Source organism: Bidens hawaiensis, unplaced genomic scaffold (assembly GCF_021521415.1).
Source record: "Bidens hawaiensis isolate Kalapana, Puna unplaced genomic scaffold, B.hawaiensis_p1.1 tig00032454_1, whole genome shotgun sequence".
Lineage (NCBI taxonomy): Eukaryota > Viridiplantae > Streptophyta > Magnoliopsida > Asterales > Asteraceae > Bidens > Bidens hawaiensis.
The window spans coordinates 142,147-213,271 of NW_027495533.1; the positions used below are offsets into that span (position 1 = coordinate 142,147).

At 35.9% G+C, this 71,125-nt stretch overlaps 6 protein-coding genes and 2 pseudogenes across 9 annotated transcripts in view; 2 read left to right on the forward strand and 6 right to left on the reverse strand.

Moving 5' to 3' along the window:
* Positions 1 to 2,481: 2,481 nt before the first annotated feature.
* On the forward strand, positions 2,482 to 4,021 carry LOC143583548 (UMP-CMP kinase-like; annotated as a pseudogene). The gene is made up of 5 exons (XR_013144190.1): positions 2,482 to 2,615; positions 2,690 to 2,846; positions 3,377 to 3,457; positions 3,541 to 3,648; positions 3,741 to 4,021. The product of XR_013144190.1 is annotated as a UMP-CMP kinase-like (transcript).
* A 522-nt stretch (positions 4,022 to 4,543) lies between these two features.
* On the reverse strand, positions 4,544 to 7,451 carry LOC143583549 (cysteine-rich receptor-like protein kinase 43; annotated as a pseudogene). Its single transcript, XR_013144191.1, has 5 exons — positions 7,267 to 7,451; positions 7,050 to 7,180; positions 5,725 to 5,931; positions 5,407 to 5,640; positions 4,544 to 4,808 (listed from the first exon to the last, which is right to left on the reverse strand). The product of XR_013144191.1 is annotated as a cysteine-rich receptor-like protein kinase 43 (transcript).
* Positions 7,452 to 19,355: 11,904 nt separating this feature from the next.
* Positions 19,356 to 23,708, reverse strand: LOC143583542 (myosin-binding protein 2-like). Of its 2 annotated transcripts, none has more exons than XM_077065822.1 (6): positions 22,919 to 23,708; positions 21,957 to 22,146; positions 21,831 to 21,896; positions 21,585 to 21,749; positions 20,327 to 21,513; positions 19,356 to 19,719 (listed from the first exon to the last, which is right to left on the reverse strand). In XM_077065822.1, exons 1-5 carry the CDS (start codon positions 23,648 to 23,650, stop codon positions 20,348 to 20,350), a joined length of 2,319 nt encoding a protein of 772 aa, XP_076921937.1. In that variant the 5' UTR covers positions 23,651 to 23,708; the 3' UTR covers positions 19,356 to 19,719; positions 20,327 to 20,347. The 2 variants fall into 2 exon arrangements, with proteins under 2 accessions (XP_076921937.1, XP_076921938.1); XM_077065823.1 differs by having other exon boundaries at positions 19,357 to 19,719; positions 20,327 to 21,492.
* Positions 23,709 to 29,116: 5,408 nt separating this feature from the next.
* On the reverse strand, positions 29,117 to 39,299 carry LOC143583543 (putative clathrin assembly protein At2g01600). The gene is made up of 14 exons (XM_077065825.1): positions 39,088 to 39,299; positions 38,899 to 38,968; positions 38,721 to 38,818; positions 37,950 to 38,088; positions 37,743 to 37,873; positions 31,813 to 31,905; positions 31,609 to 31,725; positions 31,446 to 31,511; positions 31,288 to 31,368; positions 31,115 to 31,195; positions 30,842 to 31,036; positions 30,681 to 30,759; positions 30,487 to 30,605; positions 29,117 to 29,833 (listed from the first exon to the last, which is right to left on the reverse strand). Exons 1-14 carry the CDS (start codon positions 39,175 to 39,177, stop codon positions 29,492 to 29,494), a joined length of 1,701 nt encoding a protein of 566 aa, XP_076921940.1. The 5' UTR covers positions 39,178 to 39,299; the 3' UTR covers positions 29,117 to 29,491.
* Positions 39,300 to 41,108: 1,809 nt separating this feature from the next.
* On the reverse strand, positions 41,109 to 43,531 carry LOC143583556 (putative NAD(P)H dehydrogenase subunit CRR3, chloroplastic). The gene is made up of 3 exons (XM_077065836.1): positions 43,244 to 43,531; positions 41,980 to 42,119; positions 41,109 to 41,314 (listed from the first exon to the last, which is right to left on the reverse strand). The coding sequence occupies exons 1-3, from the start codon at positions 43,474 to 43,476 to the stop codon at positions 41,190 to 41,192; spliced, it is 498 nt and encodes a 165-aa protein (XP_076921951.1). The 5' UTR covers positions 43,477 to 43,531; the 3' UTR covers positions 41,109 to 41,189.
* Positions 43,532 to 54,163: 10,632 nt separating this feature from the next.
* Positions 54,164 to 62,496, reverse strand: LOC143583550 (uncharacterized). The gene is made up of 9 exons (XM_077065831.1): positions 62,251 to 62,496; positions 60,883 to 61,227; positions 60,592 to 60,807; positions 57,623 to 58,281; positions 56,606 to 56,702; positions 56,474 to 56,527; positions 56,327 to 56,403; positions 55,963 to 56,171; positions 54,164 to 54,887 (listed from the first exon to the last, which is right to left on the reverse strand). Exons 1-9 carry the CDS (start codon positions 62,494 to 62,496, stop codon positions 54,238 to 54,240), a joined length of 2,553 nt encoding a protein of 850 aa, XP_076921946.1. The 3' UTR covers positions 54,164 to 54,237.
* A 928-nt stretch (positions 62,497 to 63,424) lies between these two features.
* Positions 63,425 to 65,092, forward strand: LOC143583545 (NAD(P)H-quinone oxidoreductase subunit L, chloroplastic-like). Its single transcript, XM_077065827.1, has 4 exons — positions 63,425 to 63,725; positions 63,803 to 63,916; positions 64,022 to 64,116; positions 64,689 to 65,092. Exons 1-4 carry the CDS (start codon positions 63,501 to 63,503, stop codon positions 64,837 to 64,839), a joined length of 585 nt encoding a protein of 194 aa, XP_076921942.1. The 5' UTR covers positions 63,425 to 63,500; the 3' UTR covers positions 64,840 to 65,092.
* Positions 65,010 to 71,125, reverse strand: part of LOC143583544 (uncharacterized) — a 6,594-nt gene continuing 478 nt past the window's right edge. Inside the window, exons 2-10 of the mRNA XM_077065826.1 lie at positions 69,391 to 69,528; positions 68,647 to 68,835; positions 68,423 to 68,560; positions 67,867 to 67,988; positions 67,645 to 67,777; positions 66,526 to 66,655; positions 66,377 to 66,456; positions 66,166 to 66,300; positions 65,010 to 65,450 (exon numbers count right to left, since the gene is read on the reverse strand). Of these exons, the coding sequence (XP_076921941.1) occupies positions 65,211 to 65,450; positions 66,166 to 66,300; positions 66,377 to 66,456; positions 66,526 to 66,655; positions 67,645 to 67,777; positions 67,867 to 67,988; positions 68,423 to 68,560; positions 68,647 to 68,835; positions 69,391 to 69,528 (1,305 nt within the window). The 3' untranslated portion in view covers positions 65,010 to 65,210. The remainder of the gene's footprint in view (positions 65,451 to 66,165; positions 66,301 to 66,376; positions 66,457 to 66,525; positions 66,656 to 67,644; positions 67,778 to 67,866; positions 67,989 to 68,422; positions 68,561 to 68,646; positions 68,836 to 69,390; positions 69,529 to 71,125) is intronic.

The following is a 71,125-nucleotide window of genomic DNA, read 5'->3' on the forward strand; positions in this document are numbered from 1 at the left end:
AAAAGCCTGTAACACCGTTAGACGGAGGGACGTAAACTAATCCCACGTGCTCATTTTTTTATAGTAGAGTCGCAAGTTAATATTGCATGTAAACCATATAGACGCAAACTGTAATTTACTCTAAAATATATGTCAATATCTAAATTAAATATTTAAATTAGAGTCCTTACAAAAATTTATCAAAATTAAAGTTGATGCTAGTGGGCTACATTAATAAAAGCGCAAATTGAAAGTTGTTTCTTTTCTTTTTCTTTTTTCCTTTTTTTTTGTCTTAAAACTTGGGCTTATCAGAAATGGGCTAAACAAATGTTTTATTATGGAGTATAGACAATCAATTTTTTTAAATTATTATATTTTCTTTAAACAACCTCATTTCTAGTTATTCTTAATACCCGAGTGAGTCTTGTAAGACTATATCAACCGCTTATATTGATTTAATGGCCCAAACCCATCATTGTTGTAAAATCCTTGGATTGTGTTTAAAAACTAAGATCATAATGATTTTATACATCAAGTCATCAACCATCATCCCATGCCAACCAGTACTAGTTTACAATAAGACCAATTGCCTAAAACTAATATAGTAATAAATAAATCTAAAAAAAGGCTGATTAGTTGGAGGCACGTTTAATTGACATTATGGTCCAATGATATAGCGACAATGGTTAGGATCCTTGAGGTTGAAGGGTCGAAACCTGACTTACAGCGGTTTTCTACCGTGGTGGGTTTTCTCCTTGATGGTGTTCTTGAGTGAGTCAGGTCTTTAGCATCAAAATCAGTATAAACGGTTGACATCTCGTCTAAAATTTTTTTACTTAGGTATTGAGGGTAGTGTTTCACAATCTAATTAACCGTTTTTTAAATACTGGCTATGGTCAACGCGGTCTAAAAACCAGTTAGGCCAATAACCATGTGGGGACGAACCGGTTTTAAGTCTAGAAACCCCTACGTGGTGTAACCGAAAAAAACGGTTAAAATAATAACTAAAACCTAAAAAACCCTGTTTCGGAACTCCATAGTAGAAACCGGTTTGTAACCTACGGGTTAAATCGGGTTTAACAAGTTAGTTTATTGATGTGTTGCAAAAAGCGCCAAAAAAGTTGAAGCACGTTTATGGTTTCAAACTAGAGGACAGTTGCACATGGCGGGGAAGGTGTTCGACGAAATGTCTATAAGAAATTGAATCCGATCACGTTAACTTAAAATATAAAATAATATCATTTGCTTCCATATATATGCACATTTTACTAAGGTAGTCAGTAGCTGAGATCGAGAGATGTCGAGGCGTGTTCGATCACTGTCGAAGCTTATTTACGCGGCTAAACCGTGTCTGTTTAATCAGGTACACAGATCTGTTGGTTTGATTAACTGTAACCGATGACGCTGGTTACTAGCACGGAGTGCTGAGTTAAGCCAGGGCCGTCCCGGAGAATCGTTACAAAAAAATCTGGGCTAGTAAAAAGTAAATGGGCCTTTTTTATTGGGTTTAAAACAAATTAAATTTGTAGATGAGCTTACTGGGTGATGACTTGGGTTGTCGTAAACTTTTTTTTTTTTTTTTTTTTATAAAAATGAACTTAAATAAATTGGTTAATTGTGAAGTTTAAACATAAAGACATTTTTTTGAAAAAAATTCCGGGTCTACCGGGATGATCTGTCGGCACTGAGTTAAGCACACATTGTGTCCCGACCTCGGTACGCGTAACTGGCATCGGAATGTGCAAAACTGCGCATTTAAACAAGCGTAATCCATGCCACGTGCGTAACCAGTACTGAAAACCCGAAGCAAAGATGAAATGTACATTTATTTCAAAAAAAAAAAACATTTTTAAAACAACTCACTTTGAGCCGAGTCTGCTCGACCCGACCTGTTTGGCAGTCCTAAATTTTTTTATGTATTTTAAGCGAAGAAATTGAAATAGTTTATGCTGTCTGGGAGTTTATTTTGTATGCTTTAGTTAGGTTAGAAATTAACTATGATCTCCTGATTCATTTTATAACATTGTTGTTATTTATTTTGTATGCGTTTTAACTTTTAAGCGAAGAAATTGAAATAGTTTATGCTTGGCCTCTTGAATCTGATTCAATATTCTTTTTCATAACACCATATCTTGGATTTTATATCCTTGATATAGGATGAATATGTAAAATGTGGGAAGAAATAACTTTGCTGCTTGAATTTACAAAGCCGTTCCACTTGTAAAACATTGACTAATTTTTCCATACATGATCGACATTCTAGCTGTTTTTCGCGAAGGTGGATTATTTATATACCGTCATTTATTTCTTTGGATGCAGGCAGACGCTGGAATCGTGTCACAAACGAGGTCCCCAACCATTAATTTTGTATTAGGTAAAGTTTATATGCATATGTCTTTATTGCATTCTTGTTATGATCTTTAAGTAAAAATTTGTCATAAAGTATGATTCTTTCATCTTTAGCCATTCATTATGATAATTAATTTTTATACTTACTCTTGATATGTGATACCATTAGGCGGCCCGAGAGTTGGAAAAGGTACACAATGTACACGTATTGCTGAGACGTACGGATTCACACACCTAAGCGTTGGAGATTTGCTCAGAAACGAAATATCTTCCAAAAGTAAATATGGGTAAGGATCCGCAACTTCATTTTATTATTTGTCACGTTCGTTTTTAGCTACGCCTGATATTTTTATGCTTTCAGTGACATGATATTAGAGACGATCACAAAAGGAAAAATCGTGTCTTCAGAAGTGACGGTCAAATTGCTCAAAAGCACTATTGAGTCCGGTCAAGCTGATAGATTTTTGATTGATGGTTTTCCAAGAAGCGAGGAGAACCGTGTGGCTTATGAACAACTAGTGAGTACCAAATACTTTGTTCTTGATATAATTTCTGGAGTAAACTGCACTTTTCGTCTCTGTGGTTTGTCCAAATCTGCGGTTTTAGTCCAATAGTTTCAAATTTGTGATTTTCGTCCCCGTGGTATCATTTCACTTGCAATTGAACCCGAATTCATTAACCCTGTTAAGTCTGTTCGTTAAACTCATCAGCGTGACCCTCATGTGAGGGGCATTTTTGTCCTTTTTTCTCCTTAAATAAATCCCAATCCTAATTTGCAAGCCCCTCACGTGAGGGGCTGGAATGTACTTGGGAAAAAAAAGGACAAAACTGCCCCTCACGTGAAGGACATGATGATGGGTTTAACGACCAGAGTGAACGGGTTTTATGAATTCGGGTTCAATTGCAAATGAAATGAAACCACAGGGACGAAAATCGCAAATTTAAAATTATTGGACTAAAACCACATATCTGCGCAAACCACAGTTAACTCTAATTTCTGTAATAATGTTTCAAACACTATTATCTCAAAGTTTATATTTATATATAGATCGGAATAGAACCGGAAGTTGTACTTTTCTTCGATTGGAGTGAAGAAGAGATGATGAAATGAGTACTGCATCGTAATCAGGTGTGTTCTGCACCTTAAATGTTCTTTTTATTATTTCATATAATTCATCCTTTTAACGTGCTATTTTTTTTTAACTTTGATAGGGGCGGGTTGATGATAACATTGACACCACGAAGGAGCACCTTCGAGTGTTTGAAGCTTATAGTCTACCTGTTATTACATACTACTCTCAGAAAGGGAAGCTTCACAAGGTTTTTACTTACTAATGATCAACATTTTTTTTATTATTAAAAATGCATTTCAACATATTTCAATACATTAGTAATGATGCCAAATTTTGCAGATCAATGCCACAGGAACAGAAGATGAGATCTTCGAACGGCTGCAGCCTATTTTTGCCGTATAGTTTGGATTTGTTTGCAACGTTTTCGATTTAAATTTGAATTTGAATCGATCTATATATATATGAAACTCAAAACTTGTATATCATCTTTCTTTCTCCTATAATTTACACTTTTGTACAATAAGAAAAAAAAAACAAAATGCAGCATTCTCCTAATCTATAACATCACTCTTACTATTTACCCTTCAATGGGCCGTTTGCCATGAGGATCGGCTCTTGAACTCGCATAACTTGAACCTTGATGATTATGATGAGCTTTTGAAGTTGAACCCGCAAAAGCCCACGTGCTACCGGTCCTTGTGACCATGGTTGACCTAGAAGAACTAGAGTTTGACACGCTCAAACCACCTAAGGATGAAGATGAACCCGAGGGTCTACTTGGTCTTCTACTTTTTACACCTTGGTACCCCGGCTTGGTTGGTTGGTCTAGTGCACCTCCCTTGGATAACATCACCGTCACCTGGCGCATGGTGGCACGTAGCTTCGGGTCCGACTGGGTGCATAGTAATCCGATTTGTGTACAAGTCGCCACCTGGTTAGGGTCGGCTGATGTGGCTAGTGCGGGGTCCATGATTTCTGCGGTTTTTCCCTTTTCATATAGCTATATGCCTGCAAAAATTCGAGAGTTTAGTGTGGTTGACTTTATAAGTCAAACACACTTCGCTTTGACTTATGGTTTGACACTATTAATAGAACATGCTAACAAATATGTTACGACAAGAATAGGTTTTTAGTAGCTAATGTTAACAGACTAGTTTGGAAATAAGTTTTATGAAAGTAAACATGTATGGGTGTGTTTTATATGTATTACATTTGACTTCAGAAGTCAAGGTATGCATGAACAGACCGATACTTACCCAATCGAGTAGATTTTGACAGTCGGGATCCTGGTTAAATTTAGAGTTCTTTTGACCGCTAATGAGCTCTAGAACCACTACACCATAACTATATACGTCTGCCTTCACTGATAAATTACCATGCATTGCATACTCCGGTGCCATATATCCACTGTTTCATTAAAAAAATAAACAAATAAATAAAGGCATCCCTCTAAATTTTTAAATGATATTTAACATAAGTTCCATAAACGACAGAAAGAAGTGGTGCAGTTGTAAGCGTCTAACGGTAGAGGTCTCAAGTTCGAATCCAGATTCCACTAGTTTTAAGTTTAACCCCCATGAAAGCTACTTGCACACCGCTTATTACATATGCAGTGGCGAAGCTTAGACAAGCGCGGGGGGGGGGGGGGGGGGGGGGACTCAAAATGTATTAACAAAAATTATAAACGAGGGGGGCGGCTCAAATTTTCAGCCGAAAACAGGTAAATTTTTACTACGCGTAAAATTTTCAGGTGAAAAACGGATACATTTACACAACTATGAAAAAAATAGAGAGTTTGGCCTCAAATTCGGCGAAAACGAGTAAATTTACACTACGTATAAAATTTTTGGGCCGACAAAATGGAGACATTTACACTACTGCGCAAAAAAAGGGGGGTCGGGGCTACCCTAGGTACTAATGAAACTTCGCCATTGTACATATGTATTTAAATTTATAAGGTTATCAAATTCAAAAAAATAAAAGTTGAATTTTGATAAAAACATACTTGGTTCCGGCTACACGAGTGTTGACATGAGTTTTATCTTCAGGGTAAAGCCTAGCCATGCCAAAATCCGCAATCTTGGGCCTCCATTTTTTATCTAACAAGATATTGCTAGCCTTTATATCTCATGAATGATACGCTCAAGCGAGTCTTCATGAAGATAAAGTAAGCCTTGTGCTACACCATTAATTATGGCATATCTTCGTTTCCAGTCGAGTACATCCCGCTTTGCAGATTCTACACGATAAAATAAAAAAAAATAATCAAATATCCATCAAAATAACGTTTCAAAAATCCTGAATCCGTCACTGCCTAACATACTGAATAGAAGCTTATCGAGGCTCTCGTTAACGACATATTCATACACCAAAAGCTTCTCAGGAAACGCGCAATATCCCAACAAACTCACAACATTTCGATGTTGTATACAAGCCAATAATTTGGCCTCGTTTGTAAACTCTCTTTCCCCTGTTTTGATTTCTCCGAAAGCTTTTTCACCGCAATCTCCCTGCCATCTTGCAACTTCCCCTGTTCATCCAAACACCCAAACAATAATCAAAAATCATATTATGGTGTGCATGAAACCGAAAAAAACCGAATCGAAACAAAACCATGGTTTGGTTTTATGTTTTTGTAAAAACCAAACTTTCGGTTCGGTTTTGCACGTAATAAAACGGAAAAAAAAATGAACCCAAATTATAGATTTTCGTTTTTTATATTGAATTTTAAGTAATTTATAAAGATTAAATAAAAACTCAAACCTAAATATATCGTAAATGTACAATAATCAATTATCTATATCTAATATATATAAATGACAAGCTTGGTGCCGCTAACGTGCCATTGGGCCACTTGGCGGCACCTTACTTCTTCATAGCATTCAGTTTTTTTCATTATGGTAACGTAACGAATATAACTGAAGCTGACCGAATGACAATTTTGTTTGTTTTAATTCCGATATTATAACAAACGTGACGGAAACCGGCCGAATTCGCATAAAATCAACGTCTAAATGCTCGGGGACCAACAGCGCTCGGGTTTACCAACGCCCGATGTTTACCGACCGACACCACCCCATTGGCCCACTCAATTTTATGTTTTCCCCTTTTTTAGCTCTAGTACCGTAACAAACGTAGCCAACCAAATTCGTGTCCAATTACCGCCTCAATGCCCAGGATCGACAACGCTTGGGTTTTACCACCGCCCGGGTTTACTGAGCAAACAAGCGTCGTTTTAAATAACATAATATATTTTTATATGTTAATTTGACGAATATATTTTTCTTTAAAGCTATGGTTTTACCAATGTTGTCTATACCGTAACAAACGTAAACGATGCTAACTGAATTTGCGTCAACTCACCAATTGCCCCGGCCAAATTTTCAACTTTGAGGTTTTACCAATTACCCAGGCTAAATTCCAACTTTTTTTCGAACCACGAATTTTAAGCATAAATAGCAAAACCGGAAAGACAAAAACCAAACGGTTTTCAAAAACTCAGAAACCGAGATTTCGGTCTTTTGATTCGGTTATAACCCAAAACCAACCCAAACCAAACCAAACCGTGCACACCCCTAATAATAATCATCAAGATCTAAAATTGAGTCAATAAAACACACAATTCACTATTTTGAACAAAGATCAAACCTTAAAAACAGGGCCAAAACCACCTTGACCAAGCTTATGTTCAAAATTATTTGTAGCAGAAACTAATGATTGAATAGTAAAAATCTTCTGTTCTTGAGGCACAGTCACCTTATCCACATCCTCTGCTTCACCTTCACATCAATTAACTCAAATTAATATTAAAAGAAAATCCAGAATTTAATAAAATCTTGAAATGGGTATTCAAGATTTTAATTACCTGAACAGGGTTTAAAGAGTTCACAAAACAATTTCTTGAAATTAACCATTTTGTGGAAAAAACCATGAATTTGAAGATTGATCAGTAATGTGAAAATAATAAGAATAAGTATAATAATATTTTGTATTGATGTTATAGACGTGTTGTTTTGTTTCTTGCCCACTAATGGGGTAGTAGCTCATAGTTGACTTTCTAAAAATGCCAGCATTGTAGAAGACTCATCAATGTAACAGATTTGACGAGTTAAATACTTTAATATTAATTATTATTATTATTATTATTATTATTATTATTATTAGCATGATGATGCTAGCTTTGAGCTTCTTTTTTGGCATTTTGTGTACGCGGGAATATTCATATTTTATTTATTTTCTATAACAGTGATAGCTTACGGTATCATTGGGCGGCCGTACCGATGTGGGTTTGAAACTCTAGAGAGTTTTTCCTGAAAAGCATAACATCTGGTTCTCGGGTGCTCTCTGCATCCTCGGCAACTTTCTCCCCTAATACCATTTGACAACAGTTGCGCTATCACAAGGGTGTAGACAAGATAAAACCTTCATTTTGGGTCTGATTTGAACTGGCGTCCTCCCGAATGAAGCCTAGTTTTTATTTTTATTGCCATAACCAACTGGGTTAGTATAGAAGGTTGGATAGTTTAAAATTATGTTTAATAAGTTTTTTCTTTTTATTTAGTTGTTTGTTTATGTTTATAAACTCGTTAAATTCATTATTATCGCTGGTTATTATTCGGTTTTAACATAGTTAAACCGAGCTTTTAGTGAATTGGAATCATTTAAAATTCCACCGAAGTACGTATTTGGTTGTCACTTCGGTCTTAAATCGAAACCAATGGGGTGTTCGATTTATAATTTTAACTCAAATTTTTTCTTAGTTATATATAATATATTCCAAACTAAACGTTTTTTAATAAATAAAGAAAAACCTCCGTCGATTTCTCGCTCTCACTGTGACGGCTATGAAAAAAATTACTCGTAAAGGGTCATGTGTAAAACCTGTGAACTAACAGAACTTATACCTTAAGCTTAATTTAGCGAACGATGAATAGTAATGAATTGTAAGTGAATGTAAGTGAAAACGGTTATCACAATGAATAGTTATATTTTTATTTTTACTTGAAACACAAATTTAACTTTTCAAACATAAATGTACTTTAAATTTTGTGTTTAATTATAAAATGGATATGGTCAGATAGAGCTATAGAAGTGTAGAACCCACTCACAATGTCTTAATGATGTATTAAAATGCTATCCGTGGACTTTACTTATAAGTTAGTCATAATCATAAATCTCCGTCTTCTAATCTAATGGTTTGAGAGTGTTGATCAAGACTTGAGATTTTAAAGTCTTAAATATGAAATATTACTCAAGGGGGTTTTCTAAAACGGTAGATTTCCTTTTTAACGGTGTTATTGAGTGAGGTTCACCCGGAAATATAAAGTGGTTTCAAATACTGTTATTAAAAAAAAAAAAAAGAACTCCACTTGATATGCACTAAGGCTGAGGGGTGTGGAGCGCGAGAAAGGGCGCGTGAGCCCATCCGCTCGCGCCCCGGGGCGCGAGCACCACACCACCGAGGCGCGAGAGGGGCGCGAGCGCGGAAATCCAGGCAGGCGCAAGAGGGCTAGCGGCTGGGATAACGCGTGAAGTGGCCTGGGAATGCGTAAATAGAGCCGTTGGGCTCTTTGTTTATTAAAAAAAAAAAAATTTTTTCTCTATAAAACCAATATCACATACCACCCAAAACCAATATCACATACCAATATCACATACCACACCCAAAACCCAAAATCACCCCATCTTCCAAACCTTTTTTTAAAAACATGGCTGGAAATTGGTACCCAAACCTAGATTCAGATTACAGTTACGACGATTTATGGTCGGCACCGGACCAACCGATGTTTTAATTTTTTTTTTAGATATTAATGTGTTTTTTTAATTAATGTGTGTTTTTTTAAATAATTTATGAGTTTTTTTAATAATACGTTTTTTTAATACATTTATAAAAAAATAAAAAAAAAACCGCTCGCGCCCCCTCTCGCGCCCCTCCACACCAGGGCCCGGGGCGCGAGCACCACAACCAACACCCATCTTATCAAGTTTCTCTCTCTGCCACACGTCACAATATTATTGGCTGGAGCCCCCACTCGCGCCCCCTCTCGCGCCCCCCACACCCCTCAGCCTAAACACTTTTAACTTGAGGTCTAAAACGAATTTTAACTACAAGACTTTTTTAACATGTGAAAGCGACAACAATCTAGAGTTATCCACCAATTCGTTGTGGTTCTCACTTTTCTTTTCTTTTTTTTTAATTAAATAATATGTTAGAGCAACTTTTTGAGATCTAAATCTATGTATTGCATAGTAAATGGGTTGTTTTCTTATTGGGTTATAAGTCAATGACGGATTTAGGATTTTCATTGGTGGGACAAAAAATAGATGAGACCATAACAAGTCACGTTATAATGTGTCAAGTTAAAACAAGTCAAATAAAAAATAAATATGTATTCATGCAAAAGAATAAAAAGGAAAAGATGTACGTACGCAAAAGCTATTCTAGAGTGCTCCTACTGTATTTCATTTTTCAAATTTATAGATGTGATTTGAAATAGTGAAATCATATAAAGACCGAAAACAACAGTAGATAACCTTCATGTTCATGTTGGACGGTGTGGCGCTGATCATGTGCCGTTTGTTTAACGATAATACTACCATCAAACACGATGAACTGTTAGTTCAACTTTGAGAGCGTTGTTCCGACCATCTTCTCTGATCTTCTTCTCCACACTACAGTTACAATTATTGTCAAATAAATCACAAGCCAATAAGAAAGAACAGAAGTAACTATTTTTTATTACTTTCTAAAATCTTTAATTATTTAAAAAACATTACTTATGGAGATTACTTCTTTTTTTTATGTATAAATATATCATGTGTATATTGAGTAAATTCATATTATCTTAACCTTTTTATTCACCTATATCTATGTAGACACTGGCCGGATTGGATAGTAGGACAGGGGGGTCGACGTCCCTTGATTGATCACTCCACTAAGCCTGATTTTTTAATATATAATTTTATGAAGAAAATAAATGTATTTTTAATGTTTAAATTTAATTCCTTAACTCTTTTAATCCTATTTTTATAAACAATTTTGTTTGTACAACTCAAATTATAACCAAATAATCTCATTTGAAAATTTAATTGTTTAAACCCAACAAAAAAACTTTTTTACTTAAGACCCATTTTTTTCCGTCTTCGGCCTAAAAATTTTTAACAATTCTCAAAGACGGAAGTCCTTGATTATCTCACGAGTCCCTGATGGTCCAGTTCAATGAAAACAAAAGTCCACTAGTCGCTGCTAGCCCCGTTCAGTGAAAAAAGAAGCGGCATTTTACAAACGAACAAATAGAAACCACAACGATTGAAACAAGACTGGAATGAGGGACTCACCTCCTTAATCATCCTACGAGTCCGTGATAGCCTTGTTCGATGAAAACAAAAACCCACCAGTCATTTCTATCTCTAGTGAAAACAAAAACCCACCAGTCATTTCTATCCCCATTCAATGAAAACAAAAGCGACATTGTTTTAATGAACAAATGTAAACCACAACGAGCAAAAACAAATACGTTGAATGAGGGACTCCCCTTCTTGACCATCCAATGACTCCCTGATAGCCCGTTTAGTTAAAACAAAAGTTCACCAGTCGCTGCTAGCCCCTTCACTGAAAAAAGAAGCTATATTTTTCAAACGAAGAAATGGATGCCCAACCGAACAAATGGAAACCATGGTAGTAAAAGAAGACTAGATTGTGGGGCTCACCGCCTCACCTTCTTGATTATCTCACGAGTCCCCGTTGATGGTCTCGCTCAGTTAAAACAAAAGTCCACCAATGGTTGCTAGCCCCGTTTAGTGAAAAACATGAGCGACACTTTTCAAACGAACAAATGGAAACCACAACGATTGAAATAAGACTGGAATGAGGACTCACCTCCTTAATCATCCTACGAATCCGTGATAATGTACGATGAAAACAAATAAAACAATTTTTAGTATATCCCTGTTTTATAGATTTTCATATCAAATATTTGATGAGATTAATTTTTAATCTCATGAGATGTTATGACCTATTTAAGAGCTATCTGGGTTTGATGAGACTCATACCCATGAATTCGGATCAAATTGTAACATCCTATTTTATAGTTAAAAGTAAAATATTTGAAATTAATATTTCAAATATTATGAGACGAGTAACTATTGAAGTGTCCCGTTGAGATGGAAATGTTAAACGACCATCAGGGTGTTACCGAATATCGAATATCATTTAAAAATATAAAATACATTCTTTATGGTAAAATATATTATTATTATCATAAAGAAAGTTTTGGACGTAAAAGTGTACGTCTGATTGAGTAATGTAATAATAATAATAATAATAATAATAATAATAATAATAATAATAATATGTGATGGATAATAGGAAGGATGAGCTGGTAACCCTTAAGGGGCAAGTAAACGTACTGATAAGGTTGAGAATAGAGAAAATAATAAGATAATAAATCTCCACCTGGAAGATCTCTTAAGCATATGTACTATATATACATGTCTCCTAAGACTAAAAAGCAAAAAAATATAGAGAGAAGCTCGAGAGCTATACGAGTCAATATTGTAGTGTGTTTTATAATAATTTGACTATAATAATTAGCGGATTGCCATCTAAACTCGAGTTAGTAACACCAAGAGGTAAGTACACGGACCATAATCATGGTATTTTACAAGCATTTTATATATGTGTATTTTGTATGTATGTATATGATTTTTTGAGAAATGATTGTGGGTCCAAGTATGTGAATTAATGTGTGGCTTAAAAAGAGGCTATGGTTTTAAAATAAATATGATGATATGTCTCTAATAAAAATATGGGTTACAAGTCCCAAGAGTTTCGGTAGTTGAAACTCCAAAATTTTAATACTATACATAAAAGATTTCGGGAGTCGAAATCTTAAGGGGTTCGGGTGTTGAACCTCAAATATAAAAGGGGGAATTAATAACCCTCATGGATTAAAAATGAGCTCATAAGGAATTCGGGTGTTGAATTCCCAAGGAATAATAAGGAGTAAAATTAAGGATTTCGGGTGTTGAAATCCCAAGGAATTCGGGTGTTGAATTCCCAAAGAATAACGTGGAGTAAAAATAAGGATTTCGGGTGTTGAAATCCCAAGAAATTTTGGTGTTAAATTTCAAATGAAAATAAAACATATTTTTATAAAATGGTGTACTTACTTAGCGAAAGCTAATAAAAATATGTTTTAAAATGTTTTCAGAAAAAGCACCCATAGATGATTAAAGCTTCATGGACGGGACTGGACTGACAAGAGAACCATACCCTCGTGTTTAATAGTTTGTGTAATATATATTTTTATAAAATAAAACGTCATGAGTGACAGGTTTTGATGTAAACTGGGACCTACTCTGATATATATATTTTGTGAAAATATTATTTATAAAAAAAATTAAAAAAATTAGGGTGTTTCACAAATGCATAAGAAATTTTAATTTACAAATAAAGCAATTGAACTGGTAGCCTGAGAGAATGTTTTCATTTATATATATTTAAAATTTTACTTGTTTACTTAAAACAAAAGTTAACTTTTAAAAAAGAAATGTACTTTGTTTTTGGAGGTTTAATTATAAAATGGATATAGCGTGAGGTGTAGAACCCACTCACGTTATCTTTTCTTTGGGCGTCGTCCATAGAGATGGACTTTTATTTTTCTCTCATGTCACAGTACTTCTTAGACTTATAAATGTATCAATAAATTAATGGGTCGTGGTCAATGTTATACATGGACTTTACTTATAACTAATAATTATTTAGTAGGCCGAGGTCTAAACGAATTTTACCTACAAAACTTTTGTAACATGTAAAAGCACCAACAATTTTGACCAATTAGAGCATTCTTAATCCGTTCTTTAAAATAATGTAAGAAATATTTATAAATTATATGATATGGTTATAAGTGATTTTGAATAAAAGAGAAAGAAAATGCTATATGTGAAAGTTAAATTTGAGGATTCAAGGTATATACCATATAATTTTTTTAATATTTTTTGAAAGTGGTTGTGAGTAAAAGAAAGAGAATGTAATGATTAAGGTATATAAAAGTATTATTTAATTAAATATGAGTGAAAAACTGTAATGATTTTTAGTGTAATTATATGATATATATAGATAAACGGTAGAAAATGGGTTGTGAATGCTCTTCGTTGTGGTTCTCTATCTCTCTTTATTTATTTATTTTTTTAAAATTAAGAGAGTTATAACTAAACCTATATATTGTCTAGCAAATGAGTTATTTTCTTTTTGGTTTATGCCAGTGACAAGTTAGGATTTTTTTTTATTAGTGGAGCAAATAATTGATAAGAACATAACAAGGCACATTACAATGAGTCATGTCAAAACGGGTAAACGGGTCAAGTAAAAGTAAACATGCATTCGTGCAAGAGTAATAAGGAAAATATGTAAGCACCAATACATTTAGTAGGATATATAACACCAATAGTTTACTAAAACATATACGCAAAAGCTTATTTGGAGAGTTCTGAATGTGTTTTACTTTTGAAATTTATAGATATGATTAGAAATATCTAAATCATAAAAGGATTGAAAACAAATGTAGATAACCTTCGTGTCGGACGGTGTGGCGTTGATCAGGTAGAGTTCGTTTGGCCACAGTCCTACCAATGAATACGATGAACTGTTGTTGCAACTTTGAGAGCTTTGTTTCGACCATCTTTCAGATCATATTTCTCGTGTCTTTTTATCCAAACTACAGTTTCAATTATTCTCAAATAAATCACAAACCATGAAGAAAGAAAACAACATGATCTGATATGTTTCTTTGAATATTTGGAAGGCTTAGGAGGTGATTTTAGGTGTAATAAGTCAGATGAGTAAATAACTAATATTTTTTTAAACTCATTTTCTAACATTTTTAATTTTTTTTTTAAAAAATACTACTAATAGAAGTTGACTTTTTTATGAATATATTATATGTATATCAAGTAATTTATCTTCTCTTAACCTTTTTATTTTCACTAAGAACATTTGTCTATCTACATTCTCAAAAGAAAAAAAAAAGTGGTAACCACATATTGTGGTGATCCATTAAATTGGTTGTGATAATATTAATCAAGATAGATAGCAATGACAATTCAAGATAGATAGCATTGAAATATTAATAAATTTGAACGTTTCTCACAAGGAATATTCTACAAAGAAAACTGAATGTTTCTCTTTGCTAATCTATGATTTATCTTGTGGAAATTGATTAATTAAAGAGTTAAAAGATCACATGAAAGTGACTTATTACTTTATTAGAAGTTTATTGTATTGGTTTGCAAAGTTAGCTCATGGCTGTTAACCGAGGATTAATAAGTTAGAAAACATTAAAGTTAAATCTATCTATAAAATATAGATGCAAACATTTTTGGCATGCTTTTCAAACTACATATGTGTTGTCAATTTCCCAAATTAAGTATTGCATGAATATATGTTATTTTACATTAAAATATTTCAAAAACATGTTAGGAAGAGTTATCCTTATATAAGATTCTTTTTAACCATTCATGGTTTGTACAACCAAAATAATTTTTTTTTAATAACGTTTAGAAGTAACCTTAAACATTAAGTAAATCTTTTTAAGACGGGATGCCCTAAGACGGGATGTCTGTAACACCTAAGGTTACTCACCTTGGATGTTAACGAAAGAATGGGGTTTGGTTTTGCAATTTTAAAAGTATAAGGTTAGTTATGAAAGTATGAAAGTACTAAATGTCATTTGATGAAAAATTAAATATGAAATCATATACGGAGTAGTTATTAGTGTAGCCACCACACCATCTTCATTTCATTCTTTCACCTCCAACATTAGATGAGAGATGAACACACAACTCTAATCTATTCCACAATTTCGATTGAATTATATATATATATATATATATATATATATTATGATCTCTTATAACATCTAATCCAATATCAGTTGAGGAGGAGAACTTAACCTTATTTATATTGAGGTGGATACATTCCCTACTATAACGTCTTTTAGGCGCTTAATGGTAATGGATGAAAGGAGAATTCAACAGTTAAACGTGCTCTGAATGGAGTGGTATCAGGATAGGTGGCTTCCTAGGAAGTCTTCATCCAGGCAACCAAAAACAAATAATTCGTAGGGCGATGATGATATGTCTCGGCTAAAACAAACAACATTATGGTACGGTGGTGGTTGAGCCGGTACATGATAATACAAATGAGGTGCAATAGATGTTTTCACACACACATGTAACAAATAATAATTGACTAATACGGGAAATCTACATCAGCTACGATATGTATGATGTATGACTATATATTGTGTTTGTTTATTTTCATTCTTATCAACTTTATTCAACGTTTCTAATTTTTTTTTCTTCTTTTAATTATATCAATATCATCTTTCGTGCGTGCATGAATATATTTTTCCCGCTTCTGTTTTCTTAGTTGAGTTCTAACGATGGTTCGATTATTTCATTAGTTCATTACACATATCAAGTGTAAATTTTATTACTTTATAGTTTCTTATTTTATATATAAAGGTATTTCCATAAATCAATTTCAACGTGATGCTTTAGTAATAATATGGTTTTAGACTTTAGTTTTTTAGATGTGGCCTTTTTTGTAATAAGAAGAAGAAATAGTCTGTTTTAAAACAAAATGTATATGAAATATTGAAATTTTTAATGAGGTTTAAAAAATAGGTTGACTCTTTGGAAATATTCTTATTTACTTATTAATTACTTGTTTGAAAATGAATTTTATACTTTTTTTTGTTGTGACTAAATATAACAAATATTATTATTATATACTGTCTTTATCAGTCATTTTAGATATGCTGTATTATTTTCTTTATTACATATTCCATTTTATTTCAGTATATCCTTCTTGAATTTCAACTAAAATATTTTATTTGAAGGATGTAAAACTCTTCAAATATTTAATAATACCCGGAATCAAGATTAGAAACACTCAATAGCCTAAAACAAAATTAGTCCTCAAACCTAGAAAAAAGAAACTAGAAAGAAAAGAGCAAATTATCAAAATAGCCCATTTAATGAGAGAGAAAATGCAAAATAGCACGTGAGATTTCAAATTCCCAAAATAGCCCTTCAAATCTCACGTACACGTGAGTTTGCGAGATTCCCGTGACTTTTCGTGGTCCAATCAGATTCTGCCAAGTGTTTTCCACTCCCACCTACCCTGATATTTTTCATCCCAAATCTGTCGGAAACGTAACTTTTGACACCAAATATAATCTGAAAAAAACCAACTGCAACGTGATATTTCAAGCTGTCTTTATCGGCAACGTGAGTTTTCAAATAAGATTGATTTTGAATTATTTTGAAATTCAACCCCTTAGATGAATTTCATATAAATTTTGTTTTTTTGAAAAAAGCAATCATCTTCATCATCTTCTTCATCTTCGTCATCTTCATCATATTCTTCTTCATATTCATCTTCATCACATTCATTTAGCCCTGCTTGCGGTGCGCACATATGATGTATATATGTGTGAACCCTCGGGTGGGCAAAAGTGAAATTGCACTAATTTTGACGTTATTTTACTAATCTCGTGAAAATAACGTTAAAAGTGACGGACGGTTAATCAGGCATCATGTAGTGGCATTGATAGCTGAAAGATAAGGGTACATGCACCGATCAGCCGGTGTCCCGATGATTGAGTGCTATGTGCCTTATGTCCAAGGCTTGATGCAAAACTACTATCGAGCCGGGGGTCTCACCGGAAGCAGCCTCTCTATCCCTATGGGGTAGAGGTAAGGCTGCCTACATCTTACCCTCCTCAGACCCTACCATAGCTTTGCTATTGGTGGGATATACTGAGTACGATGATGATGATGATGATCACATTCATTAATAATAATCCCACCACCCCCTCCATCCATATAACACCACCTTCTACACCCTCCACCCACCAACTTCCTTATTATCATCATCGTCATCTGGTGAGATCCAAACAAACTAACGATATCGAAAATTTTCTCTTACTAGTATTATTATTAACAATATTATCAAATTATCAAAAACCCACTTCCAGATCTGTTAAATAATAATGGGTAATAGCAAATGGAGGAAGGTGAAGATGGTTTTAGCTTCTAATTTGTGTGTTTGCGTTCCTACCGCGGATTCCGACGATTCTCCGCCGCATTCCGACGGCTTTTCCGATGCCGTTTTGTTGTCTCCGGCGCCGGTGGGTGGAGGGTGTAGAAGGTGGTGTTATATGGTTGGAGGAGAAGGTGGGATTATTATTAATGAATGTGATGAAAATGAATATGAAGAAGAATATGATGAAGATGAATATGAAGAAGATGAAGAAGATGATTATGAAGAAGATGAAGAAGATGATGAAGATTGCCTTTTTCAAAAAAACGAAATTCATAAGGAGATGAATTTCAAAATAACTCAAAATCAATCTTATTTGAAAACTCACGTTGCCGATAAAAACAGCTTGAAACATCACGTTACAGTTGGTTTTTTTCAGGTTATATTTGGTGTTAAAAGTTACGTTTCCGACAGACTTGGGATGAAAAATATCGAGGTAGGTGGGAGTGGAAAACACTTGGCAGAATCTGATTGGACCACGAAAAGTCACGGGGAATCTCGCAAACTCACGTGTACGTGAGATTTGAAGGGCTATTTTGGTAATTTGAAATCTCACGTGCTATTTTGCATTTTCTCTCTCATTAAATGGGCTATTTTGGTAATTTGCTCGAAAGAAAACCACCTAAAAACTCTAGATTTGCTAAAAATCCATTAGTAAACACAAACAAGTTTGGGCTTGTAGGAAACGAATAGCGATGATTGATTTGGTGGGCCAAAATTATTTGAGGTTCTTTTTTCACATCGAGCCATCAAGGCATTCACATTAACACTCTATTCTTGAGTTTATTTAAAGATGAAAAATAATTGAAATAAAAGGAAAGGAAAAAATTATTGTATTCAGTATTCCAGAGTATATTCGTAAGTAAAGAAAACAAAGGAAATGATAGAAAGTTGTGTTCATGAGTTTCACTAAATTGAGAAAAAGAAAACAAATGGAAGGAAAACAATGAGAAACAAAGAGCAAGTTGAAAGAAAATGTTATCTTTTTAATTTGTAAAGAAATAGAATGAAAAGAAATGAAAGATAAATTAGAAAACAAATAAAAACAAAATTTTTTATTTCTTTTCTTTTTTCCGAACTCGGGAAAGAGTGTAAAGCCTCAGTTCAAACTCAATAATTTAACTGAAAAGAATAATTTTCTTATAAATTTTGTTTGGTTTTCAAAAACCACTTTACATTGATACAAGTGATTCAACTCTTCATCTTTATTTCTATCTTACTCTAAAAAAATTATTTTATTTCATTTTTCTTTCATAAACACAAACAACAAAATATAAAGTTTACTTTTAATATCTCAATGTAGTGATGTTTTAGATGTTTTCTCTATTTTTTTATACTATATCATATAGAACGTATGGATATAGAGGCTACAATGTGAACGCTCTTGTAACTAATATTAAAAGTTTATTCATATACTCGGGTGAATAGTAAAAACAAATATTAACAAATGAACCAATGTCACAAAGATTTTTTTTTGCGGCGAGTTTATTATACAACGTTTAATCACAACGAGACAAAAACGAACAAACGTAAATCATTTAAATTTTTCATCATCAATATGTCATATTTTTTAAATATTCTAACATAGATAATATATTCATAAAATTTGTGTTGGACAGAGATAAGCCAAATGGCTTAGGGCCCAAGCTTTATCGTTTGGGATGTAACCTAACAAACCAACTTGACTCGATATTTAATTCACATAAAACAACTTACACACTCTTTATTAAATTAACTATTTATTTAATTGAATTGGAATTTTACATTATAAGCATATGGCCATAAGGGTGAATGAACAATAAATACATAAATACAATAAATGATTATCTCACAAAATACTTAAAACTCTAAACAAAATACCATTTTACATACTTACAAATTACACTTGAAGTGATAGGAATAGGGTACCTTCCCTTTCTTACCACTCCAAAACAAATTTAAAAAATTAAAAAAAAAATAATAAAATAAAATCCTACACTTAACTCCCTAAAAGAAACAAACACATGAATTCATCATCAACCTTTTCCCCTTAAAAGTTAGAGATGAACTTGCACAGTTGCACCAACCCACAAGAAAAAAATGGGGTTTTTTAAATAAAATAATAATATTTTCCCAAAACAACATGATTTAACTCATAAAAGAAGAAAAGTTTGGTAGCTTAGCCTCCACAAATATGAGCAACTTCATAAGCCAAGTCACACCAATATTCACCTATAAAATGAACAAAATAAAAACATGAAATTACAAAAGTGGACCTAAGAGATTACAATATTACTTGGGAATTGAGAATATTCATCTAAAAGTTGTGGAGTTTATGCGAGCCGAGCTGTTTGCGAGTTATTTAAAATCAGTTTGTTAAAGCTCGAATCAAATGAGCTTAGCCCATTTCGTCTAGCGAGCTTGAACAAGCTTCACTCCATGAGCCTATATTTAAAAAAAAAAGAATATTCCGTACTTGAAATATAAAACATATAACTGCATAATAAATACTATCATATAAATAATTGTGAAATAATTTTAAAATGTATATTATGTTATATATAAAAAAATTCAAAAATATAAATGTTTATATATGTATGCATATAGCATATAGAAACAATTAAATAATTAACATATACAAAATAAGACCGAACCTGATCTCGAGCTTGAAAAACTACACATAGGTCGAGCTCAAGCTTTTTATAAAAATCTTGAAGCGAATCAAGTTTTGGCTTGAGCTCGAGCTAAGAAAAACTCAGGCTTGACTCATTTACGCCCTAAATAGTTGTAATACACGCGTAACACAATACGACGAAAGAAAAAAAGTTTATAACTTTACCGTAGGGAGTCTCGAAGACGATCATACTAGAGTCCCATCAGCGAAACTTTTCTCTCGAAGATCGACATGTTTAAGATCGCGCAAATGTTGCAAGATTTCTTGAAGAAGTTCCATTCCTTTATCGCCTTTCTTTAACGATCCAATGCAGTGTTTTAAAAACTCCCGATCGGCTTCGAGGGTTTGCAACCGTACATAAAGTTGATCTACTTCCTCTTCGATGTCGATCCGCTTCTTTTGCAGCTCAAATCTCGTGACCGCAACGTTTTCCACCTCGGGATGGAATCCGTTTCCGTTCCCGTTTGCCACGACCGCACCCTCATCGCTTTCGGTCTCGGTTTCTATCGCATCGAAAAGTGGAAGAAGTCGTTTTCCAGTCGAACCAATAACTCTCCGGTCTTGATAACGAGTATCGACACCGTTGACTTCTTGACCATCGTACCCGTGGTTCCCGTTTAAGTGTTTCCCGTTCTCGTTGAAGTAATCGAAGTGTCGATCTTCTTCGTCACTTAAAGTGAAAAGCTTTTCCTCTAAAACTTTAAGTTGTTCAAGAATCGACAAGCGCTCGTCTTCGAAGTCAACAAACGACGAGTCAAGATTCGTGATTTCTTGATTCCCATTCCGGATTCCCTCTTCTTTTAACTCGTGATTCACATCGACCCACATTCCATCCCCGTCTTCTGAATGACTACACGAGGCCGAACACGTGTTACTCTTCACACTACTCGTTAAAAACCGATCCTTTTCCTTTGTTTCATAATCCAAAACCTTCTTTCTATACACTTCCAATTCCTTCTCTTTTTTCACCATAAGTTCATTTAATAACTGCAAAGCTTCTTGATCGTATTCCGACTGTTCTTCCATCATTCGTTGATAATGCAACGCTTCCATCTGCATTGCAGCCTTCTCTTCGTGCAGTCGGTTTATCATCGCCATTGTCTCGCTAGCTGCAACTGCAGACGCGCTTCGTTCTTCTTCTAACTCGGTGTATAACGCTTGTAACGCCTTCCTCTCGGCTCTCAAAGCCGACTTAAGCTTTTCGGTTGTGTTAATCGGATCACCACCGTCCATTTCACTTCCATCACAAGATTCATCCACCATTGAATCCTTTCTTTCAATAATTAATACTGTATCCTCGATTTTTTCGTCTTCTCGAGTTTCTTGAAATCCTGTTAATTGGATCACATTTTCTTGAAATTTGACATTTTTAGATACAAAATAAATAAAAAAAATAAAAATTGGTTTAAGTTGAAATAATTACCATATTCAAGATTAAAATCCAAATCATGAGAATTTGATGAAGCTGCTTCTTCTGCTTCTTCATGTGATAAATTATACAAATTGAAATTATCTTGAGCTTTAATCTCATCACATGTATCCAAAACCGGAATCTCGGTTCCAATTGAAACCTCTGCTTCTTCATTTTCTGCATAATTAATCACAAACTTAAGATCAAACTTATAAAAAACTAAACTTGATGATTTAGACTTAGGTTTTTTTTTAAAACCTGAATTGCACTCCTCTGTTTCTTGTATATCTTTGGTATCAATTGGAACCTCTGCTTCTACCTTATCTGCATAACAAAATACATTTTTGTTAACAAAATACATTATTAAAGTTAATAACTTTATACCTGAATCAATATCCTCTGTTTCTTGAACTGGTTTAGAAATTGCAGGATTCTCATTAGAATAATCACACGAACTCGCATGAAAAACGAGTGAGTTTTCAGTTTCTTCAAATTCCATTGAATCCAGCTCTATAAATTTGGATGATTCATCTGTTTTTACATCATGAAGAACACAGTGTGTTTCTTGATCCTCCTGCAATTAGGAGTGTACATAAACCATTTATAAATTGATTCTAATCCGAAAACCAAGCTGAAACAAAAACCAACGGTTTGGTTTATGTTTTTGTAAAAACCGAACTTGGTTTTGCATGAAATAGAAACCGAAAATACCAAACCGAACTGAACCGAATTCATAGATTTTCAATTATAACTAATTTATAAGAATTTAATAAATATGTACATCAAATATATTAATTAACTCAATTCTATAATTATCAATAGTTATTAATTAACAAATTGATTTAGGCTCAAATCCATCATTTTAGCAAAAAAAAAATTATAAAAATTTTCAAGCTCAAATGGCAAAACCGAACCGGATACGAAAACATAAATTTAGAATCTTGGTTTGCTTTTAGCACAAAACCGACCCAACCGAACTAAAACAAAAAACAACTGTTTGGTTTTATATTTTTTGTCAAAACCGAACTTACTGATTTTGGTTTTGCATGAAATAAAAACAGAAAAAACCAAACCGAACTGAACCGAATTCATAGATATTCAATTATTAATAATTTATAAGAATTTAATAAATATGTACATCAAATATATTAACTCAATTCTATAATTATCAATAGTTATTTAATAACAAATTGACTTAGGCCCAGATACATCATTTTAGCAAAAAAAAAAAAAATCTAAAAATTTCCAAGCTCAAATGGCATAACCGAACCGAATACCGAATACAAAAAACAAAATTTAGAATTTTGGTTTGCTTTTATCACAAAACCGACCCGTACACACCCTACCTGCAATAATTCCAATTCATCTGTCACTGTTTCAATTTTTGATCCTGACACATCCTTAGCTTTCTGAAACTCCCCAAATTCTTGATCTTCATCAACCACCAAATCATCTTCCAAATTATGAAGAACTGGTTCAATTAATTCAACAGGCACCAACTGATTCCCACTGTAATCCAACAAAAACTCAAGATCTTGCGTTAAAGTTTCCAACTTTACCCCTTCATCCTTTTCAATTTTAATCAAATCCTCTGTTTCCTCTGTTTCTTGATTTCCCCGAAAACCGACACTTTTCGGAAACCCGAGAACCTCCCAAGAAGGATTAATCACAAAAGAATCCAAATCATGAAACCCTTTTCGTTTAAACTCAACCCCACAACAAGAACACTTCAAATTCAAACTTTTATCATCAAACCCTAATTTTGAATCTTTATTACAATCAGAACACAAATCATTAAAATTAGCTAGCTTTGAGTGTTGTGAGCAAAAACCCAGATCAGAAACCTGTTTGGAATGACGTTGGCATAGATCTTGATGTGGGTTTGTGGTGAGATGAATGCACCAAGAACAGGGGGGTTTTAGGTTGAAGAATTGGGCGAATTTGATGGTGAAATGGGTGAAGATTGAGTTGAGGAGAAGGAGGATGATGAGGGTCCATTCGAGGAGAGTGTACATGAAGATGAGAGTGAATCTGTTGGTGTTTTTGTGAACAATTGATGCGAATTTGTTTGCAGCCATGGTGGTAATAGTGATTGTTGGTATTGGTGCTATGTTTTGGTGAGAGAGAAAGAGAAAGAGAAAGAGAAAGTTTGACTGAGGTTTAAGCAAGCTTTATGAATGGAAAATGGTATGGATTATTGTTTAATGTTTTTCTTTTGATTTATGATAATAATAACATGATTTAACTTTTTTTCTTATTTTGATATGCTAATAATCTACACCTATTAGGGGGTTATTGGGATTGCTTATTTTCACCACCTTATAACTTATAAACTTTTTAAAAAGTAATAAGGTGTTTAGGTTGCTTATACTGTGAGAGGAAAAATTAACTTATAAACTTATTAAAAATTTATAAGGAGGTAAAATAAGGAATCCCAAACACCCCCCCCCCCCCCCAAATCAGCTATATCGACTTCTCGAGTGAGCTGGTGATGGGGTGGTAAGTTAGAAACTTGTTTCATGTTACCAATGTTTAATTTCTGCTCTCATCATTCACTTTCAGCGGCACCAGGTGATGATGAGAGAATAGATGATTATGTGACATTTACTAGTTGGATCCTTAAACTGAATAGGTTTATCTCACTGTTTTGTCGTGCATTCGGGCGAGGATTCACGGGCGTTGGCCTTAGGTAAGGGTTTTCTCCGGATCGAAAGACGAATTTATCCCGATGTGATGAATTTAGCTAGTAACTCATTTGAAGGATTCATTAGCCGTTCAATATATATATATATATATATATATATATATATATATAGACACACACACGTCCTACATGATTCTAACCCTTGACTTCTAAAAGAGAAACACCTTAGAACGAAGATGTTTATTACAGAGTGTATAACCTTTGACATTTTAGATAGAAAGAAGACGTCTTACAACTAAGATGTATTTTCAAAACATATAATTAACTAAGGCATGGGTTATTCCCACATCACATAGTTTATTTAAACAATAGGTTCTTCTGTACGAGTCGTATATAGGCTATACGAGCCACATATGCTAGAATGATGTAATAATGCGTCTTGGTCTATACGGATCCTATAGGCACTATACGGCTCGTTTAGACTGAAAAATTGTCATAAAATACATTTGTTAATCATGTCAACGTATAGCCCCTATACAAGCCTTATACACTGGTTAACACTGGTGTTAGTATATATGAATATAACATCCCTTAACTAATTAGGTTAACAAAGCAATGGGAAATGCTGGATTATTCTCAATTTATTCAAGTGTTTATTTATTTTACTATTATTTAATTAAAAGGACTGAAAAGGAAATATGTGTTGATTTTTGGTTACTTTTATGACTTTTTTTATCGACTTCTCGAGGAATGTTTTCTATGCAATTTACAAAGCTATAAAATTGTAATTTTTTTTATAAATAAGTGTATATATTTATATCAATGATGACATCCCCTAAAAAAACAAAACTAAATTTCTTCACATATTCTTGTTTCCAATGGACCCTGATTTGCATTATTTAGTAAAGACAAACAGTTCGTTATAAACAACAATAATTATTTTGCAATTTGATAATGAATTATGTTTAGTTAATTTAATAAACAGAAAAAAAATGTATTATTATTTTCTTTATCATCAAAGGGTATCAATGACCAAATTTCCTTTCTTGACGCTCATATGGTTGAACGGCGTACCACAAACAGGAGTTTCTTAATGATGAAGCACGGCATAAACATCATCAGATGACCGAAGCTTAAACCGTTCTTGTGGGGATAGTCTTTGAAGTTATTCCATTAGTCTAAGGGTATGCGTATAATTTGTGGAAATGCAATACCTAGAGAAGTGAATTACGGGACCATGAACTCATGAAGTAATTTGAACAATACTTCCGTTAAAACGGATTTTTAATGAACAATAATAGGGTTGCTATACGGATATGTTAGTTTAGTCGAATAATTATATCACGTGATTATTAATAACCTAAAATTTACCAAACTTCACACTATGGTGAATCATTGCTAAATAATTATTGAAATTTTAAAACTTTATGAAAGTATAATAAAGCAACTATATGTAAGTGCAAATTGTAGTGTTAATTTCAAGATTATGTAAACATAATCTTTTCCTTTTCTATAATAATCTAGAAAAAATAAATTGTCACAACTTTCCATAAAACAAATAAAAAGAAAGGGGGTTTATGATTTCTGCTAAACAGATTCTTGTTTGATCTTGGGTTGTTAAAGTAGGGATGTGTTAAACCCCAACTAAGGGTTATGATTTGAAATCCTATAGTTGATGGGCATCAATTGGAGGGACCAAGAAAGAACATAACATAAGGAGGTGGACCACATATAAAGTAAGGTTAGGGTACCACCATAGATGGCGTATGTTGGACCTAATCATACATCCCCATGTTTTCCTATTCTTATGTTTTGTCAATAATCAAACATGGTGTCTGAAATGAATACCTTTTCTTCATTTGTATTCTAAAGTTACATTCTTAACCTTTTTTTTGTATTTAAAGAAAATACTAGTTGTTATTCTCTTCTCAAGAATAATCTTTTTAATAAGTGATAAATCTAGTATCATGATTCCAACCTAATTACATTAGCCCAATACCTAAGTTGTTTACTATCTAAATTTACAAAAACAATAAACAATTTCAATTTTGAAAAAAAAAGTGTCTTTTAAGTTACTCATGAGCTTAGGCTTAGGTTTTTAACTTTTAATAGTAAATAAAATGTGGATTTTTAATATATGATGATATCTATCATAATATATATTAAACTTGTACTTGCTTGATTTTAAATTTTTTAAATGTTTGGAAAGTATACTTGAATTTATAGATAATTCAAATTGATTATGAGATGAGTTTGAGATAGATTCGAGATGACATGAATCTTAAGTCTCAACGAGTAAATTTTGGCTGCTAGGATCGTAATTAGAGATTACTCTTCCTTAGTCCCCACAAAGAAACTCACGAAACTGATGGTTAATGATTAATCGGGTATTAAGATACCCAATGGTTATAAGACTAAGTCTCAGATACGATTTTATAATCAGACATGAAGTAACTAAAACTACCATAACTAATGACTTTCATCCCTATTCTTAAGATTAAGAGATTTTACTTTTGCACCATCTTTTTTCTACAATATACTATAAAAAGTTTATTCTTATATCAATTTTGTTTCTTTTTTTCACCAAATTTTTTGTATGAAAAAAAAATGAATAAAACTTTAGTTGTATATAAATTATATCTAAACATGAGTTTTATATGAGTGATGCATACACATAAAATCGATATACCATTGACTTGTATCATTTTATACCATTGACTTATGTGTGTGCAACTGTGCATAACATTCTATCGTGCATAGATCACCCCATATCACAATTAGGGTTAAAAAAACAAACTTGATGCAAGCTAATCAAAGTAAGTTTTTATATATAGTATCCATGAAGTTCCCTCATTCAAAACCTTTCATTTTTGAGTTTTTTCCAACAAAATTTTTAATTTCAAGTGAAAGCATTAGCGGATTATTTATTATGATTATTTCGCACATGAACGAAAATATGAAAACACATTTAAAAAATCTGAATGTAGAAATAATTTCACTTTACAATAACAAGTTTAGAACATGATGGATGGATTTCAAGCTAGACAACAATTTGGAGTCACATGTAACCGTTCGTTCATGAACTATTAGAGATGTATGTTGTATACCCATGACCAATTGGTCTAGTCTAGTGGTATGTTGTATTATTTAACGATATATTCTTTCAATGTATGTTAAATTAAGAGTCATATATATATATTTTAACCAACTCTATTAATTTAATTAGTAAAATATGAATAGCCAAAAGGGCTTTAAGTTATATTTATTTTTGGCAGAAAATTCTTAGATATTTTTATTTAAGTTAAAAGGCATGAAGGAAAAAAGATTGTGAGATCCAAGAGCCTCCAAGCTACTCAAAAAGTACTACAACAGCTTATGAGACCCCTTTAATTTTCCTTTTTCTTCATTTTTTACATATCATTCAGCTTTGCTTTTGTTTAATTTATTCCCACAAAAAATATGCAATATACATTGGTAAAGTTGATCCTACCTATAGAAATTTATATACATTAATGCATGTATATACATTGGTAAAGTTAATGCCATTTTCTTTAAAATAAAATAAAAAATATATAAATATATATATAATCATAACGAGTTGTGCTTAGCTCGGGATGTGGCTCGTGACTAAGAATAAGATAAAAAATTCATAATTTTAAAAGAGATACTGGAAATAATTATGAAATAATATATTTATTAAGATAACATTATGTGAAAATACTAACTTTATTATGTATGTGTTAAAGTATTTATGACTCTTAATATAACATACATTGTATATGTTTGTATTTTTCAAGAAAGGCTAAAATTAAATGGTACGATTTTTTGTTTATGTATGGCAGGCCAGCTCCACATATTGGTGCTTTTGAATAGACAGCTTCAACAATGACACCTTACCACCCACTAAAGTTCAAAATAATAATCTAAATTGGATAAATCATCATTGAACGATCTTATTGGCATTACTTTAAGATTATAATAACTTTGATTTTTCAAACTTATTCATTGATCATAACAATATTATATTTTAAAACAAATTTGGGAATGAAAACACTAATCATAAAAATTAATACAAGAAAAATGGCCTTAATAAATCCACTAGTTGAATTAAATGAGTGTATCATTGGACCTCATTTGTATTTGTGTGGGTTCAACCATTCAAAGATACCATCTATTTTTTTCGAAATATAAACTTTTATAAACAAACACCGCCAACCAAACACCAAGAACACCAACAAAGATACCATTCACTTTAGGGCTATTAATATATACAGTATACACCATAAATAAACCCAAAAAAAGGTTATTATTTTCTGGTCAATGGATGAGAATTTATAAAAAACTTATGTGATAGCTGAGCGTGTTTGTGGGTTCTTTTAGTCCTTGACGCTATGGATGGTTTAACACTTCAAGTGAAAAATCAGTCCTAAAGTTCGCTTAAGAGTATATGTAGTCGTTAGACGCAGTAAAGGTTCCTAACAGACCTCTCTTGTCCTGTTATAGTTTCTCCCATTGGTCCGTGTAAACACACTTTCTCCATTAAAAACCGAGTCGTTTGCTTTGTCCATCTCACTTAGATGTTGTCACCTCAACCAACGTCGAGAGCCACCCTTGCGAATACAATAAGTTTTCATTTCATGCAGCCAAACAACTCAACTAGATTTACATTTCATGCAATTAAAGATGTTCATGATTTGGTTTAAAACCTTAAACCTAAAATCCCGTTATCTACTTCACTTAGACACTTAGACAAACGTTCGTTTCTGAACCTTTGGTTTCACAAACAGTTTAGACATAAGCGCAATACTCGATCGAAACTGCCGACAAAAGGAGCCCATGCATCATTGTATTTTGCAGATTCCACAACCAAAAGCTGGGCCACAATATCAGCATCCCAAGATTCAGTCTAGAAAACTGGTCTAATAAAAAGCTGAAATATGCTCTCTTCAACTATCACTTTCTATCATACTTTCCAACTACTAAAACAACAAAAAACAATAATAAGCTCCCATAAATGACACAATTAAGGCACAACCATAAAAATGTTTACAAGCCAAATCACTTGACCAATATTTTCAACCACGAGTCATCGATTACAACTACAAACGACTTGCGAAAACAATATCACATCGTATCTTGATCGAATGCGAAACCCAACAAATGTATCAACTCTCATCCACCTTCAAATATATACCAACGAACTCGGTTCTTTTTTCAGCCCGTTTGACCACTGACCACTTGACCATAAGAGGGTTCGTGTATGTTCACAATTGTATCATAATAAAGTTGTTCCAAAAGGGTTTGTAGTTGGATGAGGATTGTTATTGTTGACTGGAAACGGGCCAAAGCCGGAATCCATAAATGGGTTTGGCGGGGTCATCATCAGATTTGGTTGTGGCTGTGGATGTCCATAGGGGTTGGGAGGTTGGTATGGGCCAAATGGGTTAGCTTGATATGGTGATGGCATTTGACTTTGAACGGGTGGGCCTGACATAGCAAATGGGTCAGATACTTCAAACGGGTTAGGTGCTGGTGATCCATACACGGGCTGCTGGGCTGCCCTATATGCTCCTTCATCATACAAACTATTGAGTGTTAACGAGTTCAATCCGCCAGCCTGTTAACACAAAGTAATTAAAAGATTAAGAAATTCATGATACGTAGGATTCTGTTCAAAACAACAAACCAAACATTCAGTTAACTGTTAGTTTATTAAATACACGTCTTTCATAAGCAAAACTATGTGTTCGTTAGTTAAACGAAAACATGAACACATATCTTGTTCGCTCATTCACGCACATTCATTTACATTCAACTATGTTCATTGGTTAACATTTGTTTAAATTCGTTGGTTTATATATGCTTTTAAACTTTTTAGGCCCCATACAGGTTATAAAATTAAAATATCACCTGATACAATTTAGTTTAGTTTTAGTAAGTTTATGGGCCCAACAGATTGATGTTCACGTTTACTTTCAACTTGCGTTCGCTCAGTTATGGTTCATCTATATTGTCTTACGTACGCTTGTTTGTGCTCATTTATGCTCGTGAACTACTCGTTTATACTGTTAATACATGATCATAAATGAACATGTTAATTTCTTAACGAACGAACATGAACAAGAAATCTTGTTGGTTTGACTGTTTGGGTTTGATTTGATTTTTTGTCGTGTTTTTAAAAAGAAATGCTCTCTTTTAAACGAACCCACTTTGGCCCGTTACCCAACACACCCAAATCAAGATCCATTAGCTGACGGTTATGACAGTTACCAGTTGCCTCTCTTGAACAGATGAAATATTGGTGCTAGGAGTCTCAACCAAAGCAAGTTCCCAGCCAGTTGGATCAAAACCTTTTGCTTGGAAACTCGATCCAGAAGACGTAGTAGTATCTTTAACATCAAGAAAATAAACTGTTTTAGATTCATCAAACGTCTAAAATACCCTCAACAACTTGAAAAAATTACCAGATGGAACAATGGCAAGAGCCAGAGCATTGCTTTCCTCAATAGCAGATCCATTATTAGGTGCATCAAAATTCAACCCCTAAACATATTAAGTGTTAATGAAAAAGAGTGTTTTTATATAATAATAATAATAATTAATAAAAAAACATTGAATAGTTTACCAATAAATCATCAGGGTCCCTGCTGTTGAAAGTTAGTGGTGGTGGCGATTGTGTGGGTTCAGGAACGTCGTTAGAGTCAACAAAGTCAACTGTAGGCAGCGGTTTAGGTTCATTAACGGGTGATTCGGTCTCTTCTTCTTGAGGTGTATTATCTTCCTCCGGTTTATAAGTCAACATAAGTCTTTCTGGAAATTCCTGAACATAAATCATCAAATGTATATTAATTTTGGTCCCTTTTGAGTTTTAATTACGAGTCAAAAAGTCAACACTCACTAATGGTTGTGCGGGCCCAGCAACCAACCGTGGGGCTTCTCTTATGTACTCTTCCATTGTTGCAAGAAAAGATTGCGGAGGCTGGACAAAAATTTTGAAAATACTGTTAAAGAAGACTTATAGATACGAACACCAACTTGTGGAAATTACTATTTTGTCCTTTTGAGCCATACCTCTCTCAAAACAGGAAACTGGAAGTTTCTAGCAAGTTCCAATCTTTTGCACACATCATAGAAGTCAGAAAGGCTGCTAGCCTGCATAAAAACAATATTTATGTAAATCGACCTGTTCGTATATAAAAATTATAATCTGCATTGACCAATTCAATTACCTGCCGACCGGCTCTTTTATATATATCCAAAGCTTTAATAGCTTCATGTCTTGGCATCTCAAAGAACTGGATACAGTCATAGAGACAAAAGTTAAGAACAAAATAATGCAACATAAAATAAATAAAACTAGTTTAATGTTTTGAAGAAATAGTGATATATTACCCTATCAATAAGATTGATAATTCCATCATTAACAGCACAGTAGATTTTAAAACTCTCTTTAAGAACCAAAGCCAGTGCATATTGTATCAAATAATTTCCAACTGCAGCACCTTCAGGCTACAGGAGACATAAAAAAGACAACTTTAATTAATTAATAGAAAAATAAAACACATATACCACCAAAAAAAAATTAAAGTATCTTACCCTGCATCCCATAAGACGATAAAGTAGCTGCTGCAAAGAAGGCAGTTGCTCCAATAACTCTTCGCTTTCTAAACTTCTTGTTCTACTATAGCCCTGTAATTACAAATAATATAGACCTCTAATTTACCTGATATATTATGAATGACATATTTGCCCCTTATTAAAAAGTAAGAACATTAATGTAGAAAGTAGAATCTTTATTGTAATTGGAGCAAATGTAACAATAGGTAATCTCATCATCTGACATATTTTTGTAACAAATAGGTATCCTTATGTAAAGAAATGGTTTGTAGGAAAGTAATGTTTATTACTTGAAGGTGTATCTAATACATAAGCCACTACACCTATATATACACAACTAAACCCTAGCTAACAGCCCATAAAAGGCCCATGGGCTCTATCTAACCAAATGGGCTAAAACCCTAACTAAATACAATTAACACTCCTCCTCAAGTTGGAGCATAGATGTTAATCATGCCCAACTTGTTACAAATAAAATCTATCTGAGCTTTCCGGAGCGGTTTAGTTAGAATGTCTGCTAGCTGAAAATTTGTCTTCACATGAACTGGTTGAATGGAAGGAGGATCAATTTGTGTGCCTACTACCCGATCTCTGATAAGGTGGCAGTCGACCTCAATATGTTTTGTCCTCTCATGAAATACTTGATTCTTGGCTATGTGAATAGCTGACTGATTATCACAGTATAGCCTCATCAAGTCATTAGAAACAACCCCGAGCTCTCTGAGAAGACGACGAACCCATGTCATCTCTGATGTTACATCTGCCATGGCTCTATATTCTGATTCGGCACTCGACCGGGAGACCGTGTGTTGCTTCTTACTCTTCCATGATACAAGGTTTCCCCCAACAAACACACAATATCCGGTGGTAGATCGTCGAGAAATTGGACAACCTACCCAATCTGCATCTGAGAACCCTGATATTCGACCATCTCCTTCTTCCGTGAAGGCACCTACACGACAATGACCCTGATCAGAGTATAATATGCCCAAGCCAGGTGAGGTCTTAAGATATCTTAAGACACGAAGGGCAGCATCCCAGTGACCGGTGTATGGTGTAGCCATAAATTGGCTCAGAACACTGACAGTAAAGGAGATATCCGGTCGTGTGACGGTTAAATAATTAAGTTTACCAACCAGCCGTCTGTATCGCTCAGGATCTTTCATCGGATCTCCTTCCTTTGGGAGGAGTTTCTTTGTAGGAAGCATTGGTGTATCAACAGGTTTACAACCCAGTAAGCCACATTCAGTTAACATATCAAGAACATACTTTCGTTGGGAGAGAAGTATTCCTTGTGGAGAGCGGGATACTTCTATGCCAAGGAAATACCTCAGTCGACCTAAGTCGCTTACCTGAAACTGAGACTGAAGAAACTGCTTGAGTTCGGAAATCCCGACCTCGTCATCACCTGTGATTATAATGTCATCCACATAAACAACTACGATAATCCTCTTCCCTTTCTTGTGTCTAAAGAAGACAGAGTGATCGTAGGCACTCCGCGTCATCCCAAACTGTCCCATAACACTAGAGAATCGACCAAACCATGCTCTGGGAGACTGTTTAAGACCATATAGAGAACGACGTAGTCTACAAACTTTCGAGGCCTCTTCCTCAACGACGAACCCTGGGGGCTGCTCCATATATACCTCCTCCTCAAGAACACCATTAAGAAAGGCGTTCTTGACATCAAGCTGATGGAGCGGCCAATGATTAATGGCAGCAAGAGCGATGCAAATACGAACAGATGGCATTTTAGCAACCGGAGAGAAAGTTTCATCGTAATCAACGCCATATGCCTGAGAATACCCTTTTGCAACCAACCGAGCCTTTAAGCGGTGTAGGGAGCCATCCGGGTGTAGTTTAACCGTAAACACCCAACGACAACCAACAATACGCTTCCCTTCAGGAAGTGTTTCAAGATCCCAAGTATGATTGGACCGTAGAGCTCCAATTTCATCTTCCATAGCCTGTCTCCATCCTGGGTGAGCGAGAGCGCTCGTCACATTTTTGGGAATCGGGTAGGAATCAAGGGTAGTAGTGTACGCATGAGATTCAGGAGATAGATGAGTGTAGGCAACGTAGTCCTGAATCGGGTAACGAGTATATGTCCGGGGCTCCTTGCGAAAGGAAATAGGTATATCGGGAAGAGGGGCACCAGGAGGATCATAAATGGGTGTATCAGAGGTTGGTGGATCGGGTAAGGATGTAGTAGTGAGAGGTGTGGATTGCTCAGATGTGGGTGGAGTATCGGAGGGTAGTTCGGGGTTGTGGCCAGGGTGTGGTGATTCTTCATTTACTGATGTTTGACCCCTACCTCGCCTAGCATATGTGAAAAGCAGTGGCGGAGATTCTATCGGTGGGTCAGAATCAGTAGAGAGTGGATCGGTAGAAGGAACTGACACAGGAATGGTGGGGATGAAGGGAGATGTGGGTATATCGAGGTCAGGAAATGGATCAGAAACAGGATTGGAACATTCAGGAAAGTAAGGACAGGGCTCATTAAAAGTGACATCGGCACTAGTAAAGTATCGGTGAAGAGATGGGCTATAGCATCGATACCCTTTTTGAACCCGTGAGTAACCAACAAAGATACAACGAAGTGCTCGGGGATCAAGTTTGATTGTTTTCGGACGATGGTCATGAACATAGGCAACGCAACCAAAGACTTTAGGTGCGAGAGGAAAAGGAGTACCGGTTGGACATAGTACAGAAAACGGTGTTTTACCATGAAGAACGGGTGTGGGCATACGGTTAATTAGATATGCAGCTGTGAGAACGGCATCTCCCCAAAAACGATGAGGGACACGTGATTGGGTCATGAGTGTGCGAGCAACATCCAATAGGTGACGATTTTTGCGTTCAGACACACCATTTTGTTGAGATGTGTATGCACATGAAGATTCATGAATAATGCCGTTATTTTTTAAGTACGAAGAAAAGTCGGTGGAAAAATATTCCTTAGCATTATCGGATCGGAAGGTTTTAATGGTGGTGTTAAATTGGTTTTGAACATAAGCATTAAATTCTTTAAATATGGAAAAAATTTCACTACGAGATTTCATCAAATAAATCCTAGTAGTGTGAGAATAGTCATCAATAAAGCTAACAAAATATTCAAAACCCAAAGTAGATTTGGTAGGGCAAGGCCCCCATACATCAGAATGCAAAAGTTCAAAACAAAAACTGACTCGATTAGACACTCTAGGGGGATAGGGACGCCTGGTATGTTTACCAAGTTGACACGACTCACAATGAAAATTAAAAGACGAAAGTGGTAAATCTGGACGCATTTGCCTCATAACCGCTGTAGAGGGATGACCTAACCGACAGTGATCCTCCTTGACTGAAGTAGTTGCTATAGAGCATGTAGGATCTGACGGGAAGATTAAGCGGTAGAGGCCTCCAGATTCAAAACCTGTGCCAATCAGATGGTTCGTCCCTAGTTCCTGAAAGATACAGTGAGTAGGATAAAATTTAGCAGAGCAATTGTGTTGTTTAGTAAGTTGGCTTACCGAACAAAGGTTATCGGGAAATTTAGGAACATATAGAATAGACGAGAGGTTTAAGTTGGATGAGGTGTTAATGGATCCAACACCTAGTACAGGACAGGAAGACCCATTGGACAGAATACCCGAATTCCCAGTCATGTGATGAGTGGCACCCGAATCAATAATCCAAGATGAAGAAGGACTAGGAAGCATACCTGAATCGGCCGTATTGGCACATGGAGCAGGAACAGGAGCAGGAGTCTGAGATGCTAGAAGTTGCTGGAGACGACAATAGTCTTCTTCGCTAACTGTGTAAGTGGGAGTGGTGGTTGGACCTGAAGTCTCACCAGCAGCAGCCAAACGAGCTTTGGGACGAGAAGGTGGCTGACTTCCAGGAGGGCGGTTCGGGCAGTCCCATTTCGTATGACCAGGTTCCTTGCAATAGTGACAAACAAGACCACCGCCCCGTCTAATACCCTTTTTGTGGGCCATATGAGAACCACGACCAGTACCCCGACCAGTAGATGTATACATAGCCGATGTATCAGTAGAAGGTAGAGTTGCACCAGGACCATACATTTCCCGTAACAGATGAAAAGTTGATGCAACTGAAGATGTGGCAGCGGAGTTGCTCAACAGTAGGGGTCGGGCACTTGAATACTTAGGCGAGATCCCGGCAATGAAGGTCATGACATCCATCTTGGCGTTTCGCTCCTCCTGAATCTTCAAATCGGTAGTAGGTGGAAACATAGTGCGAAGCTCATCTCGGAGTTTGCAGAATCGTGTGAAATAGTCGGTAAATGTAGAATCACCTTGCTCGGCCCGACCATAGGCTTGAACCACCGAATAAGCATGAGAGATAGACTCCTTAGCCGAAAAGGATGAAGAGAGGTGATCCCACATTTCCTTTACGGTGGAAAAGTTTTGAGCAATAGTGAGGATTTGTGTATCCATAGCATTCCATAGAGCCATTAAGATTCCGCTATCATCAATTTTCCATTCTTTGGTAATTGGGTCCGGGGGTGGTTTAGTGAGATGATCGTCTTTGTCCATACTTTCAAGACCATTTTGGACAAAGAGACTCCACGAACCCCAATTTTTTGAGTCAAGTTTGATCGGAATGCGAAGAACAGCTGAGTAATTAATAATACCTGGAGCAATCTGATTTTCTGAAGCCTTTTTATCAGCCATTGGTTCTGAAAGTTTCTGATCCGAACGAATACAATACACGAACTGAGACAGAAAAATAAAAGTCCTCGAATTGAAAAACTAACAACACAGGGTGGTGCGGAAGTAAAAGATAAGTGACCTGGAAAAAATCCGGTGGCCGGAAATGGTGTCACGCGCTGTCACGCGGCGGCGCGTGAGTGGCAGCGGCGGTGTGTAGGCGGCGCGTGGGGGCGCGTGCGGTGGTGGATCGACGGCGGCTTTTCAGGGTTTGTTATTCGGAGGGTGGAGGTGACAGTGGGAGCGGCGGTGACAGCTAAAAGTCTCTCGAAAAAGAATTACGAGAACTGGACAGAAGGTACAGGTTCGGTTTCAGATCTAGGGCCGGCTGGTTCGGTTCAGGTTAAGTGGCGGCTAGGGTTTGGATCGAGAGCCGTAGCTCTGATACCATGTAAAGAAATGGTTTGTAGGAAAGTAATGTTTATTACTTGAAGGTGTATCTAATACATAAGCCACTACACCTATATATACACAACTAAACCCTAGCTAACAGCCCATAAAAGGCCCATGGGCTCTATCTAACCAAATGGGCTAAAACCCTAACTAAATACAATTAACACCTTACAAAGCCCTTGACTACCAAAGTGTTTATATTAATTGGCATATAATCAACTATAATCAAACTTACATGTTGTAAAAAACAGTTCATGCTATTTATACAAATGATCACTCACAATATAGATCAATATTATTATTGCCAAATCACTTTGTTTAGTAATATGCTTAGTATTTTCCTAATGAATAAAAGATCGATATTTTTTCTGCTAAACTACTTTGTTACACTAATCATTAACAAAAACTGTATTACTTATTTTGAAGTTTCATTTGCCCAATGACCAGAACTAGACCAAGATATCCACTCAAAGATGCAAGAAATTTTCCAATAACTATATTTACTTCTTGGAACATTCAAACATTTGTCTCGAATTCAAAATGCAAAGTAAGGCGTTTACACTTTAGGCTTTAGCGATTAGTATCTAAGTCCATTTTGTCTTTATTGTGTTATTTTTGTCTTAATATATGAATTTATTGACGATAACATTAAGGTATGAAGTATGAACTATATGTACTATCGATGCACTACTTGAAGCTTCTATTTAATTACGTGGTTTAACTTTGAGTAAATCCAATACTTTCAGATTTTTTGGGTTATATTCATCTAAATATATGTATTCATCAAAGTGCACCGCATACCTTGTTTTCTTCACCTTGAGCCGGTCTTGGGATACGCTCAGCTTCAATGTCATACTTCAAAACTCTAAAACACTCGAGTCGTTCTTCCAAAAACAGTCCATACGTACGCACCCAAGCCGAACAATCCCAAGCTGTCACAAGATACTATAAACGTAAGTACTCAGAAACATTATAATAAGTTCAAAACAGATTATAAAAGATAACAACCAACTGGGCTTGAATCATCCTTGAAATTAGCTAACTGCAGAACACGCCCTCTTTGTTGGAAATTTAGAAGTTCTTCCCTGAAAGTAGGATCACCCTCCCTTAGCGTCCTATGAATCACTATCAGTGTCTTCAATGCCACCTGAATTCAAACCAAAACATTATAACATTTGATCAATGATCAAACCCATAGTTGTAAATATCACGCCTAGAAGCCGATTAATCTACGATCAATGCCAAATCGGTGCTTGGCCGATGGGAGTTCCAAACCGCTCCAAATATTCAGTAATCTCAAAATCGATCAACATATGTCAAAAATCAATCATAAATGGTCAAACTTCAGTGAAAATGGTCAAAGTTAGGTCAAAATCGGTCAAATTAAAAAAAATCTATATATATCTATATATTAATTATTTTTGTGTGTGTATAACTTTCAAATGAAACTAAGAAAAAGATGAGAGCTGCAAGAACCACATAATACACTTGTACTTGGTGCTTTGATTCTCATACATAAAACAGTTACGCAACCGCCACACATTGCAACTCCCACTACCTTTAATTATTTCTAGCGCACCATGTACAAATGCATTATGCATTTCTCACAGTTCACAACATTTGCCATTTCAAAAATAAATGCATTTCTATAATACATAATTTGAAAAATCACATGTAAAATCCCAATCCCGATTAATCCCTAGTCAGTACCCCACCGCCGACTATCCGAACTACAACACCGTCAATAATCAAAACCTAACTCAAAACAATAAACCGTACCGTCCAATTACAAGTCTTAGCCAATCGTCTCGCCAAAGCATGTAAGCAATACTGCACATCCGCTCTCGACCGAATCGCAGACGTATACGCCAAAATCTCTACAAAACAATCCAACATTCATCATTTCCCCCAAATCACCAAACCAATTCCAACAACAATAAACAAAACAACAACTTACTTCTAATATGCCTCTCTTTCGGCGGACACTCAACATGATTAGTCGCCTTAACAATCGCCACATCCACATCCTATATATATTATATATACACACACACAACAAAACCAAAACCCTAATTATTATAATTATCTTATTTCAATGAAATAAAACCCTAACTATGATGATGATAATAATAATAATAATGGAGACCTTGAAATCGCTATTGACGTGTGCTAATCCGACGGTGGTTTGATCTTTGAGGGCGCCATAGGCTTTGCGCCAGGTTTGCATCGTGGCCATTGGAATGATCGGACGGTGGAGATGATAGATCGGCGTGGATTTAGAGATGATGATGAGTGTTGGATCTGTGATGAAGGGATCTGAAGAAAAGAAGACAACTGCTGTAATGTACACCGAACAGAACAAAGTTAAAAATGGAAATGAAGGAACGGGGTTTTTATTATTATTATTAGACTATTTTATTTATTTATTTGAAACGGACTCATAATTCTTTAAGTACGCTACTGGCTAAATTCATTACGTCAGAATAAAGTAGTCTTTTGATTTGAGAAAACCCCTCGCCAAAGACCAACGTGTGTGAACACTCGTCCGAAGGCACGACAGTATTGTGAGGTAAAACTCGTTTAGTCCAACAATCCAACTAGTGAACGTCTATTAAGGCTTATCCTGGTGAATTTTATGGACACACTGGACCAGAAGTTTCTCAAGCTCAAGCATTTACTTTTCTAGTTATAGACCAACGTCATGGAGCTAACGTGAGATCCGCTTACCGGTTTAGGTAAATATTTAATGCGTTCTCCGACCAGAGAAGTCATTTTTGAAGGAGAAACTATACGTTTTTGAGGTTTGTATGCTCCTTGGTTAGAACCTCTAAGGGGTTCAAACGGGTCAGACTTGAGTCGGCTGAAAAAAGACATATAATATTGGCAAGAACATTGTTCCGTATAATATATGACTCATACTCCTTTAGTTTCTTTAATTCCATGGGTAAAGTAACTACCAAGATTAACACAGTTAATTATGTGTCTCCTAAAAATTAATTACCAACTCATCTAGTCTCTTCTCATCACTCGGTATCTAACAACTGCATGTTAGGACTTAGGAATAGAAATCTAACCCTGGTCTCTCTTATTATTATTATTATTATTATTATTATTGTTATTATAATTATTATTTTATAGTTTCTGTTTATGGAGAATATGGTCAACGTGGTTGGCTATGGCGGCCACCGGCATTGCCAAATGGTCCATTCTTTTTCTAATATACTATGTTATTACTTACTTTAGGTTATTCATTACTTATAAAGCTTTTGTTTGTTCATCCACAAATAAGATTTATCTCACCGGCCAAGGTTTTAGTTTAAATTTTATTCTTTAGTTATGCATTTATATTTATAAATGACAATACAAATTCAAGATTGTTAGATTGTAACTAGATTTTAGTCTATGTGCTTATTCTTAAGTTTTGTGCTAATGTTTATTCAAAGACACTTATTAGCATATGTGTGTTTTAAAATATTATTAAATATTCGTTAATTCTGGATTTCTGTTTGCCATCTATAATTAGAGGTGGGTGTCACACTGTCACTTTGAAACCGGACTAGACCTGAAGCTTCTGAAAAATAAAAAGCACAGATAAAACACATATGACACATGTCGTGTTAGTATTCACGGATTGGATCGGACAAGTTGGCGAACCAGTATCGAATTGGGTCAAAAAATTTAGATGATTTTACGGGGGAAAAACAATTCTAGCATTTAAATAAAGATAATCGACAATAAAATTTTAAGGTAAGTTGTGGATAAATATATGAAATGTGTAAAACAAATCACGCATCATCACACTACTAGTTGATTTGTCTAATCTGATTGTCTTTTTTACCCATTATTTTTACTTGTTTATTTTTTTCTTATTAGAAAACTCGCCATGACATACACATGTGTGTATAAATATACACATTATATAATACTGACATTGCCAGTGTATTAAATTATTACACTCTCAAATAGATGGTGATTGAGATTCCTTGAAACCATTAATATAACACATACAATAAAAATTGTTAAATCAAGATTTACATTAATTCCTTTCACATGTTCACATATTCTTAGCTTATATAGTTTATTGACCCCAGGTTTTCCTTCTTTATACAAACAAGTTGGTTTGCTGCATCACATAATGAAATGAACCAAGATACCATTTTGTGTATGGTATGACATTATACAGAATCAACGTACTTATACTAATGCGGTATGTACAACCAACCACTTCGTGTAAGCGGTTGCCATGGTTCACATGATCAAATCATCAAGAATTTGGGATACAAATGGTAGTTTTATGACCCCAGAAGCCACAAGAAATGATATGATCCACATAGGAAGAATCCATATAAAAACCGCCTTTAGAATATTCTTCCCTGATAATCAACAAAATAATGAGTGTGAATTCAAGGTTTTGAAGATTAATATAGCTGTAAACGAACCGACCAAACCTAACTGTACAAGGTCTTGTTCATGTTTGTCCACTAAGCTTTTATTGGACAGTTGAATGGTTCACAAACACCTAACTGAACGAAATTTCTTGTTTGTGTTCGTTCATTAAGAACATGAAGTTGTTCGCGAACGGTTCACGTTCAACAAACGAACACATACAACATTTTATTTTATTTGGCTAACCAAGAATGGGTAGTGTCAACAGTTCGGTCTAGCTACCAAGTTTCTGTTGCTGTTTTTTATAATTCATATTAACATGTCAATTTACGTATAAATTAAATACATAATACTCATATATATTCTTGTTTTAAATTAATAATTTTGCTTATATGATAAGTAAGAAAAGTTATTAAAAATATACAAAACCTTTAATAAACAAATATTAACAGGCATAAAAGAACACCTTATCGAACGTTCACGAACAAAACTGAACGAACATAGCCTATGTTCGTGTTCGTTCATATAGTTAATCTAACGAAATTCCTTGGTTATGTCCGTTCATCTACTAAACGAACAAGCAAACTTCAAACCGAACAGAGCGGTTGTTTACAGCCCTACTAATTACAGAAAACATGAATGATTGGTTTACCAGTTGACCGACGAGGACCTTCAGTCCGATCAATAATCCATTCACCGGTCTCTCGAAGCTTCTTCTCCACATCTCCTTCCGTCTTTCCAATCGAATTCGACAAAATATAATCAAACAGAGTCTTATCCTCCTCAGATTCCCTGTACCAAATCAAAAGCCCTAATATCATAAAATTATTCAAATTGCAATCAAATAAACAATTTACTACAACTTCGAATCGTGAACAAAGTAAAATCATCATATTACAGACATAGTACCGTATATTCAAATTCAAACCCCTAAAATCATAATTCATAATTAGGGGAGTAAACGAGCCAACACTCTCGTGAGCTACTCAAGATCAGCTCGTTAAAAACTCGAATCAAGCCAAGCTTAAACGAGCTCGAGCCCAACCTCGAGCTTTTACTGAGTGTCTGAGTCTCATTAATAAGCGAGCTCGAACTCGAGCCTGTGCTTCACATTTCTAGCTTGAACCGGTGTGCGAGCCTAAACGAGCTTTTTTATTTATATAACTTTTACGTAGAGGTGCATAAACCAATTTCAAACCCTATTGAAACAAGTTCGGTTTGGTCAACAAAAGTCAAAACCAGTTTATGATCGATTACGGTTCGGGTTGGGTTTCTTGACTGGTTTACAATCGTTACCAGTTTCGGTTCGGTTAACCGGTTTGAACTGATTTTCTTAGAGAGAATTATAAACCGGTTCCGAACCTACGGTTTCAATCAGTTCCAAACCGGTTTCTACATAATCAGTTTCGAACCTGTTCGGTTTTGGTTCGATTTTGGGGCCGATAAGTACAAAACTGTGATAAAATAATTAACTAAATTACAAATATAACAATGTATGATTGTATTTATAATTATAATTATATATGTAAATAATTGTAACAATATATAAATAAAAGAGTTTGGATCCAATACAAATGACTTTTATTGTGGGAAACGTACAAAACAAATAACTAGAGTAACTATATTAACACTGGTGTAATTATTATTACACTATAATTTTTGAACTAAAGTAATTATTTATAACATAATTACATTAATTTAAAACTGTAATTATTCTAGTTATTTGTACCGGTCTCACCCTAAATAAAATAATTAATAAATAATTAACAGTCGAGCACAAAGCTTGAAAAACTAAGCTAAGTTCGAGCTTTAGAAATATTGCTAAGCTTGAGCTCGAGCTCGAGCCGTCTTATGTCAAAACAAGTCAAGCTCGAGCCACTATTGATTAATAATTCATAAACCACAAATTAACCTACCTGTTAATATCGCGGTCTTTGTATATACCAGTTCCAATAACCCGTTCTATTTCAGCAACTGAGGGTTTCTTCACATTTACTTTTTTTCCGGCGGGAACTGACGGCGGTTGCGGCGGCGGAGTGGCGTTGGTCCGGCAAGCTTCCGGTTTAGTATCCGGCTTACGCCGGTCTGAAAGAGATGATAGAATTGGAGTTCTGGTAATGGAGATTGAAGTAAACCCTAACCCTAACATATTTGTGTTCAGTTTTGGTATGTGTAACTGAAATATAACGGTAATTGAAGTGAAGAAGAAGAAGATATTATTATTATTATTAAGTTATCTTGAGGAAAGTATATATATGTCCAATTGTTTAATGTAATGACCAATTAGTCCTTGTGAGTGTTAGTATCCACTAAAGCTAAATCGTGAAATCATATTCCAAACTTTCTTAAAAAACTCACTTTCATTTACAACACCAAACCACCACAAAATCTTAAGAAAAATTAAATTATGGATATAATGTGTACGTATATATGTGATGTGAGAGAACGAGCCAACCTTCCCTGTTTGCTCGCATTCGTCAGCAGCAGCAAGCTTTCCCAGTCAGACCTGCCTTCACAACGCCCCCGATCTGTTACTTGGCCAGCTTCTTTAAACCTCGGGGGGGGGGGGGGGGGGGGATAGCATGTTGTGATTGCTCTTATTTTTGTTGACCTTGTTGGTCTCGTAAATCGAAGCATGTTGATTAGTTTGAAAGTAATGTGGTTTAGTTACAGTCAAGTTTTGGTGGTTTTAGAGTTTTATGTTCTGGCTTGTTGGTTGAAACCTGAAACTGTCGTGTAAATCTAGCATGTCACATTTATTGTTTCTTTGTTTTCTAATTTAGAAATATGGAATCATGTATGTGTGTTATATACGTGAACATTTTGGTGGTTTGATGGTTTTAAGAGCATCCATAATGCTAACAGGTAACACCCACAAACGTGCCACATTGAAGAGCCTCGTGGATGTTTGAAGAACATGATTTCTCAAGAAAACATTATTAATTTTTTTATTGGTTGGAGGAACGACTTCATATTCAAAACTTATCACCCACACTTAGCTTTTATGACACAAAAAGCTTTTTATAAATCCATTTTTGTCGCTTCTTACATTCATATGGATAACCAAACGACTTCACAATAGTTGCCCAAGTGAGGTACGTATAACCCGATAACAAGATTAAACAATCAGTTTTTGTTACTTTTCCAAATTTTTGTTATAAGTAACTAATAGCCTAATATCACCCAAAAAAAAAATTATATTCACAAACATAGTGCTAACATCGGTAACAAAAAATTACCACAAATTTGAGCTTAGTTTTAAAGTTGACATTAAAATAGAATAAAATAAACTAAAAATTAAGCTAATCATATATGCCCATCACCAGTTTCTTCTAATCTTCCTCATGACTTTCACCTTGTCATGCTGAAAAAAAATTAATTAATTAATTAAAAATCCATAAAATATTTTGATAATTTTAAAGATTGAGACATGTTACCTAGTTGGTTCAAATATCCTGTGACTACAAGTAACCTTAAACGCTTCCTCAACAACATCCATGTCAACCTTGTTATCACATATCTTCATAAAAGTTGGCATGTGCTTCATGCCATATCCAGATTGAATCGGACCACAATGTTTGTCAAATAATTCAAGCTTTGTTGACACAAAAACAAAATCATTAATTAGTTAAAAAAAAACATAAATAAAACTATATTAACATCCATAAGATCAAAGACATACCAAAGAAAGAAAACATTGTGAGTGATCATCTGCTAAAGGTAGCTCAGGATCTCTATCTGGACTTTTGACTCTCTCATCTGGTGGTCCGAAAAGAAACAACTCGATCATGTTAACACGAGTATCCAAAGTTTCCATATAAGCCACCAACTCTCTAATCCCCTCCACAGCTTTGGATATTTTCAATCTTGATGATGTTACTGATTCTGCGTACTATACGTATACACGTATTATATGTTAGGTTACTCAGGTATCAAGTGACAAAGCGGAAAACCAACACACAAACACGAACGAATCTCACGCTAGAAAATTAAGGATATAAAAGCAATAACGTGACAATATAAAGTATTTTTGAATATTTGAACTTTCTTTCTATGAACTTTCTTTCTAATTACCCTATACCCAGGAGAAGTCGTCAAGATAGGGTACATATCCCTATACTGACGACTTTTTCCAGATATTGCGTCCGATACGTCGTGACGACAGGTATCTCGACAAATTGGGGCTATAGCAACGATAGAAGTCGAGATATCTCAAGTTTGTGGTAGTGTGGATTAAGCTAACATGCAACTATATATGATTTCTTCTTTATCATCTCTAGGGGTGTAGCCAAGCCTGAGCTTGACTAGGCTTTAGGTAAGCTCGTTTTCACTTACGAGAGCTCAACTATTTATTATATGTTAATTAATTTATTTATATACGTTTTTAATTTTTATATATGTTTAATAGAGACCTAGAACGAGCCTCAGGTCCGCTAAGGTTCAATAACTAAACGAGCTTTATTTGAGGCTATCTCGAGTAGCTCGACTCGTTTGCACCCCCAAAGTTAGCTAAGACACAATATATAGAAAGTAACTAGGAATAATAACTTAATAAACAAGAAAACAAAATATATCTTTAGGAAAGTAACTAGGTACTTAACAGCTGCTTAGACACGAAATTCGCGTCAACCTGTTTAGTACACGAAACATGTTACCTGTTAAAGTCGTATAGGTACGTGTTATGTATTCATGTCTCGTGTATAAACTGTCAGCCCTAGTGAAAACTGAAAACAACATGCCATCCTTAAAAGCACCAAAACCACAATAAGATTAATTACCTACTTTCAGCCATCGGTAATAAAGAGGAAGATCTTTTTGACAAATACTTAAACTACCATCAGCAGCTTTCAACTTATGATAACGCTCAACGACTTGGTCAACACGTACTTCTAATGGTTCCCATCTTACTCCAACATGTTCATCCACAGCTGGTTCATGTTCATGTTCCATCAACAAAGGTTTGGGTTTTTCGATGGTTCTTAAACGTAGAACCGTAACCGCCGACAACATGACCAGTGCAGCAAGCAAACATATAGTACGATCACTCGACTTTGAAGCCATAGTAACAAAAAAAAAAAAAAATACCAACGAATCAACAAGCAGCATGGGTTGGAGAAAAACCCTAATGCCTATTTATAGTTTTATTATGAGTTAAATACGGTTTTAGTCCTTTTGGTTTGCGAGAAATATCGCCTACACGGCCCACTAATAGTAGGTGTCAAAACATGAAATGAATCTAACCTGATCCATGACGATGTTTCCACGGATTTCGAGATGAACGAACCACGTCTTGATCTTCTTCTCCGGTTGCTTGAGATCTGCGATGGCCTTTCGGGGGTGTGGAGGTGACTGTTAAGAAATCTTGAGGATCTCTTGTTTACAGACACAAAAATGGTTATGGTGGTGGCTCTTATTGAGCATGACCCCTTAATAAGGAGGTGGAGACCTCCTTATATAGAGAGCCTCATGGCCACCATCATGGTACCCTAATGGGCCTGGCCCAGTTAGGGTTACCTCCACAAAACCCCCTCAGCCCAATAACATTGTATTAGTCCATATAATAAAATAAGCCAAACATAATAAATTTAGGGTCGTAAAACCGGGTTTAGTACCATACCCCTACAAGCCCCCCAAGTCCAGTGTTGCTCCTAGGCGTGCAAGCGTTTAGGTGGAGCGCTGGACTTTATAAGGTGTGTTAGGACATGAGGCGGTTTTTTCCCTTTTCTTTGGCCTTGTCTTTATTGTCTTTGAGTTTTGGGAGGTTCTCCATGATGGTGACATGTTGTGATCCTTATGATAATGATGGTGCACTGGCATGAATAAGATATAGCACGCATCATAACAATAGTGGCGCGGGGCCTGATAAAAGATAGAGTGTGCGTCTCGATAATAATGTAATGTAACTTGCGCGCGAGGCAGCTTACGAGCTATAAAAATAATAAAGCTTGCGCGCGAGGCGACTTACGAGCTATAAAAATAATGAAGCATGCGCGAGTTGCGGCTTACGAGCTATAAAAATAATGAAGCATGCGCGAGTTGCGGCTTACGAGCTATAAAAATAATTAAGCTTGCGCGCGAGGCGACTTACGAGCTATAATATGATGATAATGACTGGCCCACAAGGGCCTCTTCTGCGCAGGATGACTATCCCGGCTTGTCTTCAAAATCATAATGGAGGCACAAACGGCCAGATAATAATAATAATGTCATAGGTGCTTGTGCGACTCGTAGCCGAACCTGCAAAAACATATCAACTAAAAGTGGATGTATTGCATGGTTCCCATCCTCAGGCAAATTATGAGGTGTGCCCAACCTACGTTGGCGCGTGGCCGTTTGGGTTTATGAGGATTCCCAACCTTTAAGTTTGGCTCTATAGCCGTATGGGTTTATAAGGATTCCCCACCTATAATTAGGACGTCTTCCATAGGCGAATTATGAGGTGATCCCAACCTAGTATTTGGTGCATAGCTGTGTGGGTTTGTAAGGATTCCCAATCATATGTATTCGGCGCGTAGTCGTGTGTTCTGCATTAATATAAGCACAATTTTTGTGTCATTTCATGCAAATCTTATGTACTCATACTTTTCGTTTTGTTTTATTTTTATTGTTAAACCAAAATCAATATAGGCAAAAAGTTTGAGGTTTTGTAAAAACTTGTGAAGTAATTCACTTACTTGAGGGATTTGTAACCAAGCATGTGCTATTGTTAGCGTTCTGGGATTTGGCTACAAGTATTCCACGTCTCTGACACGAGCATCCTTTTTGACTGAGGGAGGTTTCCTATTATACTTGTAGTAACCCGAGGGGGTGGAATGTCAATATCTAAACCCTTACTTTATTATCATAATAAATATAATAGCAAAGTTTAGGGGCCCTTTTGAAATTTTGAAAATTAATTCCTTTTTGTTGGAAAACCTGTAACATTCACGCGTCGCGTCGTTTTTATCCACTGACTTGCATTAGTGACCTGCGAATGTTCATAGGTGACCCGCGGCGTTCATAATGATCCGCGGTGATCGGTGTTCGCCTAACGGAGTGTTGGTCTGCGGTGCGCGCATGCATGGAGGCGGAGTGATGATCCAAGGTCGTGTATGCATGGCGGCGGAGTGGTGATCCACCGGCGCGCATGCATAGCGGCTGAAAGTTGAGCGCGCATGCATGGCGGGAGTTGAGCGCGCATGCATGGCGAAGGATTGGGCGCGCATGCATGGCGGGAGTTGAGCGCGCATGCATGGCGAAGGATTGGGCGCGCATGCATGGCGGGAGTTGAGCGATCATGCATGGCGAAGGATTGGGCGCGCATGCATGGCGGGAGTTGAGCGCGCATGCATGGCCAAGGATTAATCTGCGACTGCGGTGGCAGAATGTTGATCCGCGGTGGCGCGCATGCGACGTGGCTATAGTGGCGTTGTTGCGCTACAATGGCGCTGTTGGTATGCTGGTTTGTATGTGATCCGCGGTTGCGTGTGTTACTCCGCCGTGCCTATTTTTGTCTGCCTACCCGCATGGGAAAGCGGTTGACACGCCGTGAACGGATTACAGATAAACATGGTGATCTTCATAACGACGCGGTGTTGTTAAGTGACGGCGCCCACGCATGTGGCGCAGTGTTCTTTTGTGACGTGATTGCGTAGTGGTGATCCGCAAGCATGATGGCGGTGTGTTGTTTAGCGATGCGCATGCACGGTGGCGATCAACTGTTGAGGTGGTGTGGTATTTATAGTATTAGGATTTCCAATGATTGGGCTCAGACCCAATCATGGCCTTTTTGGCCTCCTCCTATTGCTTCGCGCCACGTGTACTTAGGACACCTGGTGCTTTTTCATTGATTATTCTCTGACCAAGGTATTTCACCTGACCCATGTGTCACATGGGCTTTGCTGAGTTGTCCACCCTTCATTGGCAGCTGTCAACACCAGCAAATTCTTTATTCCTTAAAAGATACCTTCTGGAAGGTTGTCTGATGAGTGGAGAGTGACTCATTTGTTGATTTGGATTAGACTATTGTCTCGTCTGATGAGTACAATCATGGTTGTCCTTATCCTGATTTGGATTAGACTATTCTCATTTGTTGTGTCGCTTACGCGCGGCCTGCGCAAGGTCTTCTTTATTCTCACGCGCAGATGTGATATGCGTGAGCATATGTGATGCGCCATGCGCAGATGTGATATGCGTGAGCATACGTGATGCGTGAGCATACGTGATGCATGAGCATACGTGATGCGTGAGCATACGTGATGCGTGAGCATATGTAATATGCGTGAGCACATGTGATGCGCGAGCACATGTGATATGCGTGAGCACATGTGATGCGCGAGCACATGTGATATGCGTGAGCACATGTGATGCGCGAGCACATGTGATATGCGTGAGCACATGTGATGCGCGAGCACATGTGATATGCGTGAGCACATGTGATGCGCGAGCATATGTGATGCGTGAGCATATGTGATATGCGCCACGCGCATAGGTTTTGGCTTCGTGTCTTCATGACATCCTGATTATGAGCCTCGTCTATATCTTGTGGGTTGACCCGCCCCGCTCGATGTTAAGGCGGGTGCATACCCCTTCAAGCCCCCCCAGTCTAATGTGTCTTGTCTCGCGCGAGCGAGATAAGATAGATATTAGACTAGTTTGCTTTTTCAATAAGGATTGTTTTTTCTTTTTCTTTTCTTGTACGCGCGTTGCGCAAAATTCCATCCCTTTGGTTAAAACGAATCGTCAATGCACGTGGTTGGTTGGTGTTGGATCGCGGTGGTGCGGTGCTCGGCGCCAGCGCGCATGCGTGATGGCGCGCTGCTGCTTAATAGCGGTAGCACTCATGCATGGTGGGATGCACCATGGCGGCCAGATGGTTATCCGCGGTGGCGCGTACGCGTGGTGGCGCAATGACCTTACGTGGTGGCGAGGTTCACTTGTCGTGGCGCGAATGAATGTTGACGGAATGTTAATCCGCGACTGTGCGCATGTTTGGTGGCGGAGTATTGACCCGTGACGGCGCATCGTGATCCGCGGCGACGCGCTGCTGCTTCATGGCGATGTACTGAACCGCGGTGGCGCATGCGTGGTAGCGATGTATTGAAACGCGGTGGCGCATGCGTGATGGCGGTGTATCGAACCGCGGTGGCGCATGCGTGATGGCGGTGTATCGAACCGCGGTGGCGCATGCGTGATGGCGGTACATCGAACCATGGTGGCGCATGCGCGATGGCGGTATAGCGAACCGCGGTGGCGCATGCGTGATGGCGGTGTATCGAACCGCGGTGGCGCATGCGTGATGGCGCGCGCGTGTGCTTGTTGAATATAAGGTATGCTTACACGTTGAAATTTGAACAAGGTTGTAAGGAAATTATTAAATACTCCTTAATAGTTGTCATATTTCAAGTTATTTTGCGATATTTTGAATATGCTGACACGTGCCTTGGCATTTCATTATTCCTCTTTTGCGCGACGTTATCGTGTATTTATTATAGGGAATTATGAATGAGTTTTTTAGCCTTTACGTGTCAGTATGTGTTACTCTGCCTATATCCATTATAACCCCATGCGCGGCCCCGACCTGAAACCTCAACAACTATGCTTTGGCATGTGCTTTGCCTTAGTTGTGCTTAGGTATTTTATGGTCCAGCTGCGCAATACGTGGGATGGATGCTGAGTAATTTGAGCTAAGGCTCATATTATTGGGCTAAGGCCCTGACGTTTTAGAGTTAAACTCGTCAACGCGTCTGAGCTTGAAGCTCGCGCATGTATGTTTTACTTCGTTTTATTTTTAGTTTGATGTCAATATAATGTTGTCATATTGCTCAAATTAATAAAGGGAAGTGTGAAACATGTATGCAAAAATCAAAATCAGGCTCGCACATGCATGGCGGCGGAGTCGTGACTCGCGGGCGAACCGCGGTGGCGCATAACTTGGCAGTACGCATGCACGGCGGCGGAGCGGTGACTCGCGGGCCCGCATGCATGGCGGCGAGTTGCGTGCGCATGCATGGCGGCGAGTTGCGCACATGCATGGCGTTGGAGTCTTCTACGTAAAACGAAGAGCATGGAGTCGTCTTTCGAACTCACATGGTGGTTTCCGCGGGCGCGCATGTATGGCTGCGGAGTGAGGATCCGCGGGCGCGCGTGCATGGCGGCGGAATGGTGACCCGCTGGCGAACATGCACGGTGACAGTCTTTTGCGCAAAACCCACATGGTGGTTTCCGCGGTGGTTTTCGCGGGCGCTCACGCATGTAGGCGGAATGGTGACCCGCTGGTGAGCATGCATGGTGGCAGTCTTCTGCGCAAAACCCACATGGTGGCAGTCTTTTGCGCAAAACCCACATGGTGGTTTCCGCGGTGGCGGAGTTTTTCCGAGACTGTTAACTTTAGTTGCTCTAGTGGTGATGGAGGAGCACCGATGTACACAGCCTGTTATTCTTCTGTGCATTTATTTTTGCTCCCAATTTTCTGCTTTGTGGCCATAGATCTAGGACTTATTCCAGCATTGAACACTGAAAAATCAGATCTGGATCCGGCACCCATTGTGTGTGAACGCAGATCTGCGTCACTCCAGAAACACAGATCTGGAAGCATCTTTTAGATCTATGGATCTTTTTGAGCTTTAATAGAACAAATCTTGAAGCATCTTTCTGTAAACTTCCAGATCTGGATTTTTCTTGGGAGAAAATGGATGAACAGATCTGAATAATGGATGAACAGATCCGAGAACCAAGACGAAAATCGAAGGGTAGCTCGTTGCCGTCCCACGGATGGCGCCAATGTCAAAACATGAAATGAATCTAACCTAATCCATGACGATGTTTCCACGGATTTCGAGATGAACGAACCACGTCTTGATCTTCTTCTCCGGTTGCTTGAGATATGCGATGGCCTTTCGGGGGTGTGGAGGTGACTGCTAAGAAATCTTGAGGATCTCTTGTTTACAGACACAAAAATGGTTATGGTGGTGGCTCTTATTGAGCATGACCCCTTAATAAGGAGGTGGAGACCTCCTTATATAGAGAGCCTCATGGCCACCATCATGGTACCCTAATGGGCCTAGCCCAGTTAGGGTTATCTCCACAAAACCCCTCAGCCCAATAACATTGTATTAATCCATATAATAAAATAAGCCAAACATAATAAATTTAGGGTCGTAAAACCGGGTTTAGTACCATACCCCTACAGTAAGCCCACTAATACTTTTCGTGTACAAATCTCGCAGTTAACCGTATCCTACCCTGTAGACTCATTGGATCTAGGACCCGTCAAGGGGAGTAGATCCGTGTTTCTTCAACGGCCCACTAATACTTTTCGTGTACAAATCTTGGTTTTTTTTTCTGAAGTAAATTTCTCAATATTCATTAAACTTAAAACGATTACAATAAAGTGGTAGACAAAAGAGCAATACGCTGTGCCGCACCCCATTTTAAATAGCAAAGTCAATCTTAATGAATACGAAGAAGCTTTGGGACTTAGCAAAGCCATTCTTGCTTTAATTTTTATTTTTGAATTTCTTAAATAAAATAAAACTAACCAATGAAAAAAATACATGCAAACGAGATTTATACCATATTTCTCTACTACTTATAGCCAATGAAAAAAACACCCATAGGCGAGATGGGGGGTTGTATGTTATCTTAAAAAAATTGAGGGATGAGTTTTGTAATTTAAGGGCAATAGTTTAATGGTGAAATTTTTAGATGTAGACCGTGCGAAGTCGGGCATTTTGGATAGACGTGTTCACTCAAAACGCCGGGAACACCGTTCCCCCTCCCCCTAAGTCAAGTGTTTTGGGCGTTATTAGCATGTACACAACGCTTGAGAGAAGAGCTTTGGCCAACCAAAACCAATTCCCTTCACATTTATATTATTATTTGTATTAAAAAATAATAATTAAGTAATGATTGCTGCAGAGTTTTGAGGAAAATTTTGACTACACCTTTTTTTTGAAACTCTACAAAACTTGTTGAACACCACATGACGTAAAACTTCTCTATGTGTATAGTTGTGACTACGCATGGTCTTATATAGTAAATAAAACGAACTTATACTTTTCAAAGTTAAACATATCATGTATGATAAAAAAAATACACAAGTTGTGTCTAGTACAATTTTCTACATTATAACGTATCCAACCCGATAATTCGTGAACACAACCCATAACACACGTACCTTTTATTGATAAGTAAGTATCATTAGGGGTGAGCAACTTAACTGTCATAACCGTTTAACCGAGCCATAACCAACATAACCGAACCGATTTTAACCGATAACCGACATAACCGAACCGACTTTAACCGATAACTGACATAACCGGTGGGTCTGTTTAGTGAATATTCAAAAACCGCCAAATATGGGTCGATTTTAGTTAAAGATAATTCCAAACCCGTCATAACAGAACCAACCCATTTATTTAACCAACAATATGTTTGAGGCTAACTTCCACCAAACATATGGTCGGAATATACTATTTTGATGGTTTTGACTCAATGTTTGTTATTGAATTAACTTGGAATTTCATTATTGGATTATATGTTGCCTTTTTTTTAATAATTGGTATTAGTATTATGGATTATATATTTTGTTGGACTATATAATGTCATTTTTTATAATATTTCACGGTTAACCGACCCAAACCGACTCGTTATAACATTCAAAACCGATTAACCGAAACCGCCATAATGGATCGGTCATGGTTATGGATATCCATTAACCGACATATTAGTTATGGTTATGGTTATGAATTTGACTCAAAACCGCCCGAAACCGACCCATGCACATCCCTAAGTATCATCACTAATTCAATATGTGGTATATTAATTATTTCGGAAAGTATCATCTAGTCTATTTCATTTAGTTTACACATGAAACCTTGATCAACATTTTCCTACAAAAACATCTTTAAACTTTTCACAACTTAAACTTTTAAGTAGGCAATGTTCTAAGCAAATGAAGAGCCCGAACCCACTGCGGCCTCTCCGACAGCACAATCCGCCTCAGTGTCGGCACCGCCCCTGCCACCACAATAGCCGGGTGGTTCTCGACATCCATACTTAAATTATACAATATAGCCAAACCCGCTTCCACCACCCGATCATTTCCTTCTTCAATCAACTTCACCAACAGGAAAATCCCGCCTTGACCTGCCACGGCCCGAGTAGAATCCACAACCCCTTTGGATATTATCCGGTTGAGTTCTAAAACTGCGGTTTCACGGTCTTTAAACGAGTAACAATCTTTGAGTTGTTCTATGAGTCTTGGGATTGTCTCGTAGAGCATGACTTCTGTGTTGATCGGGTTTTCGGACCCGAGGTCGGTGGGGCCCGATAAGGAGGTGAGTTTGACGAGGCATGCGGCGACCCAGTCTTTGTAGTGGAGTGGGATTTTCGAGGTGAGGATTTTACGGAGGGTGTCAGTGTGTCGGGATGAGTTTATGGTTTGGCGGAAGTGTTCAACGTCGAGGAGACGTGTGAGGAGACGAGACGCTGCAGATACAGCAAGGCCGGTTTCTTCGAGTTCTAGGGTTTGTAGTTCGATTTCTTGATACTCAGCTTCGGTTTCCATGTCTTCTTTGCCTGAAAATGGTTGAAAACTCAGCATGTTTAAGTTATTACTTTTTTCTAATTGTGAATTGTGTCTATTGGAATTATGCTTTTTCTAATTAGGAATTATCTCAATAAAGAATTGTTTATGGGTCCACAAAATAATCTCAAATTTTGGCCCAACAAAAATCTTCCGAGAGTTAAGACTTGCAAGCCCAACAACCCAGATTCAGTTCTGGCCCAAGTCGGCTGAAAAGACCGACACCGACTTGAGGTGCAATTTGTAAACAAGTCAAGCTTAAACGAGCCGAGCTTAAAGATCGGCTTGCTAAAAGCTCAGATCGAGCCAAGCTAAATGAGCCCAAGCCCGAGTTTAAAGATAAGCTTGTTTGATAAACAAGCCCGAGCCAGAGCTTCACTTGTTAAGCTCGAGGCAGCTCGCAAGTCTAAAAGAAACTATTCTATAAATAAACTATATTTAATGTATTTGATATATATTTATATAATAATTATTATGGTATAAAAGTGTGTTAAAAACAATGTTTTCATAACCGAACCGGACGGCCTACCGGTTCAACCAGTCGGATCGGCCGAACAACTTTGGTCAAAAAATGACGGGTCGAGTTGGAAAAATGATTTTTCAAAAAAATTATTTGTTTTAATAAAAAACCGGTTCAACCGATCCTGTTTTCCGGTCCGACCGGCCGAACCGGTTCGGACCGGCCGGTTCCCTGAAAACCGAGCGAACTATATTGAACCGGACTGGTCGGTGGACCGATTCCCAGTTGGACCGGTTCGACCGGCCAGTCCGGTCTCAACAACACTGGTTAAAAATAACGAAAAATGTATATTATTTACATATAAAAGTTATAATCATAAGTGTATATAAAAAATAATTATAAATGTACATAAATTATTAACAAATAATAGAGGAGCCGAGCTCGAGCTTAAAACGAGTTAGCTCGACTTCACGTAAGTTAAACGGCTCGGCTCGTTAAAATATCAGTCTGGTCTTGGTTTCAATTAACCATAAATTTCGGGTTAGGTCCAGTTTCGACCAGACACACATCCATTTATTACTCAGCAAGTGAAAGACCACAAGTCATACCACTGAACAACTCGTGTCTGAAAACGGAATCTAAAGCAGATTCAATATCAAGTGAGATGATTCTCTCTCTGCAACTCTCGAAAGCTGTCAAGAATTCAAGTATGGAAGCTGCTTTCGTTTGCAAAACCCGAGGAGAATCTTTCAACATTTCAACTAGACGAGATAAAAATGTGGAATCCGATACATCTTCCTCTTTAACGGTTTGCGAACTGTTACATTTAACACCAATATTTACTAACTCATTTCTTTAAGAAAATCAAATTAAAAATAACTATATAGATCTTTTCAAAAAAATAAATTAATAATAATAATATAGATAAAACGACCACAAAGAAAGTTTGACTTTTAAGGTCAACCAACAAACCTGAAAGTCAAATTTGAGTTAGAAGTTCTTGTTTCATTCCATCCCTTTTTAGATCCATTGACCGGTGCATCAAAAAACTGTTGAAACAGCAACAAAAGTAAGCTCAAGAAACTAATCAACAGTAAAAAGGGAAATTACAATACTGACCTTTGATTTCATTTCTTTGCTGGGATCTAAAATCCGACCAAGAATATTCAGGATCTGCAATTCTCATAATATCATGAATACAACTAGAACACAAAAATTGCATATAAGTGTAAAATATAATATTTGTTATACCATATAAGATAAACTTCCAGAAGCATCCGAGTTTTTCAGTAATCTTATTAACGGGTTCAATACACCCTCCGCTTCAATTTTCTGGCAAACATCATTGCTGCATTCAGACATAACAAAACTCACATTTTCATATAAGTTTTTTTAAAAAGGAATGGGAAATCTTAAGTTACTCACTTTTTTCTAAAAAAAAACACTCAGTTTCATTTAGTGTTCCATTGCTGTAAATTTTTATTTATTAATGTTCAACATTTTTTAATATTATATAACATAAATGAAACATATATGAAATTATGTTATATTTTAGTAATTATTATTTTTAAGTTTAAGCTACTTTTTAAAAAAGTTATTTTTATAAAAGGAATTCATAAATACTGATCCATAACTGAAACAGCCAAACCCAAACAAAAAGCTACAGTTTAGTTTTATGTTTTCGTAAAGACCGAATGTTCAGTTCAGTTTTCCGGTGTAATTAAAACCGAAATACTGAACTGGATTTATGGATTTTCATTTGTCACTATGAATGGTAGATAACTTATAGAAAATTCATAAGTGGTGTAGCCCAAATGTATAATAATCAGTTAAATCATTTACTAACAAAAAGATTTAGATCCAATTTCATTACTTTTTAACAAAAGAAAAAATCGGCCCAATAATTCCAAAACCAAATGGTAAAATCAAAACGGAAATCGAATGGTTTTCAAATGCTCAAGAGCAGATTTAGCCATAAATGAAACTAGTGTTAGGATCAAATACAAATGACTCTTACACGAGAGAAAAGTACAAATAACTAGAGTAATTATGCAAACACTAGAGTAACTATTATTACTCTACTTTATTTCTTGTAGTGTAACTACTCTAGTTCAAAATTATAGAGTAATATTAAATACTCTAGTTATTTGTATGTTTAGTAGGTTAATTTTATGTGTACCGGAGCCCTCCCCAATGAAACTATACCACCAACTTTTGGCCAAAAATATTTTTAAAAAAAAACTATAACAAAAAAGAAAACAAACTCACCTGACCGAAAGTCGTTCTAACGCGCGGACAACACCTAATTTAACCGATTCATTATTACAATCGATAAGTCGAACAAGATTCTTGACCGCACCCGCTTCCTTAAACGAAGTCCTCATATGTTCACTAACTGAAGCATCTGCAATAGCCTCTGCAGCTTTTGCAATAGCTGACTCATCTTCTAACTCAAGAATCAAAACCAACCGAGCAACACCATCAATCCATGGCAAAATCGTAAATTTTCCACTTCCCGTCTCAGTATTATTATTATTCTTATCGTCTTCCGTTTCTATAGCTCCAATTCGTGCAAGAAACCGCTGCTGTGTTCTACCAACTATTGCATTCTTTTTAGCTTCTTCTAGTTTTGTACTTTTGTCATCTTCAACGTGTAACCCTAGAAGTAGCTCGGATGCACCGAACCGTGATGGGGTGTTTAAATCTTGTTTAACATTTAACTCGGACCCGTCGGGTAAAGAAGGCCACGAGTATAATGATGGTTTAAATGATTTGTACACGGATAAACCGACTAACGGAACGACAACAAGGCCTTCTTCGATTATAAGGATTTTGTAATAGTCGTCTTTTGCAAGCAACAATAATGCATTTTGTGCTTCTTTTTTGATGATTTTAGATGCTTCTGTCTCAGTTCTTAGAAACTTTGCCTGTATTGGAAAATTGAAAGTTCAAAAAAACGAGGAGAGAGGTTCTTGTACAACTAAATAAGACTTATGTACAATGGAAAGCTGCACCTGTCTTGGATTTTTATATATGGTATCTTTATCGAGTAAACTATTCATAATGTCTTAATCCTTCAGTAGTTTTTGGTTTATCATTTTATATAGGAAATTGGATTTTAATAATCCTAACTATTAACTATTGGCCACTAATAATCCCAACTAACAATGTGACTACTAACAATCTCAACTTTCAGTTTTATTACCGACAACAATCCCACTCTTAACAATTTGTTAATTTTGTTAGTTATGCTCTTTAAATTGGAGTGAAATCACCCAAATACCATTACTTATAAAAAAAGCAAAACAAACTAGTTGTTAAAATAACTAATACAATAAAATGTATTTTATTAAAAAAGAAAATAAAAATGCTCTGGTTGTTCTCCATTCCACCGTCTCACCAACCCTCAACAACCACCGGCGACAACCCTTCGGCCACCACCAAATTCCAGCTTCTGAACATCTTGTTCTTGTTCCGATTGATTCCATCGATAAACAAGCAGGTAAAACGCCAGAGATGTGCGTTTTGACTTTTGAGTCGCTGGCAAAATTATCGCTGTATCCAAGCAACTGATGGTCTAATAGAACATGCAATTCCTGTTTCATAATCGTCAGACAACCGCGCGTATAAGTGCATGATCCAGAAACTAATCGTCTCCTTTCTCAATAAGTAAATTCCGATCCAGATTTTCCGGTCAGTTGAACGACTTTGCTTAGTATTTGCAGCGATTGGAGCTACGAGAATCGGAATTTATTCCATGGAGGATGATGTTAGCATTGATTATTGAACTGAAGTTGATTCCAAGGTTTCAAACCACCATTGTCGTCTTTGGTGGCGGCCGGCCGGCGACCGGTGGGGGAAGGTTGTCTTCGGCGGGGGAGACTTTAGGGATGTATAGCAACAAAGCCTTTTATTTTTAATAAAATGCATTTTATTGTATTAATTATTTTAACGACTAATTTATTTTTGTATTTATTTTTTCTTAACTAAGGGTATTCAGGTAATTTCACTCCAATTTAAAGAGCATAACTAACAAAGTTAACAAATTGTTAAAGTTGGATTATTATCGGTAAAAAAACTGAAAGTTGGGAATGTTAGTAGTCACATTGTAGTTGGGATTATTAATGGCTAATAGTTAATTGTTTGTATTGTTAAAATCCAATTTTCCTTTTATATATTAATAACTAATCAAGTTAATTAAAATTATTAAAAATTTAAAAAACTAAAAAATAACAAAAAGAAGAGTTAGTAACTTGGACAGATGCTGTGGTATAAACATATTTTATGGTCCTTAACTTTGAGAAATTATATCTATGGTCCAGTTTAAGTGTGCGTGAAATGACTAAGATGTCCTTACGTTGTGTAAAAATAATGGATTATATTTTAACTGAATCTTGTAGTTACAATGGAGAATTTGATAACACTACCCTTCTTGACCTCTTTGCTACACAAATATATATAATCTTTTATGGTATCAAGGCCTAAGTACTCCATGCATATAATATTTTATTATGCTACCTTTAAATTTTACATTTCTATCATTCTATGCCTATGTTCAAAACACAATTTAACCATGAAATAAATCTTTCCAATGTGACCACGGTGGAGAATTTGATAACACTACCCTTCATGACCTCTTCGCTACACAAAAATATATAATCTTTTATAATATCAGAACCTAAGTACTCCATGCCTATCTTTCTCTTTCTGTTAACCTCAAATAACCCTCCTCTCTCTAAAGGTCAATATCTTTTTTCTTAGATCTGCTAATCTACGATCCGAAGAACATAGCACCATCCACACCATTAACCTTGAGCACAGATTCTAATCAAAACATCCTTAACCACACCTCCGTTCCCGTATGGATGTGTATGGTTAAGGCTATTCTGATTGAAATATGATTTCAAAGTTAAAAGAGCTTATAGTGTCGTGCAGTTCCCATTCTTAGATTAGCAAATCTAACGAAAAACACATGACTTTATAGAGAGAACTAGAGAAGGGCTGGGTTAGGTGAGGTTAGCAGAATGAAAATGACATGTATGGAGCACTTAGGCTATGATACTTTAAAAGATTGTATATTTTTGTATCTCCCCAATAGAACAGGGTACACGTGTATATACAGAGATCCAACAACTAGCCCTAAATTACATACTATATTTGTTAGTTTTTTCCCTTTTTGTACTTACTGAAGTTAAAAGACGAAAAAAGTAACTTACTCAAAAAAGTAATTTACTCACCAGTGACGGGATAACACCTGCTTCGACCATGATTTTGTGATTAACATCACTTAATGCTAAATTAGCCAAAACCGCACCAGCAGCCTCTATAACTTTCATGTCTTCATCATCCAACAACTTAATAAGTAAAACCAGAAGATCAGAGTTTGCAATCTGAACCCGGCATCTCTCTTCAACAGACAAGTTTGATAACACACATAAACTTTGCTCCTTTACCTAATTAACCAATATCATGTTAAGTGAACTGGTTAAGATAACCATAGTTAAGGAAAAAGGAATACTATTTTATACCTCAGAAGTTAATGAAGTCAACGGAGATCGTGTAAGGAGACTAGTGATTTCTTCTATAGCACCACTTTCTGCTACCAAATCTCTGTAAACGTTAACTGATGATATCATTCTTAAAAGGCCTGCAGCTGCTTCATATGCAATGCTAGAGTCTGATTTTAAGAGATTTACAGTTAAGAAAACAGAACCGCGAGATTTCATGATTTCATCAATGCACTTTTTTCCACCCAATGAGTATTTCCATAATGCATCAACTGCTTGTTCTCTATCTAGAGGATCATTGTCTAACCCTAGCATTCTAATGAACAAGCCAACATAACTGTCACCAGACCTACTTGCCTCAAAATCCTGCAAATTAAGAACACATAATGTTTAAAGTAATTCAAAAACACATTATCTATCATCACATGAAACAAATGAGTATTACGTTGATTCTTGAAACAAGTGTGACCATTAAACAAACACTCTTAACGTGCAATACTTTAAACTAGAGCTGTAAACAAACCGAGCGTTCAGCGAACTGTTCATTTGTGTCCGTTCATTTGATAAATGAACAGACAATAACATAAAATTGTGTTCGATTAACTAAATGAATGAAGACGAGCAAATTTCTAATACTTTATAATGAATTTTCTAACCTTACCATATATTTAAGCAAAATTATTAACTTTAAAACAAAAATGTATAAGAGTACCATGTGATTAATTTATATGTAAAATTAACAAATGAACGTGAATTTAAAAAAAAAATACCAACACAAACTTGGTAGCCGGACAGCACCATTGACAATGACCATTCTCAGTTAGCAAAATCAGATAAAACATTGTTTGTGTGCATTTGTGTTCGTGAAGAAGAAATTCCGTTCGGTTAGGTCTTCATGGACCGTTCGCTTGTGCGGCAAAACCTTAACGGACGAACATGAGCAAGGCCTTGGTCGGTACGTTTACAGCCCTACTTTAAACCAAGTCTAGTGATCACATACTGTTTAAACTAATTCAAAAACACATAATCCTTCATCACATGAAACAAGTGAGTGACAAACTGACAATTAGCTTCTTAAAACCATTGTGACATTTCAACAAACACTTGGTGTGCAATACTCCAAACCAAGTCTAGTGAACAGATACTGTTCAAAACCAACTCAAAAACACATAATCTTCCACCACATGAAACAAGCAAGTAACAATTAGCTTATTAAAAAGTTAAAACTATCTGTGACATTTCAACAAACACCTGGTGTGCAACCAGCAAAACTACTTACAAACTCTATCATAGACTATACAAGCATCATAATTCATAAGTTCATAACTAATGCAATTACACCACCATAAACCCCAAATCAACCGAAACAAAACAAACTCAACAACTTACAGAAACTTGTTGTGAGGTGACGTCATCAAACTCGCTACCACTGTTACTGACCCTTGTGACAATTGAACATGTAGAGTGTAAATTAGGGTTTGATAAATTGAATGAATACTGAAGGCTTCTGGTTTTTGAGGTTCTGAGGATGGTTGAAGAGGATGATTTGAAATGGGATTGAAGAATGATTGATTGATTAGGGTTTTGTGGGATTGAAAGATTGAATTTGAAATATGGAGGTGAGGTTAATGACATGGTGGTGGACTGGTTACTCAGTGAGTGAAGTTGATTGAAGTTTATTATTATTATGGTAATGGCAGTTGAAGGTTCTGGATGATGTAAAGTTTGCACCTTTGAGATTGATAATGTCTTCTTTAAGACTCCACAAAGAATTAGAAATTAGAAATAGACTGCAAACGCCAAAGGCTTTTCTTTTCTAACGACGAACGAATAAAGCTCGGTTATCATCCTGAACTAGTGTTTTATGGTAAAACACGGGTGGTGATAAACCCAAGCGCTGTCGGTCCCGAACGTTAAGGTAGTGAGTTGACGTGAATTCGGTCTTTGTCAAAGTAACATATAAAAAGATTAGAATGACGTTTATTTGGTCGATAAACCCGGGCGGTGGTAAATTTCTGAGCGTTGTCGGTCCCGGGCATTGAGGTTGTGAGCTTACGCGAATTCGGACGGTTTCCGTTTAAAAAAATGGCTAGGAATAGTTTGGTGCCCGCCAAGTGACCCAATCAGGACTTAGCAACATGTTAATTGTAATATGTAATAATTAGAAGTTTAAAGTTAAATGAAGTATATTGTGTTTTAAATTTAAATAAACATGAACGCATTCTCGTAACAACATAACCGAAACCAACAAAATTTATTTTACCGACCGATTAAACGTTGTTTTAAATATGTTAGTTTTTTGGGTAATTGTATTATAAGGTATGCTAATATTCTTGGCATTTACGAATTTAATTTTTGAATTTAGCATCAACATTGTAACGATGCTAATTGGTACCAACCAACTTTATATGGCCTTAATCATAAGCTGTATTTTTTATTATAAGTTATACTGAGTGTTGCTGTTATTTTCAACATTGATGATGTCATTATTTTCAATATTTATTTGAGACTGTAATAAACTCTCTTGTTTTATGAAAATATATCAATATTTATGAGCAAGGGATATCCAAGTAATAAGGATAACAAGTGAGCATATATATTAGTAGAAACAAACAACACATAAATGATCACAAAACAATATGAGCTCCTCCTTGAGCTTCAACATCCCAAAGGCATTGCCTTCTCTTCCTCAATCCAAATTTCACCCTCTATCCACTCCATTCACTAGAAAACAATCCCATATTTCCAATCCACACAGGTTTTCCAAGCCCGCCATCGTTAACTTGAAACAGAATGATGGCAGGTTCGGCTCAAATGTGACCAAACCGAGCTTGGCAATACAAGTGGGAGCACTTTTGAGTACTGTAAGTTTGTGTTTTTCATTATTATTTTATTTAACCAATAATATATAAACTTGTTTGAATATGGTTGAGAAACATAGGTTGTTATTAGCGAACCGGCTTTGGCGGTAACCGGAGTAAATGATGAAGAGGATATTGTGTGGGTGTTGATACAGTTAGCCATATGTGCTTTCTTCTACTTTCTAGTGGCACCAGTGAGTGAGAAACTTTTAAAAGAAAAAAATAAAAGAACAAAAATAATTGGCTAGTTCTTGTGGATAAGTGGATTGAATGGTTGATATGAATTTGCTTATTTGCAGCCATTCATCATGAACTGGCTGAGGACAAGATGGTATAAGAGAAATCTTTTGGAGATGTATGTGCAGTTTATGTTTGTCTTCTTGTTCTTCCCAGGGTTAGTTCGAATCCTCCATTTTCAATTCGCATTTTATCCGGGTGTCAATGAGTTACACCGAGCTTAAACTTGATTCGCTTAACTGAGTAATATTTATGATGTAAAAGTATAATTGTCATAAAAGAACATATGTATTATATTTATACAAATAATATGCTCATGAAAGTTTAGCCAAGCTCCGTATATTAACTCTGGGCTCTAGCTTGTTTATCAAACGAGGTTGAATTTAGTCTCAAACTCGAGCTGATTTCAAGCCCGACTACTTTCAAGTGTGTAACCCACCCGAATTTGAGTAGTTTACAAGTAAGGCTATATGGGTTCAGGTTGGACCAGCTAAGTCGGGTACCGAACCCTAGACGGTACCAATTAAGCATACTAGGCTTGATTCTCGGTCTTAAATTTTGAGGGTAAACTCAGGTTTTGTCATGGTAAGAACCAAGTTATGGAACATTTTAGTAAGAAAAAATCAAATTCTACCCAGTTTCAACTCGAGGAACACCCATGTTTACAAGTAGCTCGACTTGTTTACACCACTAACGAGATTAACATGGGACATATTTTGCTTTATGCAGTGTATTGCTTTGGGCTCCATTTATGAACTTCAGAAAGTTTCCAAGAGATCCAGACATGAAGTACCCTTGGTCTGTACCCAAAGACCCTTCGAAAATCCGCAACTCTTACCTAAAGTTCCCTTGGGCTACCATTGATGATTATGAAGTCTAAAGTCTACACAGCACATTACACATTTATTGTATTCACAAAGCCATGCTTCATTGACCTTGATATATAATGATTGTGATTATGTTTATATCTAACCGGTAAAACAGTCAACATACCAAAATTATATTATTAATATAACATATTTTTAAGCTTAAGGATAAACCCGAAAGTTAAACGAAAACATCCATCTCATTATCTCAACGAGAAAGTAAGAAAAAGAACAGATCCGAAAACGAACATAAACGAAAAAAAACAAGAAACAAAACCGCTTAAAAACCATCTACTTTTAGTTGAAACATTCTCTTTCTTATAACCCTTTTGACTGGTCAACTAGCTCGATGTTAGAGTTGCATTCTAACTAACCAACTGATTATTCAAACGGATTGCGGGAAGTTGACCAACTCAGCTAACTTGGTCAAATCCAATGACTCCAACACAGTTGGAGGAACGAAAGCGATTCCTAAACCGATCGCGATGAGAACCAGACCCAAACCTTTGACACATCCCCAACCATGTGACAATCTTCCTAGTATCACTTTACAGTATTTGTCTGCTTCTTTGTAGGTTGATTGTTCACCGACAGATATTTTCCCACCAGTCAACGCTTTCTCGTTCTGTACACACGCGTTAAAAAAACACATTATTATTGTAATAATAAAAAATTTGTGCATGAAATTAATAAATTCACCTAAAAGACAAAAAAATATTAAATAGCAACTCTATAGCTTTAATAATTTTTTAACTACTAACAATTTCAACATACTATTGATAACCTTTTTCAAGTTTATATAATATATATTATTAATACACTCAGATTTAATTCGCGTAACCGGGTTCGGGTAATCAGACAGAGGTAAACAACGCAATTTGCAAGACTCGAGATCGGCTCACTAAAGCTAGAATTGAGCCGAACTTAAACGAGCTCGATCTTAAAAATAAGCTTGTTTAGTAAATGAGCACGAGCACGAGCTTCATTTATCAAAGTCAAGCTGGCTCTTAAGACCAAACGAGCTTATTATTTATAATACATATTAAATGTATATTTATAAAATTATTATTAATATTATGTATAAAGTAATGATAAAAATAACTAAAATAAACATATTGCGTCGTAAAAAAATTATAATTAATAATTATAGATGTATATGAATTAATTAATAAAAAAATTAAAAAAGTCAAGCTTAAAACTACTCACAAGCCGAGCTCGAGCTTTAAATATAGAGCTCGAAACAAGCCGACCTCGAGCCTAGTCAAGCTCAGGCTCGGCTCACCTTACTGGCACCCTTAAATACTATAGTACATGAAAGTAAGGGTAGATATGTAAATTACCAAGTTCTTGAAACGCCTGACAGTTTCACTAAGAGCATCAAGCGAAGACTGTTTTACAGATGCGTCCTTCCACTGCTCCACAAGCCTTCTCAGAATCACAACACTCGCTTCTAGATTATCCACATACACCTTTTCCTAAAATACATTTACAAACATTCATAAATATAGCATATCCAGAATTAGAAAACACAAAACAGATAACAAAACTCACCCATTGCTTATAACAATCGGGATTTTCAGTCAAGCACCAAACAAAGATACCGGATGCTTCTTTTGATAGCTCAGGGATTCCTACAAGAAAAATGAATCTTTTAGAAACTTCTAGAAGTTGAATTTTTTAACTAACTTTGAAAAGTTTACCTTCTCCAGAAGCTTTTAAAGCAACGGTCAAGATTTGTTGAGAAACCTGTTTCATGGCTTTGCTTCCAGTGGACCCCGCAAGAGCCACATCCTTAAGAGTAGGATATACAGCTTCAAATCTTTCAGTTGCCTGCAACATAACATAATCACGCAATTAAGTATACTTTAAACCCGTCAATTTACAAGCGAGTCGAATCTTAATGTTTTTTTTGTTAAATAATAAAAATGTGTACTGGGTCAAACCAACTTGACCCGTCTTGCAACCATTAGATTAACGTTCAATGAAGAATTTATGAACTGTTCGTTGGGAAGTTTGTTTATGTTCGTCTATTAAGTGAAAGGAACAAACATGAACAAAAAAAAATGCGTTCGTTAAGTGAAAGGAACAAACATGAACACATGTCTTTTTCATGACTTAGTTCATTTATGTTCCTTTAATTATGTACGTTCATCTACACCCGTTTATGTTCCTTAGTTTATGTTTGTTTTCAGTTCATTCATTAAAATATTCATTTAGACGAACGAATATAAACACATGTCTCGTTCGTTCATTGTATGTTCTTCAACATTTCTTTACGTTCATACATCTAAATTCATTTATGTTCGAGTTCTTCCGTTAAAATATTCATTTTAGCAAACAAACAAGAACACATGTCTCATACATTCATTCATTCATTCATTTATATTCGTGAATGTTCCTTTACATTCATACATCTAAATTAGTCTATGTTCGCTGGTTTGTGTTTGTTTAAGGCCATTCGTTAAATAATCATCATTAGTTCATGTATGTTCGAGTTCTTCCGTTAAAATATTCATTTTAACAAACAAACATGAACACATGTTTCGTTCGTTCATTTCATCATGAAATGAACGAACGAGACATGTGTTCATTTTTGTTTGTTAAAATGAACATTTTAACGTTCATTTATGTCCATGAACGGTTCGTTTGTACAGTTAACCAACAAACATAAGCGCACATTCATCTTCTTAACGAATGAACACAAACAACTGAACAAGAAAACCCTCTTCATTTAACTGTTCATATTCAATCCTTTGTTCGGTTAAAGTTAAAGAAACAAATACGAATAAGCTCCGTTCGAGTTTGTTCGGTTCGTTTACCTTAACACGAGCTGAAGATGAAGGAAAGGTGACTCTTAGTAGCAGGTCAAGTGCTGATGGTGGCATTAACCGCTCTCCTTTTCGCACCGCACCGTTTACCAAAATAGTCCTAGCCTTTGGAGCCGATAGTATTCTAAAAAAATCAAAAAATAAAAAACATGTCAGGCGTTTGTTCGGTTAACATCGATTCAAGAAACAAAAATGGCTAGTAATCATATAAACCTTTCAACTGATTGCAAGATTAGATCCCGGGTTTGAGGATTACATCCCAATTTGCCTCCAACGATTGGTAATACTAGATGTGACCACGTATACAAACCAACCACCAGATCTCCATGTGATGCCTATATAAATTAAAATTAGTTTTTAGCATATAAATGCGTGAAACCAAAAATACCAATGCATAACCGAAAAAACCAAACTGAAACAAGCAAAACCCTTACAAAAACCAACGGTTTGGTTTTATGTTTTAGTAAAAACCAAATTTCGGTTTCGATTTTGCATGTAATAAAAACCAAATTTATAGACTTACATTTTCAAATTTATGTGTTAAGTAATTTATATGAATTTAACATATAGAGTAACCAAATATTTTAGCTCAAATGTGTGATAATCAAATGTAAAATCAAACTGGGACCAAACACTTTTCAAAACCTCTAAAACCGAATTTTTGGTATTTAATACGCTTTGAACCCAAACTGACAAGTGCACACCCTTAAGAAAAAAATATAATTGTTCATTTTGAGAAGAAAAAAAGACTATCGGGTTATGGAATCACCTGTGCTACCATCCACACAATAATTGGAAGCTTATCTTGTCCTTGATACTTGGAAGTATCCCTTATAGTTGGCAATGCACTAATTAATGAATCCGGTTTCCTTCTTAATACCATTGCTAGTGCTACAAAGATACCAACCTGAAAGCAATTCTATGTTTAATAACATTCATCACTCGAAATATGTACAGGGTCAAAAAGGATGTTGGGAGATCCCATAATCTTACCTGGGATTTTGAGGATGGTTTTGGGGTAACTTTCTTGGATCCCTTTGCAGGGCCTTGTTGATTTGCAAAGTCAACAAGAATGCTATCTAAGGACCATAAGACAAAAGATCCAAGGGATTCCAAAGATCTGTTGTTGATCCAGTCAACTGATGTCTTGTAAACAGCTTCAGGGATGTGTGACACTGGATTCTACAAAATGAGCCAAAAAAAATTTGAGTCATCATTGATACCTTGTGCAAATGAACCAGATCATAGATCATAAGCAAGTTAATGTAATGAAGTAGTAAGCTCCAAAAGACATTTGATTAAAACAAAATGTAACCTCGATTTTAGTTTCCAAGTGCACATGAAAAGTAAAATGCACCATACTTTCAATCAGACTGAAGAAACAAAATAAAATAAAATCCGAGTAGAGATCTTTATCATTATCACAAATCATCATCATCCATTTCAGTAAAGTGCAACAAACTATATATTATCCTTTTATGTTATTGAAGCTCTTTCTAGCATCCTAGTAGAGATCTTTATTGTCGCACTCCCTCAGGGCTCAGTCACATCAGATATAAAAATTGGGCACAACTTTAGTTGGATAAATACTATGCATCAAACTAGAGTTTTGGGAATTTCGCTGCTAAAGACACCAGTTCTTTAAATTTCACAACTAGTTTATAAGACAAAGACAATACCAATTGAAAATTACAGATTCAGTGTAAGTTTTAGTCTGAAAGACTGAAAAGAACTTACATCTGCAACTTTTGCAACAGGAGATTCTCTCAATAACTTCACCCATGGAAACTGCGAAGCGCTGACTTTTGAAAATGCTCTTCCAAAGTAATCAGCAAACCTCATTAACTGTATATCCTGTTGGGTCTCGTATGAAGCCTGCATGCATAGATAAACAAATGCACATGTATTAGCATTTTTTCCCAAAAATTCAACCGAAAGAACTTAACTAATTTATGCATAATCTATAACCTAAAGTTGAAAAATCTCTTAACAGTGTTATGAAATAAGACCTACAGGTGATTTACAACCACAATTCCAGATAAACAAAAAACAGATTGTCAAATAAATCACACAAAATACCTAAATCCAGCTGAAAACCAGCTCTAATCGTGTCACTGTAAACAAATCGATTGGAATCCAACAAAAGCATTTCGTAATAATTCATTCAGATTGCTAAAATTACGTATTGAAATCTCGATAATTCACTCACCATCACAATGGACAGGAAACTAGCAAAATCAGCTGCATGCACAAATATAACAGATCCACGTATCTATTCCCAAAATTTCAACAAAAGGACCTAAATAATCTAAAAATGTTCTATAACTTAAAGTTGAAAAATCTCTTAATAGTGTTATGAACTAAACTCTGCATGTGATTCACAACCACAATTCCACATCAATTTCCTGAAATTGATACAAGTAGTAACAGATCATCAAATTCAATCATACAGAATTCTTAAATCCAGCTCTAATCAAATCTCCAATAACGCATTTCATAAAATTCAAAACAATAATCAGTAATTGGCAATCATAAGAATCCATTCAGATCGCTAAAATTACGAATCAACATCTCGATAATTCACTCATCGTCACATGAACAAAAAGCTAACCAAATCAGCTGCATGCCCAAATAAACAGATCCACGTATATATTTAACATAATCTATAACCTAAACTTAACTGTGCAGGCAAATCACCATATACTGTAATGTACCAACTACCAACTTCAATTCGAGATCAATTTCATGAAATTATATAAGAATTAGTAACAGATCATCAAAATCAATCACACAGAAGACCTAAATCCAGCTCTGATCAGATATCCAAAACGCATTTCATAAAATTCAAAACAATAATTAGTAACTCATGATAATAAGAATCCATTCAGATCGCTAAAATTACCAATCGAAACTAATCAATTCATTCACCGTCACATCAGACAAAAAAAACTAGCCAAATCAGCTGCATGCACATATAAACAAATCCGCATACTTATTCCCAAAATTTCAACATAAACTCAATAATTAGAACATAATCTGTAATCTAAACTTAACTGTACAAGCTAACAATATCTTTCTGTTATAAACAACCACAATTCCAGATCAGTTTCATGAGATCATACAAATAAGAACAGATTATCACACAGAATACCTAAATCCAGCTCTAATCAAATCTCCAAACAATAATCACTAACTAATAACAAAACAAATCAATTCAGATCAATTAAACACCAAATCAAAACCACTCTGTAGTCACACCAGCCAGAAACCTATCCATATCAGCTGCATGCACAGATAAACAGATCCACATCTATAACCTAAACTTATACTTTAATGTACTAATCCCAATTTGAGATCAATTTCACAAAACTATATAAGAATTAGCAACAGATCATCAAACTCAATCACACAGAATACCTAAATCAACCTCTAATCAAACCTCCAACCTCATTTCACATAATTCAAATCAATA

What these genes read in the sequence shown, in the direction of transcription:
- LOC143583542 (XM_077065822.1), bottom strand. Translation starts at nt 23,650, where the DNA reads ATGGCTGCAAACAAATTCGCATCAATTGTTCACAAAAACACCAACAGA. An exon ending in AACAGAGGATATTGATTCAG is followed by an intron (nt 21,897 to 21,956) that starts GTATAAAGTTAT and finishes TTTGTTATGCAG; the next exon opens with ATAAGGTAGAAGCAGAGGTT. An exon ending in GGATTTTAATCTTGAATATG is followed by an intron (nt 21,514 to 21,584) that starts GTAATTATTTCA and finishes TCAAATTTCAAG; the next exon opens with AAAATGTGATCCAATTAACA.
- LOC143583543 (XM_077065825.1), bottom strand. Translation starts at nt 39,177, where the DNA reads ATGGCCACGATGCAAACCTGGCGCAAAGCCTATGGCGCCCTCAAAGAT. An exon ending in ACGTCAATAGCGATTTCAAG is followed by an intron (nt 38,969 to 39,087) that starts GTCTCCATTATT and finishes TAATATATATAG; the next exon opens with GATGTGGATGTGGCGATTGT. An exon ending in TCTTGCCATTGTTCCATCTG is followed by an intron (nt 30,606 to 30,680) that starts GTAATTTTTTCA and finishes TTGATGTTAAAG; the next exon opens with ATACTACTACGTCTTCTGGA.
- LOC143583556 (XM_077065836.1), bottom strand. Translation starts at nt 43,476, where the DNA reads ATGTTAGGGTTAGGGTTTACTTCAATCTCCATTACCAGAACTCCAATT. An exon ending in AAAGACCGCGATATTAACAG is followed by an intron (nt 42,120 to 43,243) that starts GTAGGTTAATTT and finishes GATTTGGTACAG; the next exon opens with GGAATCTGAGGAGGATAAGA. An exon ending in AGGTCCTCGTCGGTCAACTG is followed by an intron (nt 41,315 to 41,979) that starts GTAAACCAATCA and finishes GTTGATTATCAG; the next exon opens with GGAAGAATATTCTAAAGGCG.
- LOC143583550 (XM_077065831.1), bottom strand. Translation starts at nt 62,496, where the DNA reads ATGTCATTAACCTCACCTCCATATTTCAAATTCAATCTTTCAATCCCA. An exon ending in TGACTTCATTAACTTCTGAG is followed by an intron (nt 60,808 to 60,882) that starts GTATAAAATAGT and finishes TTGGTTAATTAG; the next exon opens with GTAAAGGAGCAAAGTTTATG. An exon ending in AACTCAAATTTGACTTTCAG is followed by an intron (nt 56,172 to 56,326) that starts GTTTGTTGGTTG and finishes TAAATGTAACAG; the next exon opens with TTCGCAAACCGTTAAAGAGG.
- LOC143583545 (XM_077065827.1), top strand. Translation starts at nt 63,501, where the DNA reads ATGAGCTCCTCCTTGAGCTTCAACATCCCAAAGGCATTGCCTTCTCTT. An exon ending in TGGGAGCACTTTTGAGTACT is followed by an intron (nt 63,726 to 63,802) that starts GTAAGTTTGTGT and finishes TGAGAAACATAG; the next exon opens with GTTGTTATTAGCGAACCGGC. An exon ending in GTCTTCTTGTTCTTCCCAGG is followed by an intron (nt 64,117 to 64,688) that starts GTTAGTTCGAAT and finishes TGCTTTATGCAG; the next exon opens with TGTATTGCTTTGGGCTCCAT.